Source organism: Maniola hyperantus, chromosome 15, assembly GCF_902806685.2.
Source record: "Maniola hyperantus chromosome 15, iAphHyp1.2, whole genome shotgun sequence".
NCBI classification, from domain to species: domain Eukaryota; kingdom Metazoa; phylum Arthropoda; class Insecta; order Lepidoptera; family Nymphalidae; genus Maniola; species Maniola hyperantus.
The window spans coordinates 10,615,098-10,687,186 of record NC_048550.1 but is presented as its reverse complement, the minus strand read 5'-3'; the positions used below and the strand labels follow the sequence as shown (position 1 = coordinate 10,687,186).

At 37.1% G+C, this 72,089-nt stretch overlaps 4 protein-coding genes across 6 annotated transcripts; 1 reads left to right on the top strand and 3 right to left on the bottom strand.

Moving 5' to 3' along the window:
- Positions 1–6,385: 6,385 nt before the first annotated feature.
- LOC117989052 (uncharacterized protein DDB_G0292186) lies at positions 6,386–12,601 on the bottom strand. Its single transcript, XM_034976355.2, has 6 exons — positions 12,527–12,601; positions 11,468–12,146; positions 11,073–11,155; positions 7,704–7,812; positions 7,038–7,176; positions 6,386–6,726 (listed from the first exon to the last, which is right to left on the bottom strand). Exons 1-6 carry the CDS (start codon positions 12,599–12,601, stop codon positions 6,561–6,563), a joined length of 1,251 nt encoding a protein of 416 aa, XP_034832246.2. The 3' UTR covers positions 6,386–6,560.
- A 2,716-nt stretch (positions 12,602–15,317) lies between these two features.
- LOC117988827 (PAN2-PAN3 deadenylation complex catalytic subunit PAN2-like) lies at positions 15,318–45,118 on the top strand. 2 transcript variants are annotated; one of them, XM_069503609.1, is made up of 25 exons: positions 15,318–15,688; positions 16,100–16,287; positions 16,588–16,699; positions 17,226–17,402; positions 20,487–20,630; positions 22,691–22,860; positions 23,065–23,185; positions 24,306–24,505; positions 25,135–25,351; positions 25,852–25,991; positions 26,608–26,760; positions 27,966–28,062; positions 28,887–28,982; positions 29,843–29,959; positions 30,680–30,761; positions 32,871–33,028; positions 33,581–33,824; positions 34,917–35,062; positions 37,435–37,613; positions 38,417–38,504; positions 39,017–39,108; positions 40,015–40,135; positions 40,655–40,851; positions 41,188–41,328; positions 41,614–45,118. In XM_069503609.1, exons 1-24 carry the CDS (start codon positions 15,641–15,643, stop codon positions 41,297–41,299), a joined length of 3,399 nt encoding a protein of 1,132 aa, XP_069359710.1. In that variant the 5' UTR covers positions 15,318–15,640; the 3' UTR covers positions 41,300–41,328; positions 41,614–45,118. The 2 variants fall into 2 exon arrangements, with proteins under 2 accessions (XP_069359710.1, XP_034831978.1); XM_034976087.2 differs by lacking the exons at positions 15,318–15,688; positions 16,100–16,287; positions 16,588–16,699; positions 17,226–17,402 and adding an exon at positions 19,447–19,668 and having other exon boundaries at positions 20,488–20,630.
- Positions 45,119–46,977: 1,859 nt separating this feature from the next.
- Positions 46,978–50,661, bottom strand: LOC117989051 (uncharacterized). The gene is made up of 5 exons (XM_034976353.2): positions 50,511–50,661; positions 49,897–50,430; positions 48,263–48,413; positions 47,276–47,851; positions 46,978–47,168 (listed from the first exon to the last, which is right to left on the bottom strand). Exons 2-5 carry the CDS (start codon positions 50,288–50,290, stop codon positions 47,042–47,044), a joined length of 1,248 nt encoding a protein of 415 aa, XP_034832244.1. The 5' UTR covers positions 50,291–50,430; positions 50,511–50,661; the 3' UTR covers positions 46,978–47,041.
- Positions 50,662–51,165: 504 nt separating this feature from the next.
- Positions 51,166–56,105, bottom strand: LOC117988841 (uncharacterized). 2 transcript variants are annotated; one of them, XM_034976102.2, is made up of 3 exons: positions 55,209–56,105; positions 54,510–54,537; positions 52,597–52,725 (listed from the first exon to the last, which is right to left on the bottom strand). In XM_034976102.2, exons 1-2 carry the CDS (start codon positions 55,900–55,902, stop codon positions 54,521–54,523), a joined length of 711 nt encoding a protein of 236 aa, XP_034831993.1. In that variant the 5' UTR covers positions 55,903–56,105; the 3' UTR covers positions 52,597–52,725; positions 54,510–54,520. The 2 variants fall into 2 exon arrangements, with proteins under 2 accessions (XP_034831992.1, XP_034831993.1); XM_034976101.2 differs by lacking the exon at positions 54,510–54,537 and having other exon boundaries at positions 51,166–52,725.
- Positions 56,106–72,089: the final 15,984 nt, after the last annotated feature.

The window sequence follows — 72,089 nt, the reverse complement described above, 5'->3', positions numbered from 1 at the left end:
TAATTGATTTCTCAAAAATGGCCGCTGGACTGGACCAATTCGAAAGTTTCTACGAACTTTTCAAGGAAGTCAATCTAAGTTGGCAACTTCTTGAAAGTAGAATATCATGAAACTTAATTTACAGCTTGGGAACCTCGTTTAAAAGAATGACCTTACTATTTAACTTGGACTATGCAATTTACTCTTTATGAAGGAAACACTTTTTGGTACCAAGTCTGCTGTAGATATATTTTCAGCGTACATTGTTCCGGCACATTCCAGACACAGACGGCTCGGCTTTGGCCCAGAAACCAATCGAGAGGGATAAGGACAACGCATTACGTACGCGTACAATAGCAACATCAGTGCTTCTCGTGTCACGACAATGCCAGTAAACGTGCCATTACGTTGTGGGCGACGATTAATTGGCGGTGCAGAGTATCGCTTCATGTGCTAAATTTTTGCTGTCGATATAACCTTTATGTAATAACATAATCATTCTAATTTTTTTACCCCATTCTTGATTTGCTACGCCGCGTCTACGATGTATTATCTACGGGTCTACGGCGTAGCTTTTTCATCAGTTTACGGCTATCGCTCGAAGGCCGGCACTTTTATGGTTTTTATCGAAATAAACAAAATGTTTGGCAGCGACCCAACCCTCGTAAGCAGTGGTGTCGTACTGAACAGCCTGTAAAGTCTCTCAGGCAAAAGCGAACCATTCCTAAGTATAGTAGGTCATTAGGAATATTTTCAGGAATATGTTAAGAGTCCGCTGTTTAGGTGCCAAGTCGTTTTTTGATTAAAGAAATATTAATTTTTCAACTATCCTTTGCCCGAATCTTCGCCATTGAAATCAAGTTCACTAAACGATGGTTTTCTGAGTCTACCAATCCATCTATCAATATCATCATTATCATCATTATCATCATCAGCCTGTGGACATCCTCTGTTGGACATAGGCTTTTCCTAAAGAGCGCCACCACACCCGCGCCTCAGCCTTCCTCATCTAACCACTTCCCACCATCCTCTTTAAAGCGTCGGTCCATCGTGCTGGAGGGTGTTCCACACTATGCTTGCTTAGGTATACCTACCTACGCGGTCTCTACTCAAGGACTTTCAACGATACTAACCATACTACTATAAAAGTCCTTACAAGATACCTATGTTCAGTAATGGAAGTCGGCCGATTGATACCGTCGTACCAACAGTTTCGACGGTATCTATCGGTATCGGACGACTTATAATGACCTCAACCTTGACCTTGTTTTGACAGTCGTACTTACAGACCTATGAACATAATTAGTATGGAAAAATATATCTAAACGGTATCTATAAGAGCGCTAAGCGACAGCAACATTTAAAATCGCTTACAATTCTCATAAAAGGAAACCGTCGTATCACGTGTGTGGGGTGAAATTCATTGTAATTACGAGGACTATAGGGGGAAATTCAGTCTTAGGGGTAGTTTATATAGAAGAAGCGAAGGCGGAAACATGGCGTGGATGTATCCTTCACCAGACTGGTCTCACTTGGTCACGTGATCCGAGAAATATATCTACGAGTGAGATAAGAGATAAGAGTATACGCGATAGAAAGAGAGGTGTTTATTGAACTTTATGCCGCAGCGTTGTGCGAGCTGAATCGCACTTTATTGCTTCGTAACAGGAGGCATTATATTTTATTAAACGTCTTTGCAGAGTGAGCATTCTCTAATCGAAAAGTGCTGTGATATAACGCAAAACGGGATATAGAAATACCTAGCGCACAAATTAGGCAAGGGCGTAGATTATAAATTGCACTGAAGTCTTTTCTTCAGTGCAATTTATAATCTACGCCTTCTTTTGACTGCTTTGTTGGTCTATTGTGTAGTTTATTTGGCTGCGGATCCTGGTCGCGGGTTTGAGTCCCGGGTCGGTTCAAAAACATAAAATTTTCTGTCAAAAAAAAACTACTGCAACCCGAAGTTGGAAAGTTAGCGGTGTTGTACCCACGTGTACGTGAACTCCTACTGATATTTCTCTGATCATGTCGGATTGCTGTCACATCGAATTATGAGAGTGAAGGAGAGATTGTAGGTACTTCACAAGCACACATATTTTGTGCTCTATAATCTCAGCGTAGTTGGCTAGTCTTCATTGAGATTGGCTGCTGTGGCCGTAATTGGATTTTTGATAAATAAAATTTTTATGTGGAAGAGACATAAGACAGTGCTACATCACCTTGTGAAAATGTCTTGACTGTTTACGTAATGAGAAAAAATATTCTTTGTTCGATACTGGTTACGTAGCACGAAATAATGGTATCGTACTAAGATAAAAAAGTCTTCATACGTAACTGGTTTCGTAGTAAGACAAAATATTTTACTTACGTTACTGGTTACGAAATACTGGTTTCGTAAGCGGCCGAAGCGCTCCGCTTCCTCCAGTTCTATATAAACCGCAGCGTATATAGCTGACACGGGTGCATGAATGCTTTTATTTGTATGAATATCGTTATAGCTATGCCAACGTTTCCCCTGTGATGTCCTCGTGGAGCGAGGTAATTATTTTTAGAGTAGATTGCAAAGGTAAGTTGGCATAGTAAAGCGAAGTTGTTCCAAGAAATTAGTAGGTAAGCAATTTTTTTATTTTATTTTTTTATTTTTTGTTTATTTGAAAGTAATCAACAGCGTAAATACATAATTATTATTTAAATTTAAATCTAGGTATAACAGAACAGAAGGCCAAAAGAGATTAGGTACCTACTTAAAATTATAATTAAAACTATTTTAACAGAATAGATTTAGAATAAATGTAGGTAAGTATATACAATAATAAAATTACAACAGTGTGTGTATGCTTGTGTGTGTGTGTATGCGTGTGTTAGTGTGTGCTTGTGTGTGTGTGTGTGCGTGTGTGTATGTGTGTGTGTGTGTAAGTGGGAGAGTGTGATTGCATGCATATTAAGATGTTAGCTACTTTTTTTTTACGATGATAGTTTCTTAATTCCTTTTTAAATTTATTGTTTGATAGGTAAAATAAGTCAAACTCAGCGAACTGATTGTGATAAGTACGTACCAAGCGTGGAATTATAGAATTTCACGCATAATTTTGGGATGAGCAAGTCAACATAATAAAAAGAAATCGACCACAAGTTCAGCCACTATGGTTTACAATTGCTTTCACGTAGATAACACACACTGATCGCTGATCACAATGTGTTTTGTATGTAAGAAATTATAGTTTCTTCGACTTCGTCCGCGTGCACTACACAAATTTCAAACCCCTATTTTATCCCCTCAAGATAAAAAAATTTCAAAAATCCTTTCTTATAGATGTGTACGTCGTAATTGCTATCTGCATGCCTTTCGGCCCGATCGGTCCAGTAGTTTGAGCTGTGCGTTGATAGATCAGTTAGTCAGTCACCTTTACCTTTTATATAATACTAGATGATGCCCGCGACTTCGTCCGCGTGGATTTAGGTTTTTTAAAAATCCTGTGGGAACTCTTTAATTTTCCGGGATAAAAAGTAGCCCTCCCCGGGATGTAAGCTTACTCTGTACCAAATTTCATCAAAATCTGTTAAACTGTTGGGCCGTGTTAAAAGCTAGCAGACAGACACACCGACAGACAGACAGACACACTTTCGCATTTATAATATTCGTATGGATATGGATTTTTGATATATAATTATTATTAGGTATAGCGTTGTGCCTTCGTTTTAGGAATGGAGCGCCCTGATAGGTATCCCTATCCGACGGAGCCGACCATCACACCAACGTAAAGGATTTAATTAAGATCCCGTGCAGTAAAAGCCGCTCAAGTTAAATCGGGCATAACGCTAAATTAAAGCCGTTTTGGACTAGATTTTATGTGGCTAATTAGTGTTAATAGTCGAGACGGATACCTATGTTAGATCCAATTCAATTAGGTAAATTAGAAATCATTAGATTTTACAGTGACTAATCAAAACGAATCAGTACCCTTATTCAGTAACTACCCTAATTATTATAAATGCGAAAGTGTGTTTGTTTGTTGGTTTATTGGTTTGTCATTCAATCACCTCGCAATAGAGCAACGGAACGAAGTGATTTTTTGCATGGGTATAGCAGTGGAGAGTGACAGAGTTTTCAATTCTAACGGCAGTTCTCACTGGCCACTGACTACCAATTTTTATTTTTCCATAGAAATATTCTACACCTGAGAGGAGCTACTAAAATCCTCAACTCATTATAGTGACGCAGGTCAATGACAAAGTTTGTGCTTTCACCCGCTCCGGTACCTAAGGGCAAAAGTTAGAGGCTGTGGACAGGGCAGTTAATTAAACTAAGGGTACTTTAGCAACTGCGATAATAAGGAAACTACTTTACCTAGACCGTAACTTGCTAAATATATTTTAATACTAAGGTAAGTATCTACCTGCTTGCAGAAAAAGTCGGTAGGTAGTAATCTTATTTATTTTCATTGCTGATTACGAAAAATTAGTTATCAACGTGTTCGAAAGGGAAAAAACCTTAGGCGTTCAACTCTAGTAAATATTATGTAAAAATAACTAGCCCTTTTCTATTAGAAAATAATGTCTAGCTGCCTTTCCCCGGTTCCGCACGGGTGACCTGTATGTATAATATTTACATAATAATAGGAACCTTTTCTGAGAGACACTATTATCAGAAACTTGAATATTAACCCCTTTACGCTCCTGCGCGTTCTGTTTTATACTATGTATTCGTAGCTAGTACGCGACAGGTCAAGATGGCAAACGGGGTGGGGACGCTCCGCACACCCGCACAGCCCTCGTGCTAGCCCGCTAAGACAACACTTTAAAGTTTTAGGAAGAGGCCATAAGGGCTACATTGGGCTTGGGTTGCTTTAGTGAACCATTAATTGGAAACAAACGAGTAGGCACCTACTATAATTAAATAAAAATTTGAGATGTGATATTGTATTATTATCATTCTTATTTGTTTTTAAAGTCTAAAATTTATTGCTCAATGCAATCTAGAGTGAAATTTAATAGGATAATCTATACTCTGTTGTTTAGTTTACGTCTTGAATATTAAGTTACCTACAACACTTCTTAGATGAAGCTTTTGTGAGCTTAAAACATGATCAAAGCTTTCCAATAACAGGCAGCCAATATACCTTACAATATTAGTAATACCTAGTTATATTAATTAATCGAATCAACCGTTGATGTTCCTTTGGAAGATAATAATAGGACTAACTGGAATCATTCTCATCTATTGAAAGAAATAGCAGAATAACAATGATAATAATATATAAACCTTCGTACCTTATTACATTGTGCTTATATTATATAAAAACCTTACTATGAATCATGTTCTATCTAACTACTACCAAAGAATAATATAATAAGTACCAAAGTAAAATGTACCTACTTACCTTATATTACAAAATGTTTATAATGGTACTAACTTATTTAATCGAATTTTTAGAAACATTCTGAAACCTTGCTTTGCAATTTATAGGGATCTATATACAAAGTTCCATATGTCAGACATGTCGTAATGACCATGTCTGACATATGGATGTCAGACATGGTCATTACGAAAAGAAGAAGAGGAGAAACTAGCTATCTGCCAAAGAAAGATGGAAAGAAGCATGTTGGGTTTGAGATTAAAAGACAGAATAAGCAACAAAAAAAAAATTCGAAAGAAAACTAAACTAGTAGATATAATTAAAAGAATTCGGACACTAAAATGGCAGTGGGCAGGACATCTTTGCAGACTAGATAACACTAGATGGACCAAAAAAGTTACCGAATGGATCCCAAGAGATAGAAAGAGAAAAAGAGGCCGCCAAAAAAAGAGATGGCGAGACATTTTCTCAGAGGTATGTGGACCTGACTGGATGCGGCAAGCTAGGGACAGAAAGCGCTGGAAAGATTTGGGGGAGGCCTACGCCGTAGCGGCGACTAATACGTAAATTGAAAATTATCCGAGGTTAAATTTTATAATTTTATTTTATTTTATTTATCGTTGACTGACATAAAAATTGTTACTTTCAAATATACACATAATTGACCTCTATTATTATTGACATGATTTAGAATTGTAGTAATTTGTTAATATTAATTTTAATAATAATAATCATTGTATTAACGTATAACGTATTAGAATAAAGGCTTTTTTTATTTTTTTATTTTATTTTATTTTATTTATATACAAAGTTCATTTAGTTCAGAAATTCAAGATAAATTATTACAAGTAGAAATAAAACGTAGATAGGTAAGTGAAATCAAATTTAATAAAGGCAATTACAATTATTAATAAGATGAACAAAATGTTTATTTTAACGTCAGAACTTCGACGCTATATTCCTTGCACAGTTTGGCGACATGATGCGCCGCGACTGCCGCTCGACGTGGCAGAGTCGCGACATCGTCTCCTGTCGCGGGACGCACCTTGAAGGGCTGAAAGCGAGTGGTTCCTGACATTGGGTTGGTTTATCATTATTTTAAAATGTTGGATCTTTTTTATTCATAACTTCAAGACAAATTACAAGTAGAAATAAAACGTCTAAGATAGGTAAGTGAAAGCAAATTTCATAAAAGTAATTACAATAGGATGAACAAAATATTTATTTTAACGTCAGAACTTCGACGCCATATTCCTTGGACAGTTTGGCGACATGATGCGCCGCGACTGCCGCGCGACGTGGCAGAGTCGCGACATCGTCGCCTGTCGCGGGACGCACGTTGAAGGCTTGAAAGCGAGTGGTACCTGGCATCATGCGACCTATAACCCTGGAATGAATAATATTATGAATTAGCTAAAAAAATCCTTGGGCCACATGGCCGCAGCCCACGGAAGTCAGATTTAACATATTCAACCGAGTAGACTCGGAGATCTATAGTCCGCGACATGTCGAGATTGCAATCGGGGTAATAGGCGGGGGGACATCCCGTACACACGCATATCACCCGCGCTCGCCCACACTGGGTTAGCGGGGGGGCTGTGCGGGTGTGCGGGGAGTTCCCTCCCCGATTGCCATCTCAAACTGTAGCGTACTATAGTTTCAATCGCTCCTATATTCAAGGTCCTTAATAAATCTTACCTGACCATACAAGGGGGCTTCAGTTCTGGTAACAAGAAATCGATCTCATAGTAAACGATCTGGATAGCCGGGCCGTTCTCATCCCTAACCACCAAGTTTTTGGCGCAGGATTCTCCGGCTCTTACAGTCACGCATTTCCCTAAAAATTATGTGCATTTAAAAAAGCTACTTATAAAGTATTTAATAGTACCACTATCATCTAACATTTATGTGGAAGGACCCTAAGTGCAACCATACACGGGCAAGATCATGACAGACCCTGACCGCTTCAAATTGCGACTGCTTAGGGAACTATCTTTTTTTTGTATCTAAATATTTAAAAGGAAAAGGTGACTGACTGATCTATCAACGCACAGCTCAAACTATTGGTTGGATCGGGCTGAAATTTTTCCATGCAGGTTGCTATTATGACGCAGACATCCGCTAAGAAAGGATTTTTTAAATTTCAACCCCTTATGGGCTGAATTTTCCTACGTCATAATAGCTATCTGCATTCTGCATGCCAAGTTTCAGCTTGATCGGCCGTCTAGTAGTATGAACTGTGCGTTGACAGACCAGTCAGTCAGTCAGTCACTCAGTCAGTCACCTTTTTCTTTTATATATTTAGACTCTTAAAGGGGTAGAAAGCTTTGGAAGTTTGGGTGCTAAGCTGCAAAAGATTCTTACCAACAATTTCATAGAATACCATGGCACCAATATCTTGAATAGACTTATGCCATTTGAGGATTTTTTCGACAGGTCCAGAGAATACCCTTGTACCAGATTTTTGCAATTCCTATGTGGACAAGGAAAAGTCTATAAGCATCGTGTACACTTTAGGTACCTAGCTCAAAGTACCTACCTACATTTGACGCTTGGTATAGGCTATGAAACGACAAGTCTCTTTGATTTCACGTCACGCCTAATATTTGACAGATGTCGATTCAGGATCAAAACGGTGAGTTTCCTCACTCTAGTTCACTCTGCTGGTGTTTCGATGTTCGAAATCTATCAAATAAATAGGTATCAAAAATTGCAGACCGGCAGGATTCGTACCCGCGTCTCCTGGGATCGCGCTTGACGCTCTGACCACTAAGTTACGGTTCGCTTACTGCCGAACGTGACGTGTGATATGTATAACACTATACAAATTATAATAATATAGAAATCTATCAACATTGTGAAAATTTATAAAATCTCGTACTATAAAGGGTACAAACCATGGATTGTTCGACGGAAGCTTTATAGTTTTTTAAAGACAAAACGTCGGAGACGGATATTGCGCGCGCCGCCCGGCTTTTTACTTCCCCGATGAACTTTATTTACTGGGACAAAATCACTCGCTTTTACTTAGACGACAATGGAGAAAAGTGCTGCATTTACTTTTATGACGGGCAATTTCTTTAAGTTTTCGTTTTATGGAGCATCCTGTACATACGCGTTTTTACAGCTTTTGGAGGTAGTTAGTAGGCCTAGTTACGACGGCGCGTAATATTAGTAATTGTCAATGTTGATCTAAGACCTAAGTCACTATGGTCTGAAATCCGAATCTGGCCTTTAACTTTAATCCAAGTCTTATAATAGAACACTTCAAATAACTGTCGGTCCCGGTTATCAATCCATACTAATATTATAAATGCGAAAGTGTGTCTATCTGTATGTCTGTCTGCTAGCCTATCACGGCCCAACCGTTTAACCGATTTAAACTAAATTTGGTACAGAGATAGCTTGCATCCCGGGGAAGGAAATAGGCTACCTTTTAGGAAAATTAAAGAGTTCCCACAGGATTTTCAAAAACCTAAATCCACGCGAACGAAGTCGCGGGCATCATCTAATACAGTATAGTACAGTAAAAAGAAACGTCGTAACTCACTCACTAGCTGACTCATCTACTCCTAGCCCAAACCCTATGGACCTTAAAAACTGAAATGTTGCTCTTAATAATGTAGACAAGAAATAACGCCAGATTTTTCGAAAAAGCGGGATAGGGAATAAAGAGGATTTATATTTTCGCTGTATGACTGAAGTAAGAACTGAAAGCGCAAAACCGGGGCGGGTCAGATAGTTATTAGTTATCACCTTAATTAAGGTTACACCTTAATAATATAATGTAGGTATAATCTATATCTATACTATTATCTATATCTATACTTCTATCTATATCTATACTCTATACTATTATATAAAGAGGTAATGTCGTTAAGTTTGTTTGTAAGGGGTAATCTTTGGAACTACTGAACCGATTTTAAAAATTCTTTCACCAGTAGAAAGCTACATTATTCCTCAGTGACATAGGCTATATGGGATCTTTAAAAAGCTAAATCTACGCGGGCGAAGCCGCGGGGATCAGCTAGTATTATATAGTTTGTATGCATCAAGGCGTTGGCGCTGCCGTGTCTCGTCGCGTCACGTAGCGCAGTGCCGATGCGTTAGGACCCTTAGCCTAATATTCTCAGAAGATAATGTTATTCGACATACATAATATATGAGTTTGTATGAATCAAGGCGTTGCTTTGACACTGCCGCGTCTCGTCGCGTCGCGTAGCGCAGCGCAAATGCGTTAGGATCTTTAGCCTAATATTCTTAGAAGATAATGTTATTCGACGGAGCCGCCCGTTACCGACGCGCAAAAGATTTAATTAAGATCCAAGTCACGCGTGAGGATCGCCTAGATTTTAATTTAATTTATAGCGCATAAAACTAAATTGAAGCAGTTTTCCATATAGCTCCACGCGGCTAATTAGCTTCAATAGACGGGACGGGCATATTAATTAATAATTAATTAAATTTCAGTGTCTTATAACTTTGCAACTCATTTGTTTCATGGGTGTAAAAGCTGTCGTAAACTACAGGGTGTCACCAGAACGCTAGCTTATCTTCATTGTTATACTATCTACACACAATCCAATACCAATAACCATTTGCCTCGTTTCGCAGTTTTAGTGATTTATTATTTTTCAAACCCGCAATGTATAGCGTGCAAAATTCGGGGTGAATGCCCCTCCTACGACGAGGCATTGATTCCGAGCAGCCTACTTACGAAACGTTCGTTGACCGCTAGCGTCAGTCAGATTTTTGCAATATTATCGTACATACATACATAGTTGTGTTCAGAGTTACAACCTTTTACAATATGAATTTAGGTCAAATCTTTCAAGTCGGCTGAAAAGTTTGACACAGTTTTCCCACTTTATTACAAAGTTACATAGAACCATTGTTCCATTGTATCCTACACTTTGACTGCAAAAATTAGCATACCTACTTAAGAATATTGAACTGCATTAAAAAATGCATAGACGTACCTTACAATCTCCTTAGACACTTTCTATACGTATTCTATATTCTGTGGCTACAGTACGCGGCAGAAAATATTCTACATCGACCTTTAGAATGAGATAGCGGTTTCGTAGAGCGTTTTCTCTGTCGTTGAGACCATAGTATGGTTGAGATCGACAAAACTCACATGTATGAGTGACAGAGACAACGCTCTACAAAGCTTAAATCTCATTCTAAAGGTCGACGAACAATATTTCTTGCCGGCTACTGTACAGTACGCGGCCGAAAATAATGTACATCGGCCTTTACAATGTCGTATACAATCTATATGACGTTTTGTCGGTCTCAACGACAGAGACAAATGCACTACAAATCCGCTTTCTCCTTCTAAAGGTCAATGTACATTATTTCCTGCCGCGTACTGTAGGAACCTACTTATTAAAAACGTAAAATATTATAAATGCGAAAACGGGTCTGTTTGTCAGTTTGTTACCTTTTCAAGCCCCCACCCGCTTATCCGACGAGATATCTACAGAGATGCTTGCATCCCGAAGACGCACATAGATTACTTTTATCCTTCAAATTCAGTTTCCACGGAATCCACGCGGAAGTCACGGGCATCATCTAGTTCCTAATGAGTGACAGAGACAACGCTCTACAAATCTGCTATCTCCTTCTAAAGATCGATGTTCATCACTTTTGGCCGCGTACTGTACCTATCTCTTTCTGAATTTCGCAATTCGCATGAAAAGTTCGTGAAACACAATGACAGATACTTACTTTTAGTTTCTCAGCCCGAGTTTTGACTTGGCTCTGTAGTTCGTGCTTCAATAAATCAATTTCAGTGTGTTTCTTGGAAGCTACTGAAATGCAAAGTCATCATCATCATCTCAACCCATCGCTGGCCCACTACTGAGTATAGGTCTCCACTCAAAATGAGAAGGGTATAGGCCATAGTCCACCACGCTGGCCAAGTGCAATCAGCCTCTATCATAGCAGGACCTAAACTTGACGAGGCAGCCTCGTTACCAACTAATTGCTGTATTGTATACTGTTGACTCCATATTCATGTGTGGGCACCTAAGGGTCAAATTATTTACTATGGCCACCTAACATTCCCCTTTACAAATGAAAAAGAAATCGAAATTTTTGCTAAAAAATAATCAAAAGCTAACCTTTTGGCATTATTTGTGGCACATTGAGTTTATTTTCGTTTCTTTCAGCTCCTTTGAAATGTCGATTATTTGTTCCAGCTCCGTTGAAATTACGATTATTTTCTTGTCCTCTATTGAAATTATTATTCGTATCAGCTCTATTAAAGTTTTGATTATGCATATCATTTTTATTAAAAATGGCATTATTCACTTTAGCTCCACTGAAACTGGAATTGGCTTGAGCTACGTTGAAATTTGAAGTAATTATTTGATTTCTGTTTAAATTACGATGATTAGCTTCAACTCTATTGAAGTTTTGATTATTCAATTCATTTTTATTGAAACCGAGATTATTCACTTCAGTTCTATTGAAATTGAGATTAGTTCCTGGAGCCCCGTTGAAATTTGGATTATTGTTTATATTGTTATTAACTTCAACTCTATTGAAATTATTGTGATTGTTTGCCTTAGCTCCGTTGAAAATTTGGTTATTCGCTTGAGCTTTATTGAAATTACGATTATTAGTGACGGCACCTATAAAATTGCGGTTTTGGTAATCACTACCAAATGCAGTAGCTTCTGCTGGTGAGGTTATATTGCCTCCATGCATAGTTTGCACATATCCTGCATTATTATTACCATATTCAGCTAAATACCGGGGATCAATGCCGGATACAATTTGACCTTGTGCTTGAACGACCTGAAAAGTTTTTTATTGTTGTCCAATGAAAATATTATTATTAAACAAACTATAATACGCGAGAGGTCGATATGGCAATCGATCCTCTCGCGTCTTTATATTATTACTAGCTTATGCTCGCGACTTCGTCCGCGTGGACTACACAAATTTCAAACCCCTATTTCCCCCCCTTAAGGGTTGAATTTTCAAAAATCCTTTCTTAGCGGATGCCTAACGTCATAATAGCTATCTGCATGCCAAATTTCAGCCCGATCCGTCCAGTAGTTTGAGCTGTGCGTTGATAGATCAGTTAGTCAGTCAGTCAGTCAGTCAGTCACCTTTTCCTTTTATATATTTAGATTTTAATATTAGTGTGATTAATAAAAATAAATAAATTTTACATTTGGCGGGTAGTTCTGCCCGTGAGGCGTCACTAATCTGGGCGTCCCTAATTGCTGCACATTTGTGTTTTGCATTTCCGCTCCGTAACTGTAGTACAAACTATTTTCAGGGCTGAAAAATAAACATTTAGACCCAACAGGCACGTTTTTTTTTTTAAAAAATATTATAGGCGCACGCTTGACCACGATCACACCTGATGGGAAGTGATGATGTGGCCTAAGATGGGACGGTCGACTAGTCGCCGCCGACCGTTACAATCTGTAATTTATATGGAACTAGTAGATGCCCGCAACTACGTTCGCGTGGATTTAGGTTTTTAAAAAACTCCTGGGAACTCTGATTTTTCGGAATAAAAGGTAGCCTATGTCACTCTCCCAATTTATAACTATACCCATGCAAAAAACCATGTCAATCCGTTGCCCCGTTGATTTAAGGACACAACAATAAACCAACAAACAAACAAACACACTTTCGCCTTTATAATATGGATTGGGTAGTGAATTAGTGATATGGGTAGTGTTTGATAGGGTGTACCTACTGCATACGAACGGAGTCGCGGCGACTGTCTCAAAGGTGTGTATAACATCTTAAAGTACTCTCAGACATGACATGATATTTAATTTTATAAAACGCACCTTACTCCGTAAAGTTAAAGGTGAGTGCGTAGGAGGCCAACGCAAAATTAAGAACTTCTAACAAAACATCGAGTCTTCGACGTCACTGGCAGGCGTTAAATGTTAGTACATTTGACGCAGGTAGCCCTAAAGTAGCCCTATTTTTCCATGATTTTATGTCACCATAGCCTAATATTCAACATAATAATTGTCGATTTAGGACCACACTGAGAGTTCCCTCACTCTAGTTCACTCTGACTAGGCTATCACCGTTCTCATACGAGGTATTATGGATAGGAACCAATGTATCCAAACTCCAAAGCATTTAAGTACTAAACGCAGTAGCTAAAGGTTAAGGACCTTGTACTGACAAATCTTTATCTGAACAAAGAAGTAACTGTAATAAAATAAAATGAAAGATAATGTCAAGATCTAAATCCGTAGAGGGATTCCAGGCCTCGCAATCTTCCGGCTACTTACATAGTAATATTATTTCCTGGTCTACTGCTAGTTGCTGAAAACGCAATCATTTGATTTCTCTCGGGGAGCTCTGAAAAACGTTGATTTTACGATACAAATATTCTGCAGAATCTTGATAACGTATATTTTAGGTATCTACCTATATTATGTTTAAATTTTGAATTGTTATTAAAGCTATAAAACGCTTTTTTCATTGACTTTTTATCGATGTATTCTATTAATATTACCTCGAGTCCTTGACATCTATTTGCTTCTACCGCGGTATAAGTTAATATTATGGCACCGATTCTAAGCACAACCTAATTTTAGAGTATTCGCACCCTCTTCTTACTATTGCAATATGAAAAGGAGAGAAGCACTTTGACACTTCTAAATTTAATTTTTAGATGGTAAAACCCGTGATTTTATCACGCAGTCGCAAACCTACTGTTTAAATTTGTATTGTGCACTAAAATTTAGAGTCTTTAAATGTGAAAGTCATGTTCCGTTCCTTTTTTAGCATTGTTAAAAAGAAAAGGACGCAAATACTCTAAATTTAGTTTAAAGTAAGACAAAGGAATCGGTGCCAATGCTTGAATAATTAAGTACCTTCATAAAATATGTCTCATACGAATATACAAGTGCATGTTAAATCGATCCATAATATTATTATTAAGTATAATTTTATCAGTAATTACGTACCTACTCGTTTCAAAGCTATTTAACCAGCTTAATAAATAAACATAAATTAAATTAGAGCAATTATTACCATTTCCACTCCTTTGTTCTCTTATAACGTAACGATCCATTATTATAAACTTTACTGCAGCTTAAAATATTATGTAATTTTAATGCGTGCAGTTTCAAGATGGGCGCCCAAGGTAACTTTTTACTTTAATTTTGCCGCCTCCAGGCTCCAAGCTATAATTAATTTTTTTATTCGTCAAATTTTAAGCTATGGATTCTAATGTTAATCTATAGTTCATAAAATAGTTTTTAATATAACAATAGAAAGGGGTAACATTGGTATAATAGCGGGGGTTTTTAGCATGTCATTAAATTTTTTTGCATAAAATTAATGTGGTACTTATCTATATTTTGTAAAATTAGGTGTTTTAAAAGATAATAAAATATTGAACCATCATTTTTAATAATTATTATTTTCCCCATTGACTGACAATGACACCATGGCGCCGATTCTGCTGTCTTTCTCTAAACTTTTAGAGTATCTATCTTTTACTTTATAATACTGCTAAAAAAGGACAGAACATGAATTTTACATTTAAAGACTTTAAACTTTAGTGCACGCTACAAATTTAAACAATAGGCTCGCGACTGGCAGCTAAAGTCACGAGGTTTGACGGCTCTAAATTAAATTTAAAACTTTCAAACTATGTTTGTCCTTTTCATATTACATCAGTAAGAAGAGGGTGCGAATACTCTAAAATTTAGGATAGCTCAGAATCAGTACCATTATCATGTTTGACTACTGACACGTTTACAAAGTTATCCGCTAAAACTATTTTTATCTGGGACAACTGTACCCTGAATCCAGATCTTCATTGTTATTTTTTTTAAATATGATCTATGGTGTGTAAGTATAATCTGTAGCCTATTCTGTCAATTGTCATTTTCACGTCATTTTGACAGAGATAGAGTCGTACGATACTAGAAATAGAGCATAAATAGAGCTCAGAGTGTGATCTGTGGATAGAGTAAGGTTTGGTTTTACTACACGGTTTATCCCTTGGATGAATTTTATTGTGTTTGTGTGTCAAAGAATTTCTAAGTACTACTTCGTAGTTTGTGTTCCCTGGTGGTTCCCTGTGGGTTTTACTTTTCAAAAGTTAAAAATATTAGGAAAAATATTTAACCAAGATATAATATTTCAAACAAAAAGACGAAAGAAATGTGATATGTTCAATATCATTGAATTAAAATTATTCACTTATTATTCTAGTGTTTTACATTAAAATTATTATTAAACAGAGGCATCGAGTGGTTAAATCAAGAACAGTTTTTGCATACAATTATTGAAAAATGGAACTCCAAGATTCGTATTACAATAAATCTGAATACGTAGAAACTGTAAGTAGAAAGTGGGTTTAAATTGTTTTAAATTGGAATTTTTATATCTATAAGGGTAACTGCTCGCTCATTTATAAAAAAACATCTGCATAAAACTAGCATGAATCATGCCCTATGAACTATCAATTCCATTTTTTTCTAATCCAGGTGTCAGAGTTAGTTAATTGCAGCGCATTAGAATCCAGTGCTGTAATTTCCTTATACTTAATTTATATTTCATAAATGGACCTAAATTCAAGTTAACTTGTCAAATAGCACTTGTCCTGGTATTTAAGACGTTGTTAAAGTTGATTTTTCACATGTATCACAGCTTCATTGTAAGAACATCAAGTCAAGTAGGTAGTATATCAGGGTATCCTGCAGTTGCATGGTATAAAACACTTTTTCCACCTGCTTTTATATGTTTTTCAGGCATCTGGCAACAAAGTAAGCAGACAAACAGTGCTATGTGGATCCCAAAACATAGTATTACATGGTAAAGTCATAGTACAGAGTGATGCAATCATCAGAGGTGACCTGGCAAATGTGAAAACTGGCAGATTTTGTATAATAAGCAAAGGATCTGTTATTAGACCACCATTTAAGAAGTTTAGTAAAGGGTAAGGAATATTTTTTGATAAAGTTAGCTAACCTAGCTTTTGTAGCGTTTAAACTATCGTGAGTGATTTCCATTATATTAAATATCTCTCAACGGCTACACTCACGTATTTAGTTGACGTTAGCCAGACTAGTTTCGGGACAGTAGGGCTAACGTCGACTAAATACGTGAGTATAACCGTTGAGAGATATTTTATGTAACTTATTGTTCGCTTGGAATTTTCAAAAGTTCTTACATCACTATCTTATTAATCGCTAGGCTGTCACACAGCTGACGATTATAAATTGTTATGGGTTTTCAGAGTGGCTTTCTTTCCTTTACAAATGGGTGACCATGTGTTTGTTGGAGAAAACACAGTTGTAAATGCTGCTGTGGTTGGCTCATATGTTTATATTGGGAAAAATGTTGTTATAGTAAGTATATTTTTTCAAATCGGTCCAGGCGTCTTTGAGTAATCGAGGAACATACATTACAAAAAAAAGATTCTGACGAATTGAGAATCTCCTCCTTTTTTGAAGTCGGTTAATAAGACATATCTTAAAATTTTGTGGACTTATTTTACAGATTAGCAAAATAATTATATTTAGAAAAAGGCAGCCCCACTAGGTTCACATTGTGGCTAATTCAGTTGTACACAATCTCTAAACTAAACTACAATGACACATCTAAATCTATTGCTATCCCTTTCATGATGTTGCTTGTGGAAAAGGATAGCACTAGATATTTAGATCTGTTAATTTAGTTTAGTTTAGAGATTGTGTACAAGAGAATCGGCCCCAATAATAATTAATGAACATAATCTCTAAACTAAATTGACAGGTCTAAATCTAGTGCTTTTCTTCTGCAGGGAACATTGAAAGAGATATATAGACAAGCCACAAAATTGATTGTATATTCTTTTCAACATGTATCAAACTTAATTTATTTTTAATGTTTCAGGGTAGAAGATGTGTCTTGAAAGACTGTTGCATGATTGAAGACAACTCAGTGTTGCCAGCTGAAACAGTTGTACCATCATTTGCCAGATATTCTGGCAACCCAGCTAGACTTATAGCTACACTACCCGAAGCCATGCCAGATCTTATGACTGAGTTTACTAAGAGTTATTACCAGCACTTCTTACCTACTACAGTTAATTAATATGCTTAATCAAAATCATAAGTTATTTATTTATGGATGTGTTTAGAAAGCCACAAGTACTTGTGTCATAGTAAAAAATGTCTTGTGACAAGTTTTTTACTAGCTTTTAAAATGTGTTCCTTAACGCAGCCTATTACGGTTCAGTTTTTAATGGAAGTGTCAAGTATGCTTTCAGTAGCCGGAGTACCTCTTAACTTAGTAGCCTAGAATGAAATTTAATCTCCCCGACTCCATGAAGGCTAGTCTGTCCTACTCGTAGAGTATTTTTGTAAAGCAAAGCCTTCTATAAACCCCATTTAAGATAAAATCTGGTAAATAAAAGTTTACGGCAGGATATTTGGAAAGACCACTACCTGCTAGCATGATAGACTTTTTCATTAAAAATTAAACCTTATCAGTTTGCGTTAAAGAACGAATTTTAAAAACTAATCACTTCACTTGGGACTTTTTTAAATTAAACGACAGTTTGTGGTGGTTTAGACACTTCCATTGTTTATTGGTTATCTAAATTATAAACTAACTACAGGCCTCATAAGGCAGCTCAAGAGTCACTCAGCAATTAGTGGCAATGGGCGGTTGGCATACATATAGTTCGAAAAACCGATAGACGTAGGGTCCCAATGCGCTACATTTGGCAACTTCGCACCTGGAAAGCTCAGAGTTGGCAGACCTGTGCCCACTAGTTGGACAGACAACATCAAACGATACGCAGGGAGCCAATGGATTCAGGTGGTACAAGTAGTGTGGAAGTTCCTACAAAAGACCTATGTCCAGCTGTCGATGTCTATTGGTGGACGATAATGATAATTAAGTACCTATTTTAAGTTATTAAATTGTATTTTGTTGAATAAGGCTTAAATTATATTTTATTTGCATATTTACAGGAACTAATTGCTTGAATAAAAAAGTTTTACACCTACTTAAATGTTTTTAATACATATATGTATATTAAATATAAATCATCGACATAGGAATTCCAAATTCTTTGATATAAATAGGTAAAGGTACTTGGTCTAAACGCACTTATAGATCGACCGAAAAGATTAGAAATTAAATGAGGGCGCCACTTTCATTCTTGTGGTAACACCGTGTACCTACTGCAACCAAAACAATATTGATGCTTAATATTTTTTAACGTAGGTATTAAAAACACTGAAGAACCTATGTGGTAATAATAATAAAATTGTGTTTTATAATATACCTAATATAAAATTACTTGAACCTCCACAATATTCCAAAGCTTTTACACTTACATGCACTGGTGAATTGTATGGATACGTAACAACTTACAAAGTAACTTAGAGGACATATTAGTTACTAGTAATAACTCACTTTGAACTTTGGCTTAACATGAATAACTAGCGGATACTCGGCGTGTGCTACTACGCTACGTTTAGTAAAAAAAAACTAAAACTGTCTTTGTATTATTGCTTTTATGCTTTTATAATATACATGTACACGTGCGATACGTTACTGAGAACTATTTGTAAAGAGCATGGACTAAAGTACCTACTTATTAATTACTACATTCTGATGTCGGCTAAAGATCAATAATAATTATCGGCCATGCTCTTGTTCTCCGACATACATCTATCAATCATACCTACATTTTGGTAGTTTCAAAGTCTTTAACGCACATAGGAAGAAACATTTAAATCCAAGTAGTCGGGGTGCGCTGTGCGCTACCTCTAATTCCTCTGATACTGGCAGTCAAATTAAACATCTTAACCTATTTTATTACGTATTTTTATGTTTTTAAGTTGTTTTCTGATAGTTCCGAGTAGTTACGCTCACATGATGCTCACTGCTGCGCACAGAGAATAATATAATCACTATGCTGCTGCGCCTGCTATCAACGCCAAAATGGCGAAGATGGCGAAAAATTAAAATCAAATAGCTTCAAACTTCGCAGATCGTCCAGCGTACCTGTATTAATAGGGTAGAGATCAGTGGGGTGGATCTTCTAGTTTCCGGATGATCTGTGATCTGTCTATGGTTTTTATCAAACTTCAACTGACGTCAATTGTTGTTTTTTTAATGTCACTGTCAAAATCATCAATATTTTAAAATAAAGTTTAGAATTTGTTTAAGTTAGTTATTTATTTTATGTCTGAGATTAAATTAATTAACTAGTAGAAAAGTCAAATTTGCTCTAATGCCGCACCGACATTGAAATTAAGTGATTTCACGATGGAATTTCACTATTCCGAACACTGTATGCCAACGGAACACCTAATGCCTGGTAAGCGCTTTGTGCTGATTATCGGAAAAAAATACATGAACTATAACTGCATTTAACTGCATTTTTTTCATAATCGTAGTAAAAATAAAGAGAAAGCAATCCTAAACAAGAACTTCCAATTCTAAATTAATGTACACAGTACACTTTGTACACTACGAAACTGGTTTTGAAAATTTGCTGACACAGCTATTTACTTCACTTGCAAGTTGCGATATCTAGTTATAATAATGATTTGTTTTAAATATTTTTTTCTATGTTAAGTAGGTATTATTAGGTTTTTTCTATATTAAGTAGGTTTAAGAGACAAGAGTAAGATCTAACTCAAAATATAGACTAAAAATCCTATGGAAACTTTGATTCTCTGGCATTAAAGATCTATCTTCAGAATGTAAGCCATATCTGTGCAGATTTTATCAAGATCATTTAAGTAGTAGAGCTATGAAAAGTTATCAAACAGACTGACACACTTTTGAACAACTCTGGTATAGCTGAGCCGTGATAGCTTAGTGGTTAAGACGTCGTTATTCGGGAGGTCCAGGGTTCGATTCAGGCATACATCACTAACTTTTCATACTTATGTGCATTTTAAACAATTAAATATCACTAGCTTCAACCATGCAGAACATCGTGAGGAAACCTGCATGCCTGAAAGTTCTCCATAATGTTCTCAAAAAGATATGTGAAATCTGTCAATCTGCACTTGGTCAGCATGGTAGACTATGGCTTAAACCCTCGTCATTCTGAAGAGAGATCTGTGGTCAGTGGTGATGGGTTGATGGTGATGATTGTGGCGTTAGAACGTGTTATATTCACCAACAGAATTTTCTCAACAATTCCTGGTAAAGAAGGAGGCAGAATATGAGCTTCGTGCAGGTGTGCTGGTGGATGGGGGGGACCGCTTTGGGGTCTCCTCCGTCATATTTGATAAGTATGAAGAATTGATATGGATGGGGAACCAAGGAGTGAGTATTAATTTTTCTATCCTCCATTTCCTAATTTCAAACTTTGGGGTAAATAAAAAATCTGATCTGCAACCCACATTAATTTTTATTGAATCAACTCAATCTGTGCCTTGATTTACCTAGTGTTTAAGAAGAGAGTGCACTCCATACCATAGTAGTTTGGTTCTCATTTGAATATTAACTACTCAAACTCAATGAAATTTTGTAGACACATTCTAGAAACTAACATCTATGTCTGCAGTTTGCTAGGTCTCTGTAAAATTGCATAGTTCTAAAGTTACACAGGATCAAAAGATTAAATACAAATCCTTGAGCCTGTGTTACACACACATTTTAAATAAATCTTTCAAACCACAAACATTTTCAAATTCACCCTCACCACCTAGGTGTCTGGTGCAATTCGAGTGCCTGTTTTGCCAGATCCTTTTTTCCACGCACATGTAAACTGTGGAATCAATTCCATTCGGTGGTGTTCCAATTAGATCAACAAATTCCTGAAAGGCCGGCAACACATTAGTGGTTCCTATGGTACTGCAAATGTTCATTGGCGGCGATAACTTAACATCAGGTGACGGTTATGTGTAATGTGTCTAACTACTCTTATTGAGTTTACTTAATTACAATGGATATTCTTTATAACAACCTAGGTTATAACAGTTAGGTGTTATACATCACTATAGCCATTTAAGACGCTTGAATTTAAAGCATTCTTTCAAAGGAAAATAATTTGGCTATAATAGCTATAACACTGATTTCAGGTTTATTTTATTTTAACATATTTTACTTTCTTTGGAAGACCAACAGCTTAAATTGATCTTAATTATCTTAAAATTACTAATAATAGATTTTCACAATTTAACAAGTTTTAATGGATCCATATTAATTTGTAACAAGTTCCTAGAATTTCATGCAAATTTTGCTACTGAGTCTGATGTCACACAAACACACAAAGATTCTTTTATAAAATCACATAAAGCTTTCTTATCTTTTGTTTACAATTTTACATCCATAGTTGGTCAGTAGTTGGAATAGTACAATTTTGTTTATCATTGGGGCCGATTCTCTAGTACACAATCTCTAAACTAAACTAAATTAACAGGTTTAAGTCTAGTGCTTTCTTTTTCCGCAAGCAACATTATGAAAGGGATAGCAATAGATTTAGACGTGATATTTTAGTTTAGTTTAGAGATTGTGTACAAAGGAATTAGCCACAATGTTTAGGTAGGTAAAGTTAAATCTAAGAATCAGTTACATCTGTAACTTGTGTGTTTATAATGGCACCTAGTACATATACCTACATTGTATGGCTAGCACAGACAGTACTCTTATTATAAATGCGAAAGTGTGTTTGTTTGTTGGTTTGTCCTTCAATCACGTCGCAACGATGCAACGGATTAACGTGATTTTTTGAATGGGTATGGGTATGATTATATTATTATGGGTAGACCTGGAAAGTGACATAGGCTACTTTTATCCCGGAAAATCAAAGAGTTCCCACAGGATTTATAAAAACCTTATTCCACGCGGATAAAGTTGCGGGCCGAATCTAGTAGTGAATATTCAAATGAGAATCAAACTGTTTGTATGAGTGCACTGGGAACACACTAGGAACACTTCTGTTAGGCTCAGGCATTGAAGTAACTCTGTCATTTTGCCAGATTCTTATCTAATTGTTACTCTACTGTATTTGCTCTCCTTATTCCTTGTCTAAAATTATAAAGGGAACATCTGTGCAAAATTTCAGTTTTCTAGGTCTCAAGGTTTCAGAATTCAGATTGGCATTGATGAGTCTTTTTAGCGTTTAAACTATCGTGAGTGATTTCCATTATATATAATATCTGTCCCGGCTTTACTCACGTGTTTAGTCGACGTTAGCCTGACTAGTTTTGAATCCTTGGGTCCTTTTTCAAGGGAGTCAGTTCGCGCACGCGTCGTGATTGTGACTGCGAGCTGCGCGTGCCGCTGCCCGTAGATATTATATTGATGAGTCTGTCTGTAAATGAGTCAGGATTTTAATTATTATTGTATGAGATTAGTTTTAAACAATATTTTTATTTTAGGGCCACGTCACATCCTACTATGGGCCTCGTATGCAAAAATACACATCATTCCAAATTCATGTGTCCGAGGAAGTGAGAGATATCTTAACTTTAGAGGAAGGCATCTATTGTTTGACTAAAACGTCTTTGCGTCACCAAATACGCAGGGGGATTCCGAAGCACACTCATAAGTAAGATTTTATATACATTACATTCAATGATTCTGAGCACAACATATTTTTAGAGTATTTGCATCCTCTTACTATCTCTAGAATAGAATAGAATAGAATGTGTTTTATTCAAGTTAACTTTTTACAAGTGCTTATGAATAGTCAGGTAGTTTTAATTTACCGCTTTTTTACTCTTTTGCAATACTTGCATGTTTTCCTTTACAGATCACCCAATATGGAGGACATGCAGTGCTTGTTCCAAGTTGACTCGCACAAAGTATTGATGGGCGGCCATCAAGATAAGCTTCTAGAACTGGATCTCAATAAATGGGTGGAGAATGTCATTGTAAGTTCTATCTAAGTACCTATATCCTAAAGAAAATAAAAAACCGGCCAAGTGCGAGTCAGGCTCGCATAACGAGGGTTCCGTACTCCAGTCGTATTTTTAAAATAAATAAAAATCTGTTTTAGAATGCACAGGTGAAGCCCTTTCATATGATACCCCACTTGACATAGTTATCTTATTTCGAAAATTGAAAATACTAATTATTAGTTTAAGACCACAATTACATTTTTATTGTGTGATGTAACCACAAATTCACGGTTTTTCCCCTAACTAATACCAGCTATAAGACCCACCTACCTGCCAAATTTCATGATTCTAGGTCAACGGGAAGTACCCTCTAGGTTTCTTGACAGACAGACAGACGGACAGACAGACAGACAGACAGACAGACAGACAGACAGACAGACAGACAGACAGACAGACAGACAGACAGGCAGACAGACAACAAAGTGATCCTGATAACTGTTCTGACCTGATAAGGGTTCCGTTTTTCCTTTTGAGGTACGGAACCCTAAAAACATGACTTTATTTATTACTCTGTAGATGATACCCGCGACTTCGTCTGCGTGGATTTAGGTTTTTAAAAATCCCATGGGAACTCTTCGATTTTAAAAGTAGCCTATGTCCTTCCCCGGGGTGCAAGCTATCTCTGTACCAAATTTCGTCAAAATCGGTTGAACGGTTGGGCCGTGAAAGGCTAGCAGACAGACACACAGACAGACAGACAGACAGACACACTTTCGCATTTATAATATTAGTATGGATTACCATGACACGCTCATAAGGTGAATAATGACGTCACAATCCGTAAACGTAAATTTTTTCTATTTTTAAACTAAAAAATAGAGTAATTTCTGCGGGAAATTATTTTTTATGTTAAAAAATTTAAAAATATTTGTCGTTTACACCATGTGACGTCATTAATCGCTTTCCGTACAGCGTGACGTTAGTAATTAATTATTTTAAAAATGAATAAAAATCATTCTCATTAATAATGAATTCTAACCCCATAAACCACAGTTATACAAAATAACCACGTTCAATTCAATCAATAATTTTTATTAATACAGTCCAATCCCCTGTTGCTGAGCATTCTCTTAAATGGTTTGGAATTCTCCAGAATGTTCCAGAGGAGGGTTGCGCGGTGCTACGCAGCGGTGGCGGTTCCGTAGTCGCGTGTGGAAGCGCCAACGGGATGATAACGCTGAGGGATTTGAGATGCCCGAGCAGTGTGGAGCAATCGTTCAGGGCGCACACCGCCTGTCTCTCCGATCTGGATGTGCAGGGAGATATGCTGATCACTTGCGGGTTTACTCAGTCGTAAGATTCAAATAAAATACGTTTTTATATTCATCACCATCATTATTATCATCAACCGATAGACGTCCACTGCTGCACATTGTTCTCTTGTAGGGACTTCCGCCGCCTGAATCCAGCGGCTTCCTGCGACTCGTCTGATGTCGTCCGTCCACCTAATGGTGGCGGTCTTCCAACACTACGTCTTACCGTTTTTATATTAATTGCGAGTAAACGAGCAGGCGGCTCACCTGATGTTAAGTGATTAATGTCGCCCATGAACATTTGCAGCACCAGAAGAACTGCCAGAGTTGCCGGCCTTTCAGGAATTCTTTGGTTACCCCTTGAATAACCGCATATTGTAATCTAGTAACTTATAGGGTACGAAGCGACATGCCTTCTTGTTTTTAAGTCGCACCGCTAGGATATGGAACAGCCTTTCAGGATCAGTTTTGACCTTCAATTTTTATATAGGTACCTTCAAATTAAGAGTGAATAAGCGTCTTCTGGGCAAGCACGCTCCATCTTAGGCTGCATCATCACTTGCCAAAGAGTTTTGTCACGACTCACGACTTTGTTTCAGAAAAAATAACCAGAGTTAGCCCTATTTCCATGCTACTCAAGGTTACTCAAAATCTCCAATCCATCACCAGGTCATCTGGCGCAGTCGCGGAGCCCTACGTAGTAGTATGGGACGTGCGCTGCGCGCGCGGATCCTCCGTTCGACAAATACCCACTGTATCGCCACCTCAACTACTGCACTTTGTGCCCGCGGTGTCCGGGCGCGCAGTTGCCATGGCGAGTGACGGCCACGTCACCGTGCTGGACGTCAACGACGCCCACAAGCCCGAGTCACAGTCTGTGTTCCAGGTGAGTGAGTGATGACTTGCCCCTTGCGGCACAGCAGCACTGTGTCGCCACAGCTGCCGCACTTTGTGCCCCTGGGCCCACCGACACTATGACTAGCGTCGGCCAAGTGTGTCTTTATAATGGTATTATTTTACAATATAATAGCGTCGTGATTTTTTGTATAGCGACAGTTTATGGTGTTAGAATTCAATTACCAAAGAGAATAATAAAGATAATATAATTCCCGAAATACTCACCTAAAGTCTAAACCCATTGCTCGCATACAGCACAGGGGTATAATAGTATTTTTTTTTTCTGTTTTCTGCTGCAATGCGCCTCTGTAGATCCACCGCCACCGCTTCCTTTAATGCCACTAAAAAAGATAGCCGCTGAATAATAGATGTCCACTGCTGGACATAAATCTCTATCCGGAGTATAGACTCCAGAGAATATATATTTGTGCTACTGATGCTTGTGCCTAGCAGCTCTGGAAAAAACATACCCGTTGTGTATTGTTCTAGGTGGAGACCCATAACTCGCAATGTAGTGTGATGGACGTGTCATCGACGAGTCAAGCGCTCGCGTTCGGCGATCTGGGCGGCCACATCCATATGTTCTCGGCCAAGCAGAACCATGAACCTACATATAACAGCTTCTCCAGGTATTCTTGCAAGTTTCCATAGTTGTTTCTTGACTATCTTGTAGGGATGTTCATGTATAAAAAGTATCGGTATTTTTTGCGATATAATATATCGCAGTGTTGTATCGATACTTTGCGATATATCGATAAAAAGTACCGATATTTTCGTTGTATTGCTAGTAATTTTTGAGAGAAAAAAACCGGGCAAGTGCGAGTCAGACTCGCGCACCGAGGGTTTCGTACTACAGTCTTATTTTTCGACATTTTGCACGATGAATCGAAAACTATTATGTATAAAAATAATTAAAAATCTGTTTTAGAATGTACAGGTCATAATATTATGATACCCCACTTGATATAATAATCTTACTTTGAAAGTTGAAAATAATAATTATTTGAATCCTTGAACACATTTTAATTTTTTTTTGTGATGTAACCACAAATTTACAGTTTTCGGATTTTTCCTTAATGTCTGCTATAAGACCTACCTACCTGCCAAATGTTATGATTAGTACCCTGTAGGTTTCATGACAGACACAACAGACAGACAGACAGAGAAGTGATCCTTTAAGGGTTCCTTTTTCCCTTTTGAGGTACGGAACCCTCAAAAATGTTTACAAACTCAGTGTGTTTATAGGGCTACGGAATTTGCCGACCCGCTACCAGATCTCCCACACGCGAGTTTCAACGACAAAAACTTCCGATTCTCATCAGTACCCCTGCCGCCGCTCACCACTGGCACCAGGTGGTTCAACGAACTGCCTGCCGACTTCTTTAAGAAGACTTACAGGTATGTCCTAGTAAAATGTTGAGGGTGGATTTTAAAAAAATATATTCAGTCTCTCATCTAAAATACGCTATTTTACATCAAGTGGGAAAAAATCAAAAAATGTATAAACTAGATAGTATGAGCAAAAAGTATTTGAAAAATGTTAATTTCAGTTTATAAAATTATATAATGAACTTTAAAGATTTCACTTTTTCATATGTTCTACAAATGTCCAAAACGCATGGTACCGTAGCCGCCATTTTAATTCCGACTGTAACGTCACATGGATTGAGATAGAATTTCATTAAGAAATCACCATTGCTTACCAATCCGTGTGACGTCATGACAGCTCAGGAGCCTAAAAAGATGGCGGGTAGCGTTTTTGCTGGGAAGTTTGAAATGCAAAATTTAAATGCATTTTATAGGACGTACCTATCGATCGAATAAAATTTTGGTAAATTTTTTAGGTTGTTTATTATCACTTAAGATCTAATTAAGACACTTTTCAAAGAAGGGTAAAAATACCATATTCCTCAGTGCCTAAAGACCGAAGTCTTCGACCAGTGATGAGTAACTAAATAACATGGATCTAAAACATGGTCGCTTCTTCATTTTTGTCTTGGGTTTCTTTTCCGCACTTGGATATAATGTAGGTACGTTGTTCGTGAAACCGCTAGTACGGCTCCTCGCAGGATCACTCCGGCCAGAACTCCCTCCAGAATCTTAGCAGACTCCTCAGGTCGGCGAGGACGTTACGAAGTGTTTCTGAAGAGCCAATTTAGGTTTCTCGTTGTGTACTGCATTCAAGCAGTACATGTTCCAGTGTTTCGTCACTTTCCATGCATGCTCTGCGTAGAGGAGTTGATTTTATTTTATTCAGATACAAGTTTACAGTAATCTCACCTGGTGGTAAGTGTTGATGCAGTCTAAGAGAGAAGCGGGCTAACCTGGAAGGGGTATGGCAGTTTTTTATTAAACCCATGCCCCTTTCGTTTCTACACGGCATCGTACCGGAACTCTAAATAGCTTGGCAGCGCGGCCTTGCCGGTAGGGTGGTAACTAGCCACGGCCGAAGCCTCCAGCCTGACCAGACCAGAAATTTAGAAATTATAAAATTCCAACCTCCGCCAGGAATCGAACCCGGAACCTCCCGCTAATAAGACCACAGTGCTTACCACTGCGCCAGGGAGTGTTAGTAATACTTAGAAATTTCTGTAACTTTTTAGGAAACCAAAACCCATCGATCCTGAAATCCTGAAGACGATGAAAATGCAAGGTCCCATCGGCTACGCACCAAATCCAAAGACTTTTAGGCGAAATCAGGTATTTCATCGTTTTTAGTCACAAAAATTATCTCTTTATATATTAAGTGGCTGTTTTTTGACAGCTGTATGGGCACAATGTCTAACACCGAAATTTATTGTGAAGATAGGGGCTTCTTTAGAGGATGATTCAAATGACATGTGTCATGTACACAACCTGAATGCAAGATAGGTTCTTCTTTAGAGGACGATTTAAATAAACATGTGTCATGTAGACAACCTTAATGCAAGTTAGGGGCTTCTTTAGAGGACGATTTCCTGTCATCTGAATCGTCCTCCAAAGAAGCCCCTATCTTGACTATGAATTTCAGCGTAAAAATCGTAACTTTTAGGATGCTTTTCCGGGTTTGATGGAAATAAAAATAAACAAAATCCAAAATGTAATTCATCAATGATGATAATCATCATCATTGTCATCATGATCAACCCATCACCGGCTCACTACAGAGCACGGATCTCCTCTCAGAGAGAAGGGTTTTGGCCACAGTCTACTACGCTGGCCATGTGCGGATTGGTAGACATCACACAACTTTGAGAACATTATGGAGAACTCTCAGGCATGCAGGTTTCCTCACGATGTTTTCCTTCACCGTTAAAGCAAGTGATATTTAATTACTTAAAACGCACATAACTCCGAAAAGTTAGAGGTGCGAGCCCGGGATCGAATACACCGACCTCCGATAAGCCGGACATCTCCTAACCACTGGGCTATCACAGCTTCTGTATTTTACTAGATTGTAACTGTAAAGCTAATCCTGTATAGAGTCTAGAACAGAACTCTTTCAAAGTTGAGTAAAAAGTACCTAATACCTTAGTTTTTGACAGATGCCATATGTTGAAAATAACTTGGACGACATGCAAGCCTCGAACCTTAATGGCGCGAGGATGAATATTCAGCCCATACCCAAACATTATCTCAAGGTACGTAATTATCATTTCTGGGGTTCCGTACCCAAAGGGTAAAACGGAGCCCTATTAATGTCGCTCTGCTGCGTGTCACGGGTTTCCCGGGGTTGAGCTCTCATACATGAAAAAGGAGCCGAAAAAAAAAATTTTTTTTTACCCTAGCATGTATATCATCATGATTATCATTGAGTAGAGTACGAATATATGTTTTATTTTAAAAAATAAAGAAATGGGGGGCAGTCAAAGTTCTCAGTTTTAGACCATTTTTGTGACGGGGTCTATGTTGGAATAGGAAATTTCGTTATATTATTTTTATTATTTATTATTTTATTAATATCTACAACAAATTGTATTTAAACAGCAAATACTGAAAACAACGATTCATAAAGTAGTTTGTAAGCTGTGGCCAAAACATAATTATGTACGGAACCCCAAAAGAGCGAGGCCCGACTCACACTTGGCCAGTTTTTATAATCTTATTTTTCCTTGGCTAAATTAAAAAGTAAACGAGTCGATTTCATAGAAACGCGTAATCAACGCGCTTTGCACTGCGCATAGGTCTTTCTTACAGAAAACTAACGTGGTACCTAGGTAGTAGGTCTAAAAGTCTTTTTAGGGTTCTGTACCCTAAGATTACTAAGCCTCCACTGCCCGTCCGTCCGTCCGCCTGTCTATCAGCGGGCTGTATCTCGAGAACCGTAATAGGTAGAGTTAAAATTTTCACAGAATGTGTATCTGTATTGCCGCTATAACAACAAATAATTAATATCTCAAAATGGTCACCATGAAATTTAAAAAATTAAGGTGTCATTTTTGTACGATGGTACGGAACCCTTTAGTGCGAGTCCGACTCTCACTTGGGCGATTTTTTATAGATGGAACTTCGCTTCAATAAACCAAGATCCACCGACGATATGGATGTTTTGAACAAATCCGGATTTCCTGGTTTGGAGGCTACATTACCAAACTCGTACTGTAATGCTATGCTACAGGTCAGTATTAGCCCAGCAGTATAAGGAGACACATTAGTCGTCGGACTACCGTGTATCTGTGTGTATACTGTGTATGGGAGGCTTTGATCTCTCGTTACCGGTTACCGCACGCTACGAAGACGAGCTCTGTCTAGATGGCTCCGTCGAAGCTCTGGTAGCTAGGTAATAACATATTACCAGTGGCGTGCACAGGGTTTGAAGCCAGGGTAGGCATTAGTTAGGTAGGAACCTGTTTACTGGCAGGTCATAATGAAAAATATGCATTGAGCTTACAACTGGGGTAAGCAGTGCATTTATGCCTCTATGACCTTCACGCTACTGCATATTACCATCCTTACACTTAGTATTAGTGTGTTGTGTTATAAACTTAGATAAATAATAATATATATAAATAGTAATATAAATAATACAAAGATAGTCACAAAAAGTCTTTACATGATTGTCGTCAAGCGCAAGGCTCATAATAACTTAGATAAATAATAATATATATAAATAGTAATATAAATAATACAAAGATAGTCACAAAAAGTCTTTACATGATTGTCGTCAAGCGCAAGGCTCATAATAAAAAACAGCTTAGCCCTGAGATTTTCTCTATAGAAGATCCCCAATAAAAAAGGATTTTCAGAAATTCTACCCGAGCGAAATCAAAACGGGTGTACTAGATAATATCTGAAACATAGATACATAGTTGAAATGTAATACAACATGTATTTGCAGGTACTTTACCACATTCAGCCGTTGAAGGCAACACTGTTGGCGCACACGTGTGCCAAGGAGTTTTGTCTGAGCTGTGAACTGGGTATGTATTGACTTTTTGCAGCTATTCATCTCAGTATTAATCCTTTTTTAAACCCCCGACGTGAAAAGAGAGCATTAAAAATTAATAATAATAATAAAATATCGTTTATTGTTTCATTATTGCTAGTAGTAAGTATGTACAATGTTTTTATCTAATATTATATCTAAACTAAAAACTAACAATATACAATAAGGTCGCAAACTCAGCATAGCCGAGCACCGCTCACACTGCCCAGCGCTGGTTTTCAGTTTGCGCCATAATTTACATCAATACTTATAATAAAACTGTAACAGGTCAAATTCTGTACATTGAAGATATTTTGAATTTTTTTTTCGAGGGCACTCTATAATCGATATTGAACCCAAAACTGTAATTTTTTTCATTTTTGTCTGTCTGTCTGTCTGTCTGTCTGTCTATCTGTCTGTCTGTCTGTCTGTCTGTCTGTCTGTCTGTCTATCTGTCTGTCTATCTGTCTGTCTGTCTGTCTGTATCACGGCCGCGCATCACGCTGAAACTACTGAATGGATTCCAATGAAACTTGGTACGATTTGAGATCATACTATGAGGAAGAATATAGGATACTTTTTTATCCCGAAATTCAGCATGGTTCCCGTAGGAGAGGGGATGAAAGTTAAAACGTATACTGAGTTGTAATTCATTAACGCGTAGTCCGATTTCATTCATTCTTTTTTTGTTAGAAAGGGGATATTTTAAAGATTGTTCCGTAAATATTTCAAGGTCATCGGTTTTTAACCGACTGTCAAAAAAGAGGTGGTTCTTTTTTCTACATCGATTTTTTCGAGGTTTCTGGACCGATTTGCAATTTTATTTTTAAAATCAACAAAAAAAGTTTTCGTGGTGGTCACATAAAAAATTCTGGATTTAACCCTTAATCCTGATGCTGCAGGGTTACTGCCCGCCTGAGTTATCAAGATTCAGGAAGTGTTCATAGTGAATTCATATTGTAGGTACCAAGCAACGACTTTACTCTCGGACTTCAAGTCCCAACTCCTCAACCCTGATGATGTAGGGTACAGCACTCCTAAACTATAATGTTTCAGTAACTGCGGATGATGCAAAATTAATTTAGGTACCAAGCATAGGTTACATCATTGAACTTCGGATCCTAACTCCTCGATCCTGATGCTGCAAAGTAGTAAAGTCCTAAATCGTGGGGATTTTAGAATTTCTGATAGTGAATTGATATTTTAGGTATCAAGCAACGGCTTCACGATGACACTCCCAGTCCTAAATACTCCACCCGAGCGAAGCCAGGGCGGGTCAGCTAGTTGATTAATAAAGACGCACCGCACCCGTTGCGTTATCAAGATATTGATCAATAAAAAAAATTAAGGGGTTAGCAAGAGATATTACATTACTTAAATGCACATAACTCCAAAAAGTTAGAGGTGCGCGCGCGGGATCGTATTTCGTAACAATGACCTCCGATGAGGTGGCGGACATGCTAGCCACTAGGTTGCTGCTTTGATGCACAAACGTAGCATCCACCTAGGGAAACATATTGTTTCTTCTTCTTCTTTGTCGTATCACTCTTGGCAGAGCGGTCGTGGTCATCACGAAGCAACGTCTTTGAGGGCAGATGTTATATGCCTCACGAGCATTCGCCATTTCTCCCTGCTGGCTGACAGCCTGGTACACTCGTGCAAAGGACCGCCCACAGCAGACTTAATTTGGTCGGTCCATCGCATGGGTGACCTTCCTCGCCCTCTGGTGCCCTCCACCTTGCCCTGCACGACAAGACGCTCAATCGAGTCACTCTCACGCCGGGAGACGTGTCCGAAGAATTTTAATATTCGACTCTGTACTATCGACGAAAGTCGTTTTTTAATGCCGAGTTCTTGGAGTATAGAGATGTTGGTGGTAGATGATATTGTTTACCCTGAGGATTTTACTTCAATTCCAGTCAAAAAAGTGCTGCTGTATTTGGCGGTCACAGGATTTGACATGGAAGTGTAAAGTGGAGGCAAACACAATAGATCGGAGACGGTCGCAGTGATACAGGGATATCAAGAACCTGCATAGCCCCAAAGTAGAATAAAAACCACCAGGCTATCACAGCTTACGGAATCTCTGATTGTTTTATTATAGGATTCCTGTTCCGTATGTTGGACACATCAGGCGGGGCGCCGTGCCAGGCTAATAATTTCCTACGCGCGTTCCGTACGGTGCCTGAAGCAGCCGCTTTGGGACTGATATTGCCCGACCGTGGCACTGATATCAGAGCTGATTTCGTTACTCTTATACAGGTATAATATCCATACTTCCATACTCTATCTCTAGCTATGTCTGTACTAAATTTCGTTAAAGTCGGTTAAGCGGAAAAGGTAACAGAGGCACTTTTTGCATTGATACTGTTGACCGTATAGTACGCTACAGGTCGATATAGCAATCGGGTTATGAGGCAGGGGGATGCCCCGCACGTTACCCGCGCTCGCCATTGCCATGTCGACCTGTCGCATACTCATCACCTGCCACCGTACACCGGGATAAAAAGTAGCTTATGTCCGTCTCCGGGAACCAAACTGTAGGATTTTCAAAGGCCTATCCGTTTAACCGAGTTTGTCGAAACTTGGTCAGAGATAGACATAGGCTATTTTTATCCCAAAAAACAGTTACCGCGAGGCTCAAAAGGGTTAGAACCCAGAGTGGTAAAGCCAGTTAAAAAATCTAGTTACCACGGGTTTAAAAAAAAATTTAAATCCACGCGGATGAAGTCGTGGTCATCATCAGCTATTGTAAATATTCAATCCATTTCTCGGTAAATGTTGTGATTTTCAAAAATATTTCCTTGTTCTTAGAGTTGGAATCGCTTCATGCTTCACCAAATTCATTCGGAAATACTGGAAACACGTAAAAAGGAGAAAGAACTGACTTTCCTCCCTCAAACCAATAGTCCGCCAAAACCAGCAGTCAATAGGCAGGTCAACGGGCAGTATGAGGAATATCAGTTCACTGATATAAAGTATATGGGCCCGCCAGTCTGTGAGGACGATTCGCAGGACATCTTGTCACCGGAGTGGACTCCCAATAATCATGAGGAGGGTATGTATGACGTAGCTCTTTATTTTGTACATAAAGAAACTCTCAAGAAAGAGTACTCTTTAGAATTCCCATATTTATCCCATGTATGTGGAAATACCTATCGTCGAAACTTACCAGAAAGTAAAACCGTACCGTATGTTTTCTGATATAATAGATCTATAATAGATCTTATTATCCATAGTTGTGGTAGTAAGTTCTGAGTAAAACTTACTCAAATCCTTTTTCGGATGGAAGTATTCGGTGAAACGTCATTTAGGACGAAAATAGCTGCAAAGCAAAACAGCGTTTAAAAAAAATTATAGCCTAGCGCTTGGCTCTATTCATTTTCTTGAAGCTACAGTACGCGGCAGAAAATATTGTACATCGACCTTTAGAATGAGATTTCGGCTTTGTAGAGCGTTGTCTCTGTCATTCATACCCTTGTGATGTTTTATCGATCTCAACAACAGTGCTATATTAAAAGTGAAGGGTAAAACTGATACCGGAAGGTTCGAACTAGAAATGAGGAGGCAAATAGCTTCGTACGTATCCGTGGAATTTGGACTACGTATGAATGTAGTGCCTTGCATAACTATAGTATAAGTCCCGCAAATTGCTAATGTGCGTGGTCGCCATTTTAGTGACGTCAGCACTAGAGAAGTTTCGAGCTGATGGTATATTTTTACTTAAATATACGTCAAACTAGCTTATGCTCGCGACTTCGTCCGCGTGGAGAACACAAATTTAAAACCCCTATTTCACCCCCTTTAGGGGTTGAATTTTCAAAAATCCTTTCTTAGCGGATGCTTACGTCATAATAGCTATCTGCATGCCAAATTTCTGCCCGATCAGTCCAGTAGTTTGAGCTGTGCGTTGATAGATCAGTCAGTCAGTCACCTTTTCCTTTTATATATTTAGATGACGCCAAAATAACGTCATTTCGATGTTAATGAGACGTGGTTTCAGCGCAATAGCAATTTGCGGGACTTATACCATAAGAGGAACCAGGTCAAAAAGTTCTTGGGCATACTCTTCGAAATATTATATCCGATAGACAGCCAACTTTGCGCCGATGTTCCATACTTTAAAGTTTGAGTTTTGTCTACTTTACAGGTACTATTGAAGCCAATCACTTGCCACCAGATAATAATGATCTGTCGAACAATATTTCAAAGGCAGATGACGAGGAGTCAGAGATATCTCAGTTGTTTGGCATCGGGCGCCAGCAGGTGAACCAATGCACTAAATGCAACAAGGAGGTAAGTTTTACGACCAATCTTATCTATTTATTCTGTAAACTTTTCAAAGTATGACTTCATGATAACTAAGGGTGAGATCTATAGAGCGCACTCTGACTTAGCTAAGACTTAAGACAAAGTCAAAACGAGACAGAGCTATATCTCTCACATAAATCCGTCTCGTTTTAACTCAATCTAAAGTCTGAGCAAAGTCAAAGTGCGCTCTCTAGATTTCAGCCTCAGGGTGAAATCTATAGAGCGCACTCTGACTTTGCTTAAGGATCTTTTCTGGAGATGCGGCGCGTGGTGCTTACGCGGTGTCCTGCGTGAGCGACGAATACTACGCGACGCGACGCTGCGAACGCGACGAACGCGATCAACTCAACGGTATACCGTGACGCAGACTGCCATATACGCATTACGTCGCGTCGTCGTGTCGCGTCGTATTCTTCGCTCACGCAGGACACCGCGTTAGCGTCGCGCTGGTAACTCAAACATGGCCAAGTATTAGAGTGTTTATGCAGAAGCGTGTATGGCGCAGTAAGACGCAACGCACCACGCGACGCGTCTCCAGAAAAGAGCCCAGAGCCAGATATATGTCTCACATAAGTCTGTATCGTTTTAACTCAATCTTAAGTCTGAGCAAAGTCAAAGTTTGATCTCCGCCTAAGATTTACTGTTAATAACTCTAGGGCATAATACGGTGTTTTTTTTATCGCGGACTGTTTATTTTTTACTGGTCATTAAATAAAATTTCAATTATGGGTATCCAGGCATTGAGTTTTGCACGGAAACTATTTTTAAAGAAATCGGGTAATGTTTTCGTACAATAAAACGTTTAATTATGCTTTATATTACATTTCTTAGAAGTGTTCCAAATTCTATTCCAAATTGGGGAAGTATTTTTTAATTCGATTTTCTTTCATTTCATTAAACGTTACATTGTATTGTAAGGTAGGCGTCCTTATAATTTTTGAATACTTTACGACGTTTTTCTTAAACTTTCTAATACATTTTTGGCGAATTACTTTTGAGGAAATTAAAATGTACGGTACCGAATTTGTTAACCACGAAGTCTAATTAAAATAAAGATATAGTAAGCTAGAAAAGTAAACTACTTTTCTAACACAAGTTGTGTGATTAATTTATGGAAAACACGACTGCCCTGCCCAAAAAACGAACTAAAAAATGATAAACAACATTTGATAATGTACACAGCTGCACACGTACACACATGTAATATAGCTGCCAACTAGTGTCCACTCGGTATGAGTAAGGATTCTAACGATATTCTATACATCCTGATCTGTTCTCGCATTTCGCAGTTATGGTGGAATAGGAATGAAATGTCATGTGAAAAGTATGATTTTACTCGTAGTCCTTAATCCGTACTTTTGACATGAGAGTTGACACAGCAACAATGTGACGAGTGCGTTCTCAAAATGTATGCGTTATACCTTTTCTTTTGGGCAGTCGTGTACAAATAGAGATATCGCAAAGGGTAACGTAAAATTGTAATGTTTTGGGATGACTTAGTTCGGAGAGATTAACTTAAATGTATGCTTTTTCATTGTCAGGAGCATCGCGAATGAGTAGTATTGGGCGTTTGAGCTGTTCGTAGTGAAGAAAACCGGCGATTTCTTAGAACCGTAGGCGTCACTTGACATCCTTTCTGCACTTCATGATAACCACAGTGTTTATTAATTGTCTTATGTAATCTTCTATAGTGGAATATAATCCTCTGAATATGTCGAGCGTTTTCTTTCAAACGTGTTACATTTCTTTTTTACATTTTCGTTAGTTACCCCATTTGTTTTTGATAATGTTAGGTATTAGCTGGCCTTACTAGAAAATTGGTACCATAATAATTAATTTTGTAAATTCAATTTTTTCCAGACTGATGGACTGACTGTTCTTTAGATTTATTTGCTAATTTTTGTAAAGGCTGCGCAAAGGCCGTTAGCAGTGGCGTCGCTAGGAACAAAAATAGAGCACAGTGCTTTGAAACACTTGCTAAGGCAAGTGTTTCAAAATTAAGGAAATCTAAGAAACTATCTTACGCGATGAATGCATCGATAAATTGATTATCTATTATTATTAATAAAGTTGTAACACTAATTTATTTATCATTAGAATTAATTATACGAGAAACGGGGTCAAAAATCCACGCTCATTTATCATTTACATAATCTTCGATTGTGTAAAGATATGCTTTTTTCAGGGGCATACTTTGAATAGATTTCTTAAAAAAGCCAAAGTGTAAAGGCAAGTCTGAATTTTTAAAATAAAAGATTACACTCATTCCTACAAACGGGGCTAGCGACGCCACTGGTCTTCAACCGAGTAAAGAAAACGACGACAGCATTGTAACAATAGAGCTTGTTAATTACTAGGAAGAACGCGAATCAGTAGTATTGGCGTGCGCGCTACAGTACGTAGCGAACACAGAAAGTGAAAAGGGGGGGTTCTTAGAGCTAGTGCGGGCTTCGCTGGCGTCACGTCGCTCCACGCCCGCCTGGTGCGAGCAATGTGCACGGTTCACGCCCACCGTACAAAGGGGCAGGATACTCAGGTAATTTGATGGGAAACGAGTTGACCCCCTCGGTTTCGGGTGTTTCTGAAAATGCTTTTTGAATGAGGAGCCTACGTAATAGAAAATACATGCATGAAAAATCTCAAGTTTCTAAACCCAATCGTTTGAGCTGTACGTTGAACAATTAGTCAGTTTCTTCGTTTATGTTGACAGATAATATATTTTAATGTGACATTTAGGTCCTGAGAATTCCAGCTAGATGAAAAATTAAGATGGGCGCGAAACCAAAAACCTGAATTTGTTTGAGCATATAATGGTCAATGAGCGAATCTCAAAATTGTAATAAAAATAAATGGCTGCGACTCACTTGTTATAATCGGTTTGAGCCCGATTAGTTTTGATCAGTTTAAAGTCCTAAGCCTTAAGCTGGTTAGCGCAGCGTGGACATGACCTGGTTGAGAGCTCTCCATCTGAACCAAGAATCCCGAAATTAGTGCGTTCGAAACTAGATTACACCGGTTACAACAAGTGAGTTGCAGCCTTTACTATCGTCAATATAAACGCGCATGTTACTTGTTCTTTTGAATCAAGTTATTCTATTTTTTTTGATTCCTTTGCTTTACGAAACTCCGTCTTCTACCTAAAAATAATAATTGTATAAGAAAAGTGCGCCTTTGCAGAAATTCTGACTTAGAGAAACCAATGGCAAACAATTTCAAAAGCATTGCATGTACACTGTAGAGATACAAGAACACTTTCGAATGTTCGTTCAAACGCGTAATATTAAAAACCTGATCGCAAAGTGGAAACTCTCAAATCCTGAACACCATTCTACTTTCCAGATTGCCACCTATTCTGGCAATAAATTGCGGTGGTGTCACAGCACACGAGAAGGCCTATTGGACTAAAGGTGTCCAAAAAGATATTATGGTAAACAGAGTTTTTACTTAGGCTTGAAATTGCTTTTTTGGAAACGCCAGCTTTCTTTTAAAGCGCTTTCTATTGCTTTGTAACCTTAAGGCGTTTTGATTTATTTAACAAAAGGTACAATGTCGAAGCCTAAACTTTTCCTGGCACTCGGCTAAAGGTTTAAACACTTTTTAAACATAATATTGACCAGTAGGTGCTTTTCAAATTAGAGGACTACATTTTTGGTTTGCTTCATTTAACGCGTAGGTATAAAACCTTATATGTCACAATCTGAATTTGTGTTCCTGGGTCATAACAATCAATCCGGAGTATTAACAAAAAAAATACGCAAAAGTAGCTATAAAAATTGAGCATGCGTTAAATTGCTTCGAAAGTAAAAATCTAATTCGCATTTCAACATTATTCAAGTAGACCTGCGTTTTAGCTTACATAGTATATTGAATACATTGCCTAACACATTAGTAGTAGTGTGAAAATATTTGCAAAAATATTCCTCCAGTTATATTTTTCAGCCTGAAGTGACTAAAAGAGGTAGCAGCAGTAAACCATGTAGATACGGCTTACACTGTGCCAGACCTGGGTGTAGATTCAAGCATCCAGAACGGTAATTTCAATCATTATTATCTACATGCTAGCTTTTCTTTCTGTCCTTATCGCTCTTTGGGGCCGACCCCAAAGAGCGATGTTGTGTCGGCGACATGTTGTGCCACACAACATGTCTTCTTCTACCACTCGCTTCTGTTATCCGTCAACGCATTATCCACCCCTTTTACGCAATCCATCCATCTTTTCTTTGGTCTTTCTCTCCCCTTTCCTTCCACATGCATATGTAATATGCATGTGCATGTGGAATATGCATATAATATACGGGCTAGCATGTAGCCGATATTCTGTTTATCACACTAAATTCTCATTTTAAACAGGGTGCTTGCAATTTGACTTCTGCAACAGGGTAGGTAAGGGTAAACAAAACGTGTGATAAAAACTGTGATAGCTTTAGTGGTTAAGACTTCCTGAAGAAACTTGCAATCTTAAGAGTTATCCATGATGTTCTCAAAGGTGGGTGAAGTCTTCTCTGCACTTGGCCGCATTGGTCTAGGCCTGAACCCTTCTCATTTTGAGAGGAGACCCGTGCTCAGCAATGGTCTGGGATGGGTTGAGATAAAGATGATGACAAACAAGAGGTGGTTAAGTAAACATCCAACAATGCCTCCAACAATTTTTCTGTTGGAACTTTCGAAAATCCTTTTTGTGGGGATCTATAGTCCGTGACAAGTTGAGATGACAATCGGGGTATGAGGCGGGGGGACACCACGCACACCCACATGCCACCCGCGCTCGCTCGCACCGGGTAAGCGCGGGGCGTTCCCTCCCCGATTACCAGTTCAACCTGTCGCGTAGTATACTATGTTATAGAGAAAACCTACATGCAAAATTTTTAGTTTCTAAGCGGATAGTATGATTAAATCATTAAGAATGTATACTAAATTTGCATAATAAATATTTTTAGGCTCTCATCGGGGCCGCAGATGAATTCCCTAAACAATTCCTCGCAAGAAACTAATTGCATTTTGCCTCATCAGTTGCACATTCGATTGCAAACTGACGGCGAAGTTATTATTGATGATAAGGTAAGTTGGTGTCTTAAAAGGAAATTATACTGTTATGGAAATTATATAAATATAATATATGTAAAAAGGTAGATACGTTACATACGTGTCCAAGACTGAATATTGGGCACATTCGTAGAGCGCTATCTCTTCTGTTCTCGTGCGTTTTGTATCATCTGTCTTACTCATCAGTGAGTAAGCTTTTTATACGCCGTGTTATATGAACGTAACATATCTTAGGTATGATAAATGATTGCTCTTAAATTAAAAACGAACCACAAATTATAAATTATCTGGTAGTTACGCTAAAAAATTGTCAGTCTCTGTCAAGTCGAACAAGACCGTTAGAATCTTATTTAGTTGCCAATGAAATGTAGATTTTGTGTGAGTAAATTGTATCGTAGATTTCGTTAACTACTCCTCATATGAAGCAATTAAACGGGCAATTCGGGTCCAGTCAAATTGAACCGTGTGAAATAGACTGTATCGGACGGATGGTATTGATCTTATTAACAAAATGATGTAAATTTTCAATTTTAGACTGATAATTCACCAACGGAGCCTAGAATTGACTTCAGCAAACCTAAGAAAAAACAAATAAACGTTCAACACGAGGAAGAATACACTCTATCTTCGGTGGTCGTTTGCGTTGAGGACACTCCAAAAAACCTCGTCGCTTACGTGAGAATACCGGACAAGGATGACGAATCGCGGTGGTTCCTGTTCAACGATTTGAAGTGAGTTCACTTTAGAGGGATTTTTAAAAGGAATATCGCACGCGCACGTAAACACGTTCGCACGCTTGTACACTCGTACGCATGTCCGTACGCTTCCATGAAAAAAAAGGATTTTAATGTATTTTTTATTATTATTTTTTGTAATTTTGACAGAAAATATTTTCTTGAAATGACGCTCATTTTGTATAATTGTCATAAATTAGTACGAAAACTGTGACATATTATGACACATTATGTAACCATCTACAATACTGACTTTGAAGGTGACAATTTATAATATGAAATGTTCTTTTAAATTCATCTGGACTATAGTATGCCTATTTTATATCTATACAGCATCGTTCCGGTTAGTTCCGACGAAGTGGTCCAGTTCAGCAGTTGGTGGAAGAGTCCGTGTGTCCTGTTCTATAACAGCGCGCGCGCGGCGGAGGCGGCCGACGACTCATAGCCGACGTGCCCGTATGGGCCTTGCGAACTGTGAGTTGCACTTATACTTGTTCGAAGGACCGATACACGTTGGGATCCCAAGGTGCGCCAATTGACTCATCGGAAGGCTTGCAAGTCTTGATGACATTGTTCCGATGAGTTCCGACGAAGTGTTATTAGTATTAGACACTGAGTTAGCGAATCAGTAGGCAGGACCGATCGGGAATAGTCGAGATCCAATAGCAATATATCACTAAAAATCCATAGATTTAATAACTTACGAGCCTTCTAATAGTTCTTAGAGCTTTCAATGTAACTCCTGTATCTTATTTTCAGATGTGAGGGCCCATACGAGTTAAACGGTACCTACTACGGAATACCGGCCGAAGAAAACTACAGCTTGCGATGAGTAGGTATGATAAGTCTGAGAGAAAAACTAAAGTACGAATGATGTTATGAATTTTCTGCGAATTAGATTTATAAGTCCTTATTTATATTTAGCAAAGTGGAGTAGGCGTGAATCGAATTACGCTTTAATAAACTTATTTTTTTTATCAAATCTGCAGTCCATTAGCCATAGAAGCTCCTACATATTAATTATTGAAACTTATGGACTGAATCGCGGGAGAGCGCCCGTTGAACTCCTTATAAATTACTTTTTGTCTCATCCTTGTCCCTCATATTCGCTCTTTTCCCATCGCAGGCTGCACATCACTATCTCGACTAAGATCTCGTTCCTCCTCCTCCGTGGCTTCCTGGAATCTGTTCATTCCGAGCTGCCTGAGTTCTGAGTTTCAGCATGCATGGCATGCATGTTTTCAGTTTTTAGTTCATCTGCATCAAACATCCTGCAGTTTTTAGTTCTCCGCCGATGAAACGAGGTCCACGTAAGATATACGCGATATTTGCTGCCGCTGTGGGTAGCAAACACTGAGTGCGTATGCGGTATTCTTACTGTTCAATTCTACACGGATATTGCTACCGCTATAGGTAGCAAAACTTTGTATCGGAATATCGCCCGATATTTTATAGACAATAAATATAAAATATTCGAATTTTTCAAATGAGAACAAAAATACTCTAAAATAAAACTAAACACCTGAATAATAAGTCAAAAAATTTGAGTAAATTGATTTAATATTATATTATGTATGACCGACTTAACTCACCTGTTTGTGGGAGTATGCCCGACTAGTTTCAGTTCCATACATGTTGCACTAGTTTCAATCGCACTTTTTTCTCAACTGCCCCATTTTGCTAAAACTTATGTCTGAAGCGAAACGGTCTATAACATAATTTTTTCGCATCTTAAATTCTCATTATTTTTCGAGCGTTGCCTGTTTGACTTGGTATATATTTTTATAACAAATAAAGACTTTTATATAGAACAATAATCTTTTATACGAAGCTATATGTATATTACGTCATTTTACACCCAAAACCAAGCGGATGGCATTCGCCAAAACTATTTTTAATAAATTATTAAGTATATTTTTATTATAATTATATAGCTATTGCATACAGTTGCGTGTCAACCACAGCTTAGCAATCATATAGTAGCTACGACGCGGACGATTAGTTGACTTTATAGTAAGTTCTAGTCGAGCGCTAAAACCTAATGACATTTGACAATCGAATGATTAAGCTTTGGAGTCTTAAATACAAAAAAATACTCACGAACTTAAGGTTTGTTCGTTTATTATCTTCATCATCAGAGATTAGATCTGTTTACTACTATGATTGGTGGTGTCAAACAAGAAGTGTAATTAATTTATGTTTAGTTTTTAGGATTTATTGTATTAATATTATTTTAAGTTTTATCATATAATAACTTTCTGTACAGCTGGATTTTTATATAAAGAGTTGTTTTATAGCTCTGTTTTGCATAATAATTATTTAATTAAAAAACTTAATCGGGTCAACATACAAGCGAGTGTATAGGGCGCAATCCGCACCGCCACCGCCGCCGCGGCGCCAGTACTTCGCTGTGAGTTCGAGTTTATTGATTGCCTAACTGTACGATTGTTAGACTGTGATCTCAACCGTTTTGCTACAGATAAACTTCTGTTCCATTAATATAAGGCACAAATGTGGAGACATATTTTTAAATTAAATTATTGAGTATAGACGAGCTAGTTTTTCATAGTTTTTGTTGATTGATGATGATCGTGAAAATATTTTATGTATATGCCACGCGTTTTTGTATATCGAGTACTTAAATAATGAGCTGTTTTAAAAGACTTTTTTTATTTTTTGAGAATTTTTTCGAACAAATTTTTAATTTTAAGCTATTTACCACAGCCTAGAAATAATCGTCAATCCAAACAAAACGTTTTACTGCAAACGTCTTGTTATTATTGATACTAAATTATTTGATAAAAATCAATAATTATTTTCTTATTGATATAATAAAATTATAGAACATATTTTTTGTTTATGAAATGCATATTACATCACGTGCAACGCGAATCTTAGTGCGTGTTCACGTCAAAAGTGCAGGCGTACTTATTAATGGGCGAATAGAATATAGAATATATTTTTATTCAAATAAACTTTCACAAATGCTTTTGAATCGTCAAAATAATTTACCACTGATTCGGAATGCCACTCCTATCTAAAAAACCAGCAAGAAACTCGGCGGAAGAGAATACACTGAGACCGAGATATATAGTGTACCTACTTTGATTTTGCGCAGAATTTACTGCAAGCTAAAACGAGACAGATATACCCTCTTTATCCCCTTCACTCAGAGCCTTAACTCAAGTCTGAGCAAAGTCAAAGTGCTAAAGATCTCGGTCTCACGGTCACCATATTTTTATACGTTTTATATCTCGCTTGCACGCTCACACTTATACTTTGACGTGAACATGCTGTTATTACTCTATACCCTATCCGCGGAATGAAGTTAGTATAGCGCTCTCTTTGTAACGTAATCCCATACAAATGATAGAGGCAAAAACTCACTGGGCGTTAACCATTCTGAGGCACCAACCAATCTCAAACATGTTTTCAAAAGACATTTGTGGTGACGCTTAACTGTAGCATTGCTAAGCTGCGATAAGAATATCTGTGCGCTAAATAGGAATGCCACCTGCGCGCACACCTCATACCTATTAACAACAGGTGCATGAAGCAGGTGCAGTCTACGCATTTCGTGGAAAGCATACGAACGTAGGGAATTTTAGGCATGGCTAAAAAAGGGAGTTTTCCATTGTTCCAGTTCGCTATTACTCGCCTAGTTATTAGGTAACGTTGCATCCTAGTTGGGTGAATCGCGCTAAATATAGGTTACTGTGTCCATTGTAAATAATTATGTTACTTTGTATACATACAAAAACAAAAACTTTAACTTTATTTGTATATAATGTGGGTTTATAAAATTATAGTGTGTACATAACTTATGCTTTTATTTGCACCACGTCTTAGCTAACCCACACATGCAAAATTAAACTTGAAAATGTTTTCAAAAAGCATTTGAAATTCAATTAGAAAACATAGTTGCGTTTGTGATTAGTTGGTGACTCAAAATAGTTAACGCCCACTGAGATTTTGCCTCTATCATATTTTGTGTTGATGCTACAGGTACCTACTAATTTCTTTCCGCGGTAGGGTAGGGTAGTTGAACTGCTATTTTTAAGCTGTGGTGCATTTCTGTCTGTATTCTTCGGTTGTGATATTTCTACAATCTGCATTTTAATATAAATTATTTTAAAATTTTAACAAAATATTTTGTTTACCAATCTCTCTTGTACCCTGTCAGCAATTTTAATTTATTTATTTAATGATTATTTGATGATTTGATGGTGGCTGGTTAATGTAATAAAAACGAAAAATAAATCAACTTTGGGTTTTATTTTATCTTACCGAAACAAAAAACTGAAAAATTTATTCTTATTACTAGAAAAAAAAAACAACTTACGGCAGACCTTTAGAAAGAGGTAGCGGTTTCGTAGAGCGTTTGTCTCTGTCGTTGAGACCGACAAAACGTCACATCGCACTCCAGCCGTCCCGTTCGCTCACAGCCGCTCACTTGGGGTGACCATGTTTTGCGAGGGCAACGACTCATATACTTATAACTTCGTAAACATTAATTAATATTTTTGAAATCTTGTGTAGGTATATTTCTTTATGTAAAAATATTCGACACGTTTCGAGTGTTCTGTGGTAGGTAGTCTATACTAAAACTAACGTATGTCTACCGTAAATAAAAAGGTTTCTTATTTATTTAGGTAAGTAAGTAGGTACCTGTAAAGCCTTCTGGCCCTAATGTCTGCCATTTGTATCGGCGACGTTAAATCCAATATAACCGTCTCAGTCGACTGCATTTATCTCGGATCCTGATATTTTACTTTTCGACAAATAGCATTTGTGTCCTCGAAATTACCTGTGAGTAGTTAAGGATTCAGTCTGATCTCGTCGCTTTTTAGGGTTCCGTAGTAAACAAGGAACCCTTATAGTTTCGCCATGTCCTTCTGTCGGTCCGTCCGTCCGTCCTCGGTTAATCTCAGATACTATTAGTGCTAGAAATCTGTAATTTGGCATGGGTATAAATATTAATCACGCCGACAAAGTGGTGAAATAAAATTGAGATAAATGTTTTTTTAAGGTACCTAGCTAGCTCCCCTACATGTAAAGTGGAGATGATTTTTTTATCTCGTCTATCCCATAGTGTGGGGTATCGTTGAATAGGTCTTTTTAAAAATACTGTGGGAACATCATTTTTCGATTTCTAGATCCGTTTGTAAAATATGATGTTTTAAAGTGCTAATTTTTATTAGAGTCAAGTGTCCCCCTCCTTTATCAGCCAAACGGTAGTATATAGCAATGTGAAAAAATTCACAGCAGTAGTATATATAACCAATTTTAAAGGAAAACTATCACGGCTAAGTAGGGTTCACAGGTTAAGGAGTATGACTACGGAACCCTACACTGCGCGTGGCCTGCCACGCACTTGGCCGGTTTTATTAATCTTTACTATCATGTTAGTTTTTATGATTTCTAAATTTCTAGTCAGCTGGTGTAACGGGAGGCTTCTGCCGTGGCTAGTTAACAAAGCCGTGCTGCGGAGCGATTTAGCGTTCCGGTACGATGCCGTGTAGAAACCAAAGGGGCATGGGTTTAATAAAAACTGCCGAACCCCTTCCAGGTTAGCCCGCTTCCATCTTAGACTGCATCATCACTTACTACCAGGTGAGATTGCAGTCAAGGGCTAACTTGTTTCTGAATAAAATAATTATTGAAATTGATATTCGTGGTGCTAACATTGTGGCTGACTTTATTCGTCGGAATTTTATTTGAAGAAATTGATCTTTCTTACAAATTTCACTTTGAGGGTTAAAAGGCCAGAAATAATGTTTTCTTATCATTACCTGTATCTACCTACTATACTACTAACACTAGATACTCAAGCTAGGTAGGTTCGGCAAAGAAAATTATCGTGAGAAAACCGTAGATATATATTGTATAGATATTAGATTTACCTAACCTACGCATCGTAGGTTGATGGAATCCTCCGCAATCCTTTTTAATTTATTTTGGTACCTAATGGTTTGGTGACAGAGAAGTTTAATATCCAAAGGTGTTCATCAGACAAGAAGATCCGGAATATTTGTACTTAATATTGTAAATATTTAGCACTTATACCTACCAGAGCATCCATTAGACGTCACCTACATAAAATGATAGAGAAACCAGGACTGATTTGTTCAAGTATTTTAATAAATAATACAATTCTATATAATATCTACTTAAGTTTAGGTACATTTTATGTTATAAAAACAAACTCCCAATTCAGCACAGCTTTGCCAGTTTTCCATGTATCAGCACAAGTTTTGGAACAAAATTCGGCATTTAACAAAACATCTTCAATGTTTTCAATTAAAATTATTTTTCTGTAACCGAAACAAAAAATATATTATTTAGAGATCTCGGTAAATAAGTAAATGAAGACATTATGAGAAATATTTAAACAACATTAAGATAGGTAGTAGGTACGTACTCTAAGCAAAATTCGAAATAGACGAAATCGAATAGAGGTTTTTTGCAGTTCACATTTTCACATCTCGATATAGGTCCATTGCATAAATCATCCTTAAGAAATTTCGGTAAATAATAAAAATGTTCTTCCACAATATCCGATGGAACACAGTATCCTTTCATTTTAGCTTTAATAAACAGTTTGTCTACTTTCGTATCTCCTTTGCATTTCTCATAGTATTCTTCATTAATATCCTTTTTAGAACACACACCATTCTTTAAATTGAAATCTTCAAAATATTCTTGGAGACTATTAATACTATTATTGTTTTCCAATTCTTCGTCGTAATTAACATCAGAATAGACACTAATAGTTGGTGATGTAGTTAATCTTTTTGAAGCACTATCGAGCATTTGGTAAAATTTTCTTCTGCATAGTTCCGTAAGACTTGGTGTAGTGATTATATTTCTACCTAAAATGTGTTCAAATTTTTTAGGAAAATATATTTTTGTATTTGATTCGTTGTTAATTTGGCTAAGTTGTAATACGAGTTTATCATTGTAGTTTGTGTCATTACATATAGAATTGTCAAAACATCTGTAAGACAAAAGCAATATTTTAATAAGAAGAACTATACACACAGACAAATTTTCTTCGGATGTGCGCCTTCCAAAGGGGAGAAATTTTCCATTAATGATCAGGTAGGTAGGTACCTACCAAATAAAAACTGTGAAATTCTTATACTTACAAGAAACCAGTGCAATGCGTGCAATTATTTATTATAGCACAACAACGTCATACTAAATTCTTGGCTTGGTATAGGTAGCCAATAATAGGTACAAGACGTTTATGGGATACTTAACAATTTGTTTATCACATATCAGTTGTAGGTACGTACTATATTTTGAATTTTGTTGTTTATTTTATTTTTTTACGAACAAAAACAGAGTGACTTTTCATTAACTTCTTACTGAACTCTTGGTAGGCAATTTTATTATTTGAACTTACCCTATATTAAGGCTTCTAGTCTGTTGCCCTCTAAACATATGGTACCACAGGGAATAGGGTATGGTGCTTAGACTTCGGTTTCGCCAGAATCTGAATTCGCAGTGATGGTAATTGTACACGGGTCTTTGCGGCAGCCATTGTAATTTGTTATCTGAAATGCCAATTCATATATTTTAGCTCAGAAAACGATTTTAATTAAAGAAATAACTAACTAACTACTTAATTTTGAAATAACTAAACATCAAAAATATCATGTAACGGGGCAAGGTGCCCAGAACGCTGGCTTCGTTGCCATTGGTTGGTTGGTCAGAATAATATGCTGACCGAGCTAACTGCCAGCCTTCCGGTCACCTGTGGAATCCGTGTGGCAGGATATCCTTGGAAAAATCCACCCCAATTTTTTTTAATTTACGTAGCGGCCATTTCGAATTTTTTATTTAAATAGTAGCAATAGAAGTACCTACCTCCTACACAATCTGTGAAAAATTTTTTCATTCAACTCTCTACCTATTGCGGTTTATGTGGACAACCCGCTAACTAACAGACGGACGGACGAACGGACAGCGAAGGCTTAGTGCCTAATAGGGTAGGCCTTCGGGTACGGAACCCTAAAAAGAACTATGAACATACGGCATAGTTACCTAGTTTTAGCACTAGGTTTAGAGCTTCCTTGTGCGCATTAACCACTGAAAAATTACATTCGATCCATTGTGTTAGTCTAACAAAACCCCTGGTCAGGTCTCCTATAGCCTGCGAACAATTAGCTCAACTTTCTTCAGCGATTTCCGCAAGTTGCGAGTTAAATGGGTCAAACAGATCAATAAGGAAACGTTAGACTTGATTTATAACGGCTAGTTTGCTATCTACTAACATAACTACAACAGTTACAACTGCTTCCGTTGCTTTACGAGGGACACTAAATCTGCTTGTATTGGGAACATCAAAATGTAGGTTGTTAGATTTATCGGAATCAATTCAGTGGAATAAATTGTTTCATAGACATTATTTTTGTATCAGTTCTAAAGTTTTAAAATGTCTTCTTTTGCGGTAGTGATAATGTTTATGTTGTAGTCCACTTTACGTTTGAAATTAATAATAATAATAATAATCAATGTACCTACGTACGTACACATAATCTGTCGGTAAGCTACTAAGCACTTTTTAATTATTTTATAAAATAATATAGATATTTTTTGAGAAAGAACTACGTTGCTAAGTACCTGAATTATATATATATTAGAAGTATGATTGTATTTATTACTGTTCGTTATCATTTATTTATTTAAGCTTGTGCTTCAATATATTCTATAGTTGAGAATACCTACCTGTTAATCGAGCCATTTCATTTCTTTTGTGTCTTTTTCTATCTTAAAATCTTCTTTGTGCATCGTAAGCATATTAGCAAAATATCTGTTTAATTTCCCTACCTACAGACACAGTTAATTTAATCTGTTTTATATATTAAGTAGGTACCTACTTACTTAATTTGTTGCTTAAAAGTGGCCTATTTTTTTAAAAGAATTATTTATTATATCAGTTATCCACTTACCTTTATATTAAGTTTGTATAATTGGTTATGTTGCACACACACGCAAATTATGTAACACTCAAACCAAATCAACAACATGAATTACCACAAACCGATAGGTATCGTAGCATCCGTAGTTCAGAGATTCTTAAAGGCAGTTCACGCAGCTCATTTTCGTCCAATATCAAAAATTTAAGGCTCCTCATTTCGCCGATCTCGTCCGGTATATATTGCAATCGATTCCCACTAAGGTCCAGGCACTTTAGGCGACTCAACTTTGATATCTCTCTCGGCAACTTGGTAATGTCATTCCCGCTCAGATATAAGCTCTCTAGGTTATTCAGTTTACCAATATCGCTGGGTATACGTGATATTAAATTTTCCTTCAAATAAATATCCGTTATCTCGGTTTCTTCACCTTGGAGATGTTGTAGTGGGAATTCTGTGAAACCTCTGTAGTTCCAGTGTAGGACGCTGTTTACTGCTTGTTTGTAGTCCATTTTTGTTTCCGCTTTTATAAAGTTATCTTCTTCAATATATTGTAACGTTCATCGTTTTCATTTCGGATTCTTATTTAGGTAAACATTTACCATTGTTTATTCATTTTTTATAAGTTTAATTATATTTTGTTGAGATTGTTCTACAATATAATATTATCAAATTATTTTAATTTTACGTCTTGATGGTTTTTAAATTTCATGATTTATTCATGTAAACTACTTGGACTAAACTTTTACCTAATTTTCTATTGCGTTACACTAACATAATGTTGTGTATTTACACAATAAAGACGCGTTTATCTTATTCCCGTCTCAGTTAGACTGCGTCTTCATACGAGGTTAGGGAGTATTATTTTTAAAACTGTAGCAAGGTCTTTCATTTAAAATTAGAGCAATTTCATTGGTTTTATTGAATTTGGTTGCCAATCTTTGGTTGGGGCATGTTGTGTGTTATTTGGATCATGATCCGCAATCCACATCTATGTAGGTATAGTTATTCTGAGATGAATATCGTGCTATATAAATAAATCATACTAAACACAGGCATATACGTATACGTGGGCGAGAAATGAAAAATAGCTGGAGTGTGAGCTTTTCAAAATGTTTCCCTCCAACCCTAATGCATTCGGGTGAACCAGCTTTCGATTTACATTTAAAAAATGTATGTGTGTATATTTTTTATTGCATCACAAAACACAAATTTAGCTTGCGGGAGTTCGAATTAAATATTAGCTGAAATTCTTCGGCAGCCGTGTTAAATTTCATTTCATCAATTAAATTTCAATTAAGCAGCTGTCGACGGCGATATGAGTAGGTATCTACTATTCTAGCTTATAAATTAAGCTGGCACGTGGAACTCTTTAAAAAATAGAGAATGTTTTGGATAAATTTATTTCCGGATAAGTACAATTTTCTTATGCTTATAAATAATAATTTAATAAACATCAGAACTGAATTTATATGTTTAAATATTTTGAAGTTATAGTATAGTATATATGTATATTAGGTATATTATAATAATACAAAGTTTGCAGTAAAATCGACGAAGAGTTTTGTTACATGGAAAACTATGGTAAATATTTTAATTCAATATAAAATCTAGTTTTGATCAACTATTTACTAATTAAGATCAGACTTTGAAGAATATTGTAAGCTTTACACAGGTACCTACAAGAATTTTTATATAATACTTTAATAAGTTAATACATAAGGCGCTGATAGGGTGTAATAAATCTACAAAAACCCTATAGATATAATACGTATAAAAAATCATAGCAATAACTATTATAATATTAGGAAAAACGTGTTTAATAGAGCCGTTATACATTCATATTGAAAAAATTTACTTACTTTCTAGAATTTTTTTAAACTGTGCTTAAACTCTGGATATTCTGCATAAGAATAAAATGATATGTACACCTTCAATCATTTAATTACATAATATTAGGTATACCTACATTACATTTATAAACCTTTTGAAAATCAAAATTTAATTATTATTAATGTGCTCTAAAGTCTAGGAGCTAGCGCACACCACAGTGAATTTCAAAAATCTGTGAACTATAGAACTATATAGAAGTGCGCGCACTGCGGAATTATATCCGCACTGGATTTTGACAGATTAAAATTCAAATTTGCGAATTTTAAAACGCACCGCAAATCACCGCACCGTGGTGTGCGCTAAGTGTAAAGCAGTCGAAAAAAGCAAATACTTAATTGTACCTACCCAACTATCAAGTCACTTGGTCATCTTTAGTTTGAAAAATTTTATGTACTAGTATGACTATGAAATTGTATGTACCTATTAGTAGACTCGTAAAAATGGTCGGTAGGCAGCTATATTTATTTAGTATCTGAATATACATAATTATCATTAAGATTATCATCAAAATGAGACGTTTTACATAAAACGGGCTCCCTTTTACAAAAGTTAATATCGAAGTAAACGACCGAATTATTACCTTATTCGATCGTCGTCGAATATTGATCTCAGATTATTTTCCGATATATTCCTGTTTACGTATACAATTTTGAATCTGTTTTAAAATTTCTTATTTAACTTAGATAAATAAATAGGCATTTTCTAGCGATATCGCTTGATGAGCTAGGCTATTAAATTATAGTACCTAAGTATCTAAATTATCGTACCAAAACGTAAGTATCTAAATTATCGTACTAAATTATCGTAGGTAAATGGTTTAACCATATCTGAAGGCTTCGCCATAATACAATTTACGCAAGATTTTCGTTGATTTGAGGTAAATGTCATGGTGCTTAGAATCTGCGTAAGATTCTAACGCGGCGGGGTTTCTTTTCACATTCGTCGTCGCTGTCGAAGGAGGATTGACTGCTGTTCAGCATCAGGGTCTGGATCTCAGGATTCAGAGGCAAGGCTGGGTAGGACGAGCGACGCACCATCGGGGCGGGTCTAGCACCTAGAATAAAAATAAGGAGGCTAAAATTTCGATTTATAAAATAAAATGAAATAAAAGACAGTCAAATAAGTAGATATATCAAGTCCCCGCATTTAAAGTGATGTTTAAATGCGGGGTACTTTTGCAAATTATGAAGAAAATTTTACTTTTTCAACCCTGAATATTTTTTTTGCAAATGTCGGATCGATGTTGACTTTTCACAATTCATTTATTATAGTACTAGCTGATGCCCGCGACTTCGTCCGCGTTTAATTAGGTTTTTAAAAATCCCGTGGGAACTCTTTTCCGGGTTTTCGAGTTCCGAAGTTCCGAGTTTTCCGGGATAAAAGTAGCCTTTGTCACTCTCCAGGTTGCACCGTTGCGACGTGATTGAAGGACAATCCAACAAACAAACACACTTTCGCATTAATAATAAGGGTAACTTTTAATATCTAATTTGACTGGACTATATGCATTGACTATATGTTATTGTAACGCACTAAGTATGAAATGATTTTTGAAAATTCATCCACAAAGGTCGCTTCAAATTGGCGCGCATTGACGCAATTTTCAACCTGTACAAGTTAACATAATATTGAAAATTTTTCATAGTAACGACCTGTATCTTTATCACGCATAGCAAAAAATTTCTACCGAGATAAAAATTAACACTCTACCTAAGTAATTTTTTTAAATAATTATATAACATATTACTTTACAGTCAATATTTTATAATGTAACTGTTGTGTTGTTGTGTTGTAAAAGTTTTAAATTTCGCTTCGATTCGTTGCCAATGTGAATCAACCTTAAGGGGTTAGATATGGGATGATAGGAAATCCCATGGGGGCACAAAACATGCGTATTGTATACTCTATCACTATAATATTAGGTATAGTTTGCTTCGGTGCAACAGTTCGGGCATGGACACTGATAGCGATAATAATAGCTTTGACTATTCATTTAGAAAATTTATATGTTCAACGGACTGAGAAACGTATATGTCCGTGTGAATTATAGGGTAGTTTCTACCACTGCTTTGCCCAATTCCGGAAAATACACTATTCTATACTCCATCCACGGAAAAAAGTTAGTATAGGGCTCTCTCTCTGTTACGTAATCCCATACAAATGACAGAGACGTAATCTCGGTGGGCGTTAACCATTTTGAGACACCAACCAATCACAAACTAAACTATGTTTTCAAATTGAATTTCGAATGTTTTGTGAAAATATTTTTGAATTGAATTTCGAATGTGTTTTGAAAACATGTTTGTGATTGGTTGGTGACTGAAAACGGTTAACGCTCACTGAGATTTTCATTTCTCTCATTTGTATGGGATCACGTGACAGAGGAGAGCCCTTACTAACTTCTTTCCTTGGGTAGAGTACAGTCTATAGTAAGCAAAGAAACTAACGTAATTTGGTGAGAGCTTATTTCTACGAGCTCAATCTACATGTTTGAAACCTAGGTACGATCTAAACATTCAGCGGTAAAACTAGTACCTACCTACAGAAAGAAAACCTTTAGATAATATTATGTATATGAATTCTAACCATCGCATCGGTTTATTTTCATACTCGTACGAATCAATTTCAAGTGCACGATTTTCACTTAGTTGTAGGGGAAAAGGAACATACTATTAAGTTTTCACTCATATTTTACTTCAATCAAAAATACTTTCATCGAAGCAAGCAACAGAAAGAAAAGAAGTTATTGCGTGATTTAAAAAAAAGCACAAGGTGATTTTGCAAACGAAAAGCATAATCAATATTGGATGCAAGCAAAACGCTCGAAAATTTTATTACCTGATTTTCTTTCAGTCGTCTGAGAGACCTTGTAAGAAATGAAGAAAAATATAGGTAAACTGCAGGTGAGAGAGATAAAAAGTTTAACATTGATTACAATTTATTTATTACAACATTCAGTAGCACATTTAAATTGTTCAACGCTTGAATTTATTAGAACATCCAAGATGGCGAATTTCAAAATGGCCACCATGCCAATAAAAAAAATTAAAGGGACATAGTTACTATCATCTTGTACGATAGTACGGAAACCTTTACCGCTAATTTTACGCGTCAATCCTCCACGAATATTTAGTAATTGTTCAGAAGACCACAAAATCGTAATGTTTAAAAAAACAAGCTATTATATTGCAATGTGTGCATATTTTAATGGTGTGAGGTAAATTAATTGAAAACTATAGATACGAACTATAGGACGGTAAATTTTGTTTTAATTGCTTTTTAATTAGGATAAACTTTCGTAGCACTCTACGATTACAATGGACATTATTTTGTGAATGAAGTATAACACTTAACTGTACCTATCTATAAATAAGGAAAAGCTTACGCAAAGTAGCTTGCTTACACAATAAAATTTGATTTGTCTAATAAATTCGAGCGTAACATCAAATAAATATTTATAATATAAGTAAAAATACATGTGTAGATCGAAATCTTGTATAAAAATAAAATGCATGACACAAATAGAAGCGCACATACCAATCAGCTTTGAAATGGACTCCCTCTTTACTAATTTATGTTCCACAGGAGTGACTCCAATCGACGCTGGAGCTGAGTTTTTGATCAGATTCTTCTCACCGAGGTATGAATTAATGGACTCTGCGCGAGTATACGGCCTGCTTTCTCGTGGACTCTTTTTCTCTTCATTGGGAGTCGCTTCAGATTCTGCGATTTGGAACAAGTGCAGACTAAACTTGCTTGATTCTCTTCGCAACATTTTCTTGTTAGCAAACTCAGCTAATGACTGTCTCCTTTCTCCATCTGGATTCAGTTTCCTTCTGGCTCGTTCTTCTTCTTTCACTTTCAACACATCGAATAATGCATTTAGGACCAATATAACTAGAAACACTGTTATCCCGATCACCGTGATAGTATTATTTTGAAGATCCATGTCTTTAAATTTGGACCGTTTTATTTTAACCGTCTGAGGTTTTTGCGTGAACACTTCCAGAGAGCTACATGCGTCTTTGAGGAATAAAGGTATCACTTTCGGCTTCACAACATTCGGCTTTGAAATGTTTAGTTTAGTATCGTTAACTTCTGGCTTGTTGTTGGTGTTTACATTCAGTGGTTTTTCTTCGTTCACATTGGTCGTCGTAAACCACATTTGTACACTGTAGAAGCAATAAAAAATAACGGAGAGTATGAAGAGTAATATCTTACGCTCGTTCATGTTTACATCGCAAAATACATACGTGTTTGTTTTGATTGGGCCTCGCGCGTGCGTGTTTAGCTTTATGCGTAATGTGATTGTTTAAAAAAGCTGAAAGCTTCCACTGATTTGTGCTTCTGTTTGGGTTTTAGTTGGTTGTTTACGAGTATTTTGATGCACTGAACACAACTGGGGGCCATGACAGGCCTTGTTTTGTGGCTGGTTGGTGCGTATTGCGCATGTGCGGTTTTCTATTAGCTGGGGCGTAGGGGTCAGCTTGCTTGTAGGGGAATCCGTTTGTAGGTACGTGTAAGCGGTAAGCACACGAGGCAATGGCATAAACTATTCATCGATATGGAACTGTTGCCACGGTTGCTATGCTCTCATTTCGTTACACACAAAATATTATGTTTCATTAACATTATCAGATTTCCTCCTCGGTTGTTCGTGTCTTATCAATTTCATTTGGAAGCTCCGTTATCGGTGCATCCTATTGGCGTTGATAAATCGATCACGTTTAATTAATTTTATCTAGTTGAGGGTGTTTTTTAACATTAGCGATAAAATTGTTTGATAAATGTTATTTGAATAGGTATCTAGTTTACTATAGGTATATTAACCTAGTCTGATTACCTACGTAGTAGTGGGTCGCATGAACTTATAAGTTATCCCGTCGGCTTCTTTTCCACGTACTAAATGACTCGTATTCTTAGCAGGAAAAGTATATCTATCATTTTTGGCTGAATAAGGTGTAGGTACTCTTTATTAAAGTTTTTTAAAGAATATTTATTACCAACATTATCATGATTGAAATTCCCCTTTCAAAGTCAAAGTCAAAGTCAAATGATTTATTCAAAATAGGTAATACTCTTTTTGATGGTCAGATGTTGGATATGTAAGATATAGTGATGATAATTATTACGCAAACTTAAAACTAAAGCTACGGGGGTTCCAAACGCGCCCAGGTCTGAGAAGAGCCCACAACAAACTCAGCCGGATATTCTTTTTATTATCACCACTTTCATTTTCACCAATTTCACTTTATCAAAACTTTCCCCTTTCTCCACCAACTACCTAAACGTAAAGCTTGTGCTAGAAGTAGGTATGACAATAATGCAACGTGTGGGGTGTGAACACAGGTGTGAACCACCGACATTTCAGATTCCACTGCTTTAACCGTTGAGCTATTGCGGCTAAGTTTTTTAGTATCTGTATGGGACTTTTGTCCGATTACAGTTACAGTTACAGTTTTTTTGAAGTCTTTGTAGGTAGGTAGATCAAACATTTTTATTTGCGTGTACTTAGGTACCTACCGAATTTTTTTATTCAGACAACTTAATTTGGCTATTTTATCTACTATGTGCGATAATGTCTGCAGTTATAAGACAAGGAGACAGTTGGACGGCGAATAAATTAGAATTCTCCCAAATAGACTCTAGGTATCTACCTACTTTGTTTCTCTCGTTCATTTACTTAAAGAATTCTAATAGGTTTAATTTATACTAACTCGAATTGCATGTAAGTAGCTCTCATCGAAAATTGGTACAAAGCAGCCTAAAATTGCAATAGTACAATGAAAACAAAAATGTTATAATATTAAAGCTTTCAACATCTGCTAGAATTCAATTTCTGTTACTTAATGCATTGGTTGCATACAAAACGTGCATAGTTTCTTAAAAACCAATGCTTGGGCCACTGATTTTCTCTCAGAGCGACAGCGGTAGGAAAGAATAAAATAAAATGTAGAAAAACAGGAATGCTAAATCAATCTACTTAGTTAATTGGCACAGTTTATGTAGACATTTGCGTTTATGTATTAAAAGTGAGGAAACGAGTTGTCCATGAATATTTAGAGCATCACAGGATCCGTCAACGCGTTTCTAGGGTTTGCAGGAAATTATTTGAATTTTAGTGGGAACACCGTCGAAGGGAGTTGGTTTCACAATTCGCATGTGCGTGGAAAAAAAAAAAGAAAAGAAAAGGTGGAATAATTTCAAACACTCCTCAGAACATTCCCAGCTATAAAGGTGAGAACTTGAAGGAGCTCTCTGCGGTGCTCGAGGCTTTCCAATGAATATGGCGTGGGCACGTCTCTTCTACTACTAAGTATTATTATAGGTAGGTAGGTATATTAGGTGAACTCTAAAATCTGCATAAAAAGCGTGTTGCATCATTTGCTGTCAAAAATTGCAAAAGTCGTAGCCCAGCTTTGCAGAAAAACAAAAAAAAATCTACTGTAGTTTAAGTACCTACTTATTGTTTTTTTCTATGTTATTTCGTTAACTAATTTTTTTGTAAACTTTTATCGTTAAATTAAACCAGATAAAAGGTGTGAGATTTTAATCGTCAATGACGTGAATTTCAAAGAAAATGCAAACTGTATCCAAGCATTATAGCCATTTACTTGCTATAAATAAATAAATGAGGAATGAAATATCGTGCAAAACTAATAGCAAACCATTTATTAAATGCATATCTAAGCACCTTGGCTGTAAGGAACGCAATATCGCCGAGCTGCGATTTAAAAAAGTGTGTTTCGATATTGCATTCCGGTTAGGCGGCGAGAAATCCAAAAAGATTTCCATTTCGCGCTACGCCGCATTCGGTTGCGCATTAAAATGTACGAATACAATTTTTGAATCAATTTTCGATTTGGCCGCTTACGTTCATAACTATATAATTTTTTGAAGCTTTTTTCATTTTTCTTGTGTGGTAAAAGCGCAAATTGACTATCTTCGCGTTTCTGCACTACTTACTAGCTTTTCGGAGTAATTGTGCATTTAAAGCAATTAAATATCACTTTGCTTTAACGATGAAAACAAACATCCTGAAGAAACCTGCATGCCTAAGAGTTTCTCCATCATGTTCTCAAAGACGTGTGAAGTCTATCAATCTGCGCATGTCCAGCGTGCTAGCAGCTAGCCTATGGCTAAACCATTCTCATTCTAAAAGAAGACTTTTAATTTATAGACTAGCGCTTGGCTGCAATCAGACCTGGGTGGCAATTGTGATGATGCAGCCTAAGATGGAGCGCGCTTGCCTAGAAGATACCTATTCACCCTTGTCTTGAATGTACCCATGCATATTATAATTCGGTGGGAAAACTGAGGCTGGAAGGGTGTTTCAAATCTTGGCGGTTCGAACTAGAAATGAGGAGGCAAATTGCTTCGTGCGTATCCGCTCTTAATATTATGTACATAACTTACTACTATATTTCCTTAACGCTATCCATACACCTATATCTATACTTACTTATAATGAAACTGTACTACATACTTATTTAAACCTACCTACTTCACTAAAAGATAAACTAACACAAATTAACATTTATTTTTCGAGTATACTAACAACTTACTAATAAATAACCACACGTATTACAAGTACACGTATACGGGTGCAGAACTGCAGACCTTGGCGATGCCAGAAACTCGTGGATGGATGGATGGATTGATTGATGATAATGTTGTCTGACTCTTTCAAATTATCCCGGTTCCGTCTTAAATGCACCAACACTTAGCAAGTGAAATCACAGTAAAGGGTACTATAGTCATAATTAATAATGGTTCCACAAGGTAGGTAGATACCTATAGTACGCGACAAGTCGAGATGCAATCGGGGTGCGGACGCTCCGCACACCCACAGCCCCCGAGCTAACCTGGTGCGGGATAGCGCGAGTGTGCGGGGCGTCCCCCCGCCTCATACCTCGATTGCTATCTCGACCTGTCGCGTACTATACTTAGGTTAAAACGAAAAATCAAGTAAGTAAGTACCTAAATTCCGCTCAAACTGATTACGGCAATTATTTCGCTCAATAAGCAGTTTTATATACGCTTCGGGGACGGAGGTTCCCAAACGATCCCCCAACGCATGCCTAATGAACTTGAATGGCTTTGTTACGAGACAGAGCCGCTTTTATACGCTACATTTGCATTTTAAACCTTAAAACCCGGCAATAAAGTTCCTTATCTGAAACGAAATGGTTGTCTGAGTTCACGAAATAAGACTTCTGTATCAATTTATGTGTTCAAAGGATCTGTCTGAAAAGAAATCAGTGATAAAAAATCAGGTACATAGTAGGTACCTAGCTATTGCTACCTACTATTATTTGTTTACAGAAAAGCTTTCATGATCATCAGTCATCACGATCATCTCATCGCCGGCTCACTATAAATAATTGAGCACTGGTCTCCTCTCAGAATGAAAAGGGTTTGGCCATAGTCTACCACGCGGCCAAAATGTAGATTAGCAGACTTCACACACCTTTGAGAACATTATGGAGAACTCTCAGGTATGCAGGTTTCCTCACGATGTTTTCCTTCAATCGCACATAACTCAGAAAAGTTAGAAGTGCGTGCCCGTGATCGAACCCCGGACCGCCCCGAGTAGGAGGCTGACGTCTTAACCACTAGGCTATCACTGCTCCGTTAAGTCTGAAAAGCTTTAATAATAGTTTATTGTAATAAGGAACAACTCAAAATTTCCTGCAAGAAACACAGCTCGTAGCTAGTAGAAAACTTTGTACAGCTAAGTAATTTTGAATTATGAGTTAAATTATTAAATACGTACCTATAATATCATCTAAATATATCTAAACCCGAAAGGGTGTCTGTTAGTTTGTTATTTTTAATTGATTTTAAGTAATTTAAAGAAAAGATTTTTTTAAATAAATTTGAAGATTACGATAAAATCAAAAGATATCATATTCGTACCCGAAACAAATTTAATATAAGAGCTGAATCGAGAGTCGATCTGTTCACTCATTAAGGACACGTTCAAATTCAAATTGGGGGAAAAAATCTCCCGTTTGAAAGACACGATTGGCTATTCGGAGCGATTTCCGTTTCAAACGTCGCGTCGCTTGGATTAAACCTTTGGACGATTGATCAAGTGTAGGTATACTTTTTATGCGGTTGTCTACTTTACAGACTTTCTAGCTCCGACTTTTGCGGGGAGGTGTGAACTAAGTATTCGTACGTGAAACAAAGATATAAGAAAATAATCGAAAATCGATCTGTTCACTCATTAAGGACGCGTTCAAATTCAAATTGGGGGAAAAAATCTCCCGTTTGAAAGACACGATTGGCTATTCGGAGCGATTTCCGTTTCAAACGTCGCGTCGCTTGGATTAAACCTTTGGACGATTGATCAAGTGTAGGTATACTTTTTATGCGGTTGTCTACTTTACAGACTTTCTAGCTCCGACTTTTGCGGGGAGGTGTGAACTAAGTATTCGTACGTGAAACAAAGATATAAGAAAATAATCGAAAATCGATCTGTTCACTCATTAAGGACGCGTTCAAATTGGGGGAAAAAATCTCCCGTTTGAAAGACACGATTGGCTATTCGGAGCGATTTCCGTTTCAAACGTCGCGTCGCTTGGATTAAACCTTTGGACGGTTGATCAAGTGTACCTATACTTTTTTATGCGGTTGCCTTTTACTTTGGAGGATTGTTCTGGCTCTGACCTTGACGTTGATTAGTTTTGATAGCTGCACTTAAAGGTTCATCAACGTTTACCCAATTTTGGAAATGGATGGGTGACCTATTTTGGGGTCCATATATTTAGGCCTTTACTAGTAATAATATAATATACATTATATAATAATATACGTTGGTGTAGAGTAAACTGAAAGCGTTATTTTTATTGTACCTACTACATAATACTACATAATGTCGTTAGGCGTTAGGCGAAAGCTCGGGTAAATGCAGGCGCAGCCACTCAACTTATCAACTAAATTTTGAAATAATATTCATTTGTGTCTTGAGTAATGAGTGTAAGCAGTGGCGTGCACAGGGTTTGAAGCCAGGGTAGGCATTAGTTAGGTAGGAACCTGTTTACTGGCAGGTCATAATGAAAAATATAGTCATAATGATAAATAGCTTACAACTGGGGTAAGCAGTGCATTTATGCCTCTATGACCTGCACGCTATTGAGTGTAAGGCATTAACCTTATGTAGCCCCAGCATAAGAAGGAAGACATACTCCCCCAAGCAATATTACTCTAAAACAAATAACATAAGAATTCTTCGTGACGGGTGAAATACAAACAAAGTAAACTTTATATTAGTTGATACGAAGCGGCGACAGCTCTCGGCGGAGATTACACTAAGATTAACTCCAGAGTATAACTGGGGTGGAAACACAGTGTAGCAATCATACAGACGCACACAGCCAGTACTTACTTACCTACGTAGTCGAAATTCCACGGATAAGTAGGTACGTACGAAGCGATTTGTCGCCTCGTTTTTAATTCGAACCGCTAGACTATGGATTGCCCTTCCAGCATCAGTTTTCTCCTCCAATTTTAATTTGGTTACAAAGTACTCTGTGGTGGTACCTCCATGCCAAGAGTGAATAGACATCTTCTAGGCAAGCGCACTTGATCTTAGGCTGCATCATCACTTGCCAGCAAGTTTGGTTGCAGCCAAGCGCTATAAGTTTATAAATTTAAACAAAATTGAGATCTACCCTATCTATCCTAGATATCGGAATAGACCTACGCGGAAAGCTGCAAGCAAGTTTAGGTTCTGGACATATAATATTAGGTACTCCTAGCGTCTGTTTCTTGTGTCTTATGAAAACTTTAAGAATAGAGCGAAGAGCAAGCGTGTCCAACTGAGCACTTTCTTGTTAGAAAGTGCTCAGTTGGACGTTTCATTTGGATATCATATATTGTAGTCAATTTTGAAATAGATGATGCTCGTGATTCATTTGCATGGATTTAGGTTTTTAAAAATCTTGTCGGCTCTCTTTATTTTTTGGGATAGAATACTTTCTACTAATATGTCGACGTGGACATGAATTACTGTCCATGCCCGTCTCCCGAATGCAAGGCTATATCTGTGTACCAAACTTAGATGATGCTCGCAACTTCGTCCTTGTAGATTTAGGTTTTTTTAAGACCCGTGAAAACTCTTTGATTTTCCGCGACCAAAAGTGGCCTATGTCCTTCTTCGGAATGCGAGTTATCTATTTAGCTTTTGGTGCCGTGAAAAGCCAGTATAGTCAGATAGAAACACTTTCGCAAATATTAATATGACGTGTTAAAAAATATATCAGGAAACAAAGGTTTTTGCCTCTAAAGTCTTCATCATTAAAAACTTCTTTTGTTTTAATATCCTAAATGAATTGTTTGGAACTCATGTCGCCCTTCGCCTGTGACAGTAATTTTGCTGAAGTCACAAACAAATTTTGCCTAATTTCGCTTAACTTGTGTGATTAAAATTTTAGGGACGGCTCGTGTAACGTGAATTTTCAAAGTTACTGTTTCAGAGCTTAGCAGTTATACTCCGTAGGTACTAATATTATAAATGTGAAAGTTTTGTCTGTCTGCTAGCTTTTCACGTCGTTTAACCAAATTTGACGAAAGGTACACAGATAGCTTGTATCCCAGGGACTGGTGGTGGGACCGGTACCAGCCAGGTAACTGGCTCACACACTGGCCACACTATAAGGTGGTACTGGTCCCTTTTTGATGCGCCCAAGGGGAAGAGCAGTATTCGGGCCGGTGCAACCCGGTAACGTGGCTAATAATTTATCTTCGGGAATATTGTTGCCTATGGCTAATGGCGTGTGCGTGTGTGTGCGCACAATGGACGACATCAGACGAGTCGCAGGAAGTCGCTGGATTCAGGCGGCGCAAGACCGTGTCGTGTAGAAGTTCCTACAAGAGACCTAATCTATGTCCAGCTGTTAATGTCTATCGGTTGATGATGATGATGATGATGAAAAATTACAGTGTCGTAATAACTTTACGATAGTACGGAACCCTTCATGTGCGAGTCCGGCTCACATTTGACCGGTTTTTTAATCAGCCATAATATAAAATGGTGTAGGTACCTAAGTAGAGAGTAAAATATGTGTTTTAATATTTCGTACTAATGCGGGAGCAGTTCATGAATTATTCTCTAAATAAGCCGCTCTCTCAGCTAAGTGTGTTCATAAATTGCCCTTTTTGGAGGCGCGTAATATGTTTTTTCTCATAAATATGTATAAAATTTCATTTACGCCAACGTTTTAAACCATTTTGACTGTGTTTGGTTTGATACAACGGTCACAGATTACACGTGCGTCTTGCGCCGCCTGAATGCAGCAGCTCCCTGCGACTCGTTTGTTGACATCGTCTGTCCAGCTAGTGGATATTGGGCTAGTGGTTAGAGGGTTTTCCATCTTACATAATACTGTGTATTATAAAAAGCTGAAGTTTTGCTCTGAAGTCATACTGAAGCTTTCTTTATCCTTAATGTAGAGACAGTAAGTGGGTACAGTACGCAGCAGAAAATAATGTAATCGGCCTTTAGAATGACACTAGCTTATGCTCGCGACTTCGTCCGCGTGGACTACACAAATTTCAAACCCCTATTTCACCCCCTTCAGGGTTGAATTTTCATAAATCCTTTCTTAGCGGATGCCTACGTCATAATAGCTATCTGCATGCCAAACTTCAGCCCGATCCGTCCAGTAGTTTGAGCTGTGCGTTGATAGATCAGTCAGTCAGTCAGTCACCTTTTCCTTTTATATACCTATTTAGATTTAGATTAGGTTAGATTAGATTAAGATTTAGATTAGATTTAGATTAGATTAGATTAGATTAGAATTTAGAATTTAGATTAGATTTAGATTTCGGTTTGATAGAGCGTTGTCTCTGTCACTCATACCTAGGTGACGTTTAGTCGGTCTCAACGACTGAGACAATGCTCTACAAATCCGCTATCTCCTTCTAAAGGTCGATGTACATACATTATTTTCTGTCGCGTAGTATAGCTACTTCTTCTAGGAATAAATTTTTAAATTCCCACAGGAGTGAAGCTGGGGGCGGTCGCTTTTACCCACTATTACCCTATTAACGTATACCATGCATTAGTCTATCGTGTATTAGGGTTCCGTAGCCGAATGGCAAAAAACGGAACCCTTATAGATTCGTCATGTCTGTCTGTCTGTCTGGATGTATGTCGCAGCCACTTTTTTACGAAACTATAAGAAATCATTTCATTTATTTATTAAAAAAAAAAAAATTTGGTGTTCTCCATACTTAGAACTGAAACTCAAATTTTTTTTTCATCAAACCCATACGTGTGGGTTCTATGGATAGGGTCTTCAAAAATGATATTGAGGTTTCTAATATGATTTTTTTCTAAACTGAATAGTTTGCGCGAGAGATACTTCCAAACTGGTAAAATGTTTGTCCCCCCCCCCCCCTGTAACTTCTAAAATAAGAGAATGATAAACCAAAAAAAAATATTATGATGTACATTAACCATGCAAACTTCCACCGAAAATTGGTTTAAACGAGATCTAGTAAGTAGTTTTGATTTATCGTGCAAAATGTTGATAAAATACGATTGTACTACGGAACCCTCAGTGCGCGAGTCTGATTCGCACTTGGCCGGTTTTTTTGTATTTCTATCAGACATGATTCCAGTCAAGCTCAAACCTATGATAGATATGTACTTACTAAGTAGAAACATCATATTGATAACTATTATTATTGCTCCAGAGCCAAGGTATCTGCTTTGTAATGACCAAACGACCACGCCATTGTGGCGACCCCGGATTTGACACAATAATGGCTCTTCAACGATCTCTGTGACCCGCGAGGCAATACCTACTTAGCTATAATTACAATATAGTGGGTCACCTTGAGAAGACTCACTTTCCTTATTGCACAGGGCTGTCACCAGCCGATGTTCATCAAATTATTACGTTGTTATTTTTCCTGTGTACTTCTACTTATCTGAATAGCAGAATCATCTCCAGTTTACTAGGATGGAATTTCTGAAAATCTTATTCTTAAGAGTTTAGGCTACAGTGTCACCGACGAAACATCTAAAACATATAATACTAGTTTATGCTCGCGCGGACTACACAAATTTCAAACCCCTATTTCACCGCCTTAGGGGTGAATTTTCTACGTCATAACAGCTATCTGCATGACGAATTTCAGCCCAATCCGTCCAGTAGTTTGAGCTGTGCGTTGATAGATCAGTCAGTCAGCCAATCCTTTTGTATATGTAAGAAGATTACAGCGGATACCCGCCGTGTGCTGTACTACGTTAAAATCTGTATTTTTTCCTCGTCTATTTTTTCATTATTGCCTTTTCAATGAAACTGGTTTGAGGCACATCAGTTGGATGGTTTCAAAGTCTATAACGAACATAGGTAAAAACATTTTTTGTGTTTTATTTGCTACCTATATGCTACTTACTTAAAATGCAATATCTCTTTTGACAGCCCTATTACTGGCGCTAGTGGGTGCCCCCAGTGAACTCAGGTTTTAAAATGAGTATATAATATAGAAATCGACTTCATGAGGAAATATTAATATAAATAATAATATCACACGATTTGAATTGAATTAATATCACGATAGGAATGAATGTTAATTAAATTAATTTAATAATATTATTTTCATTAACGAATGATATAAAAAGGTGAAAATAGGCATGTAGTATGTAGGTACCTACTTAAGTAGGCTAATTAAAAAGACATAAAATTAATAAATACCTTACTTAAGGGGGGATTTTCCAAAATAACTTATACAGGTTTTTATTATTTAAAGCTTGTAAACTTTATGCCGATTGAAACTTTCCCATACAAACTTTCATCCCCAATTTTACCACCCTTAAGGGTTTTTAAAAATAACTTATACAGGTTTTTATAATTTAAAACTAATAATCTAAATCCCGATTTTCATATTATTAGATATAATATGAAAATCGGGATTTAGATTATTAGGTCAAAAACATAGGACTTTCATATAAACTTCCAGGTTCTTCTTAGTGGATACCGACTCTTTACAAAGAACACACCCTCCAAATTTCATGTCTCTAGCCTGCGATTTAGACTGTGCGTTGATAATATGAGTGAACAGTCAGTCAAGACTGTATATTAAATACATATTGATGTCAGCTAATTAATTGTTTTACAATAATTTATTTATAAATAGAAGCCTTGACATTATCAGAATTTTATGGTCTGATCTAATTTTAAAGCAATTTTTATAATGTGATTGTTTTATCAGGAATGTGCAAGACAATAAAATAATGTGAAATACCTACATAAAATAGGAATTTATACTGACAGGAAAATCTGTAAAATTGCTCAGATTATTAGGTATCCAGTGATTGAAAAATCAACATAAAAATAATAATATTTTTATAAGGGTTTTTATCAGGGTAGCTATTCATTTTCTCCATAAGTTTAAAATACTATTTTATTACCTACTTCCGAGTTGGAAAAATCGACAAAAATATAATTAACGTTAGAAACATACAGCTACCTACTACACTATACTGGGTACCTATAATTTATTTGCAGTTGTTTCTATTGATAAATTAAAATTTTCCCATACCTAAGTAATTTATATGGGTACCTAATCCATAATTTTTTTCGTGATCTACGATGGAATCTACTCGTATGTAAAATGGAAACGATAATCGAAATAGGATCGAAATAGGTACCTACCTAGTATCTACTACTTTTTGCGATTCCCAAATAGCTAGATATAATTAATATAAAACAATATATAAAGTATAAGTAATAAAATATTATAATAAAATGTCAAAAGTGTATGTCCCCATTAATGCTTTTTCGAAGCTTAGCCTGTATAATATAATGACATTACAAATATTATATCTTCCGAAATGTTTTTTTTTTACCTTTTAGCCTGTCAGTTTTTTCACTCTGGTTTTTTGTAGACAAACGGGCGAAACACGTCGCTTCGCCTGAAGAGAACGTTTACATAACGACGTGTTTTTTATATTACTTATTATAAGATAAATTAAATAATCTGCTTTCAAGAAGATAATTAGGATACGTTTCAGTATTCAGACGTTTGATTATCTAAAATTATTATATTATCAATGTCTGTCATATAATAATATCAAACTCTTTAATTCTGAATAGGTTTAGGTATAACATTATATAGGAGTTAGGTATAATATCTGTACAAATCACAGGTATAAATACATAGCTGTAATACAATAAGCCAGATAACACTCGTACTCGGAGGTTTAACAATCGTAGTCTATTTGCTTAAACGACAGTAAAGCCAGCACTAAAGTTGTAAAGAATACATAACTATAAGAATAGGTATGCAATACTTAGTTATTCTAAAATATTATCTTGACGTAGGTATACTTATCAGTTACAGTTACAGTGATAAGTAACTACAATGGCACACAAGTTTATAATCGGCTTCAAGTTGGCCTACATAAAATAAAATAAATTTTGTCGTCCTGGTTGGGTGGTTCGGGGTCAGATTCCGAGCACTTCTTGCATTTTAAGCTGTTGCGTTTAAACCTGCATGCCTGAGAATTCTTCATAATATTCTCAAAGGTGTGTGAAAGGTAGACTATGCCTAAACCCTTCTCATTCTAATGCTCATCACTGGGCTGACTATGGGTTGAGATGGCGATGATATTATAGTAAGTACTTAATGATTTTATGTGTCGTCATGTAAACGGAGTCTAACCTTCCAAAATCGTCTGCCACTGAGTGATAAGTAGGTAATCGTAAAAAAAGGAAATAAACGTGCTATTAACAGGTTTATCTAAATGTTTTCTCTCAGAGGTGATTATTTAAATAGCTTTTTTATTACTTCACTTTGTATATGTTCGACCTTGTGTATCATCTACTATCTATTATTAGGTATTTTATTGAATAGGTAGGTACATAGGTATTTAATTATAAATTTTCTCAACGTTTATTTCTTCATCATCATGAATAACCCATGACCGGCTCACTACAGAGCACGGATCTCCTCTCGGAATGAGAAGGGTTTTGGCCATAGTCTACCACATGAACCAAGTGCGGATTGGCAGACTTCACACACCTTTGAGAACATTATGGAGAACTCTCAGGCATGCAGGTTTCCTCACGACGTTTTCCTTCACCGTTAAAGCAAGTGATATTTAATTAATAAAAACGCACATAACTCTGAAAAGTTAGAGGTGCGTGCCCGGGATCGAACTCCCGACCTCCGATTAGAAGGCGGACGTCCTAACCACTAGGCTATCATTTTAATGATGAATTCTTTAAATTACCGTTCTTGAATGCAGGAACCTATATTTGATATTTAAAAGTTAATCGAAACAATAAAATAAATGCATAAAATATTGTTGACCTTAGCCTAGAGCATAATTTTAATTTTTAACCAATCAATTCTTGTAGTAAGTATTATAAAATTGATGGAGTGATGAAGATACACTGTAACATCATTCTTCAATGTGTCACGTGTTACACCTATTACGTTTTATGCTGCGCGATTGCGGTAGAATGACAGCTACAATATCATGATCGCAATCACCTCTGATTGGTAGACGCTGGCTCACTGTTGGCTACAATGCATTGTTGCAACAAGAATAGCACTAATTCAGCCAATCACAACAATTGAGATTGTAATAATGATTGATGCAGGTTTTACGAAATGGTAACTGACTATAAATTACATTAGCATTTGAACTAGATAGTAGTAAAGGGTATCTTCGGACGTGACACAACCTTGTATGAACCGTGTAGTTTCATTCACACCTACCACAATTCACAGTCGGGTTCAACGGATCTCGTGAACAGTGGTCATTCAATCAATGTCGAAGGCATTACAGTTGTAGCCTATAGCGTATCTGCTCATAGCAATCTTGCATGTAAGTGGGCAACCACATTGCGGCCATCGTATCAGTCGGACAGATCTATAGAGCATATTTTGAATATATGCTCTGATTTTACTTAGAGCTAAAACCCAACAGATTTTCACCGGTCTACCAAAAAGCAGCGAGAAATCATGGGCGTTGACATCCTTTTATTGTAGTCGGCATCCAATCTACTTGCACGATTAAACGTTTTTGCTCAAAGTTTCTGATTCAGACCGGTAAAGTTTGGAACGCCCTTCCAGCATTCGCATTCTCTGCCCCGTACCTATATGCTAGGTAAGAGGGAATAGGCATCTTCCTGTCATAGCCCATCACGCTGGCAGACTTCACAAACCTTTGAGAACATTGTAGAGAACAATGCACATAACTATGAAAAGTAAGAGGTGCGTACCCAGGATCGAAACCACCACCCTCCAAATAGGAGACGTCTTAGCCACTAAGCTATCAACCGCTTAATGATACTTACCGTACAGAAACACAAACAAGCGTGCTCGATATAGTATTTTCAACCAACAATCCTACGTCTTTAGCATAATTATCTATCTTAGCTTGAACTGTCTAACAATTAGGTCATTAGGTAAGTTTAAATTCAAGAGCTGTTGTATGTTTATCGTCACAAAAAAACCAGCCAAGTGCGAGTCAGGCTCGCACACTGAGGGTTCCGTACTATAGTCGTATTTTTTCGACATTTTGCACGATAATGAAAAAACTGTGATGCACAAAAATAAATAAAAATCTGTTTTAGAATGCCCTAAAGGTAAAGCCCTTTCGTATGATACCCCACTTGATATGGTTATCTTACTTCGAATATTGAAAATACTAATTATTAGTTCATGACCACAATTTAATTTTTTTGTGTGATCTAACCCTAAATTAACGGTTTTCAGACTTTTTCCCTAAAGCCAGATATAAGACCCACCTACCTGCCAAATTTCATGATTCTAGGTCAACGGGAAGTACCCTGTAGGTTTCTTGACAGACAGACAGACAACAAAGTGATCCTATTATGGTTCCGTTTTTCCTTTTGAGGTACGAAACCCTAAAAACAAAGATTAAAAATCTAGATATCAAACAAACAGAACGCCTAGGTAACGTATAGAGTTTTCTGTAAGTAGGTTGTCATAAAGGTCAGAATGTTCAAACATTACATTTTAATTATTATGTGCCTCACATATATGCAGGATCATTCGACCTTGAATCATCGACTAAAACCTGGGATTCACGCTCGCCGACTCGTCTTGCATACATTTAGACAAATATACCTAACACATAGGTACTGATAATAATACCACATATCTGTCGCCAAAGACTAAAAATTCAGAATGGCAAATAATACAATTTATAGATTTATGCATTCGTATCAGTACATCAAACAGACAAAAATTCGATAGACGGAGTAGTCCACAGATAAGGGCTTACTTCTCCAGTCCGTGGTGTAGTCTCAAGGCGCTGAAAGGTGACCTTGTACAAGAAAGCGATGCGTTGGAAGACCCCCCACTAGGTGGAGCAGACGTTTTAAAATGTATCGCAGAGAGCCGCTGGATTCAGGCGGGCGGGGATTATGGCATGTGGGTTGTGGAAGTCCCTACAAGAGACCTATGTCCAGCTGTCAACGTCTATCAGTAGAAAATATAAATATATAAAAGGATTGACTGACTGACTGATCAATCAACGCACAACTGGACGGATCGGGCTGAAATTTAAGATTGAGAACGTCTGACGCTAGTGGTGCACTAATTTGTTCCGCGAATATTTACGTTTTAAAAATAGTAAAACACAGAATTGGTGTAATTATTGTTTTGATTTCGACTGTAAAGTGGTCAACTCACATCATACAGTGTTTGCAGCCATGGATATTCATCGGCTGCGATGATTTTTGCAAAATACTTATCCCCGATGGTGAATGCAAAATTCAAAATCCGTCTCTAAACATGAAGAATCAACGTGAATGATCAGTTCTTAGTGGAGTGTTTATAACCATTTCGCGCTATTCAGTGACTTAATAAGCAATTAACGCTTAAACAATTAAGATAAGTAATTATTGTTGTGAAATATTTTGAGTGTTTATATTTTTCAACTTGTGGGTGATCATAAAATAATTTACTCACAAAGATCAAGTCAAACAAGTTGACTATTTTCACTTGAATAAGCACTTGGCTTCACATCGCAGTTGGCGATAGGGTTAACTGATTGCCATACATAAGGCCCCGTCTCCCGGTTCGATCCTCACCGCGATATACTTACACAGTTGAACTTTTTTTTTTTTTTTTCTCTTTTTACGTTTTTGGATAGACTATATTTTTCAATTTTTATCCAATGGAGTGCCACGGATGTAGACTAAATCATTTAGGACCTGGAAATTTTCTCCGCTGTCATCTCTGCCGGGGTCAATATCACTTTGAGTGTCTCAGATTAAAAGAAACTCAATTCAAAGCTCTCAGTGTGGAATATTCGTCTTCATGGACATGCCCCTCGTGCGCGAACGTAGGCAGACGAACCAGAACAAACCTGGATACACCAGTTCGACAAAGTCTAGTTCTGTCGCCTGAAGAATCGTT

What these genes read in the sequence shown, in the direction of transcription:
- LOC117989052 (XM_034976355.2), bottom strand. Translation starts at nt 12,601, where the DNA reads ATGCAAAACACAAATGTGCAGCAATTAGGGACGCCCAGATTAGTGACG. An exon ending in GCCACAAATAATGCCAAAAG is followed by an intron (nt 11,156 to 11,467) that starts GTTAGCTTTTGA and finishes TTTGCATTTCAG; the next exon opens with TAGCTTCCAAGAAACACACT. An exon ending in GGTATTCTATGAAATTGTTG is followed by an intron (nt 7,177 to 7,703) that starts GTAAGAATCTTT and finishes CATAATTTTTAG; the next exon opens with GGAAATGCGTGACTGTAAGA.
- LOC117989051 (XM_034976353.2), bottom strand. Translation starts at nt 50,290, where the DNA reads ATGGACTACAAACAAGCAGTAAACAGCGTCCTACACTGGAACTACAGA. An exon ending in ACGATACCTATCGGTTTGTG is followed by an intron (nt 48,414 to 49,896) that starts GTAATTCATGTT and finishes TTGGCATTTCAG; the next exon opens with ATAACAAATTACAATGGCTG. An exon ending in ACTAGAAGCCTTAATATAGG is followed by an intron (nt 47,852 to 48,262) that starts GTAAGTTCAAAT and finishes TTTGTCTTACAG; the next exon opens with ATGTTTTGACAATTCTATAT.
- LOC117988827 (XM_069503609.1), top strand. Translation starts at nt 15,641, where the DNA reads ATGGAACTCCAAGATTCGTATTACAATAAATCTGAATACGTAGAAACT. An exon ending in TTTAAGAAGTTTAGTAAAGG is followed by an intron (nt 16,288 to 16,587) that starts GTAAGGAATATT and finishes ATGGGTTTTCAG; the next exon opens with AGTGGCTTTCTTTCCTTTAC. An exon ending in AGTCACAGTCTGTGTTCCAG is followed by an intron (nt 25,352 to 25,851) that starts GTGAGTGAGTGA and finishes GTATTGTTCTAG; the next exon opens with GTGGAGACCCATAACTCGCA.
- LOC117988841 (XM_034976101.2), bottom strand. Translation starts at nt 55,902, where the DNA reads ATGAACGAGCGTAAGATATTACTCTTCATACTCTCCGTTATTTTTTAT. An exon ending in GTCCATTTCAAAGCTGATTG is followed by an intron (nt 52,726 to 55,208) that starts GTATGTGCGCTT and finishes TTTTTATTCTAG; the next exon opens with GTGCTAGACCCGCCCCGATG.